This window comes from Rhinopithecus roxellana, chromosome 9 (genome assembly GCF_007565055.1).
Source record: "Rhinopithecus roxellana isolate Shanxi Qingling chromosome 9, ASM756505v1, whole genome shotgun sequence".
In the NCBI taxonomy this organism is placed as follows: domain Eukaryota; kingdom Metazoa; phylum Chordata; class Mammalia; order Primates; family Cercopithecidae; genus Rhinopithecus; species Rhinopithecus roxellana.
In genome coordinates, this window is record NC_044557.1 from 29328166 (window position 1) to 29400254 (window position 72089).

General features: G+C 38.7%; 1 protein-coding gene and 1 pseudogene across 3 annotated transcripts; both read right to left on the reverse strand.

Annotated features, from left to right (window-relative positions):
- Nucleotides 1-10586: 10586 nt before the first annotated feature.
- LOC104661768 lies at nt 10587-14604 on the reverse strand (annotated as a pseudogene). Its single transcript, XR_747887.2, has one exon. The product of XR_747887.2 is annotated as a histone demethylase UTY-like (transcript).
- Nucleotides 10587-46820, reverse strand: IMPAD1 (inositol monophosphatase domain containing 1). 2 transcript variants are annotated; one of them, XM_010362527.2, is made up of 5 exons: nt 46137-46820; nt 32472-32634; nt 30477-30572; nt 18879-19040; nt 10587-16719 (listed from the first exon to the last, which is right to left on the reverse strand). In XM_010362527.2, exons 1-5 carry the CDS (start codon nt 46521-46523, stop codon nt 16448-16450), a joined length of 1080 nt encoding a protein of 359 aa, XP_010360829.2. In that variant the 5' UTR covers nt 46524-46820; the 3' UTR covers nt 10587-16447. The 2 variants fall into 2 exon arrangements, with proteins under 2 accessions (XP_010360829.2, XP_030793602.1); XM_030937742.1 differs by lacking the exon at nt 30477-30572.
- Nucleotides 46821-72089: the final 25269 nt, after the last annotated feature.

The following is a 72089-nucleotide window of genomic DNA, read 5'->3' on the forward strand; positions in this document are numbered from 1 at the left end:
AAATAAGAATTGGTTGCAGCCAGTGCCAGGGAAATATAGTCCCCCAATAGACAGAAACACATGAAGCTGGTGATCAGCTTCCTGATAAAATCTCAGGAGTTAGGCAAGTGGGCTCAAGCATGTGCACCAAGAGGCAAAATGGTGGAGTTTCACTGCTCTATGACCTTCCTCTAGGAATGCTAGACTGGTAAGGAGAAACACCTCAAGTGAGCAGGCATACAACTGCAGTAAACACACTGTGCCTGCAGCCCCTCCCAGGTGCTGGCAGGCCATTGTGCATGTGGAAAGCTCACATCCGGGGAAGAATTGTGGGAAAGGGATGCAAGACCCTGGAAGCCTGCCAACATGTAAGACCCCAAGTCAAAGGTCAAACAATGCACTTGATCTCTCAAGTCACCCACTTGGTCCTTTTCCAAGCATTCTTTAATGTCTTTTGTTTCTACTCTACAGCTTTTTAATAAACTTTCACTCCAGTTCTAAAAATTGCCTCAGTCTCTCACTCTCTGCCGTATGCCCCTTGGCCAAATTCTTTCTCCGGAGGAGGCAGGAACTGAGTTTGCTGCAGACCTGTATGGCTCCACCACCAGTAACATGGGGACCCCAACTTGAAACTCGTCAGTCAGAAGTTCTGGAGGCCCAGAATTGCCACTGGTGTGTGGGGAGGAGCAGTCGGGGACTGAGCCCTCAGTCTGTGAGATCTGACACTGTCTCTGGACAAATACTGTCAGAACTGAATTAGGTGACACCCAGCCTGTGTCCACTACTCAGTGTGTGAGGAAAAAAACCCCACACATTTGGTTACAGAAGTCTTCTGTGTTGATTATTGTTATGCTGTGAGAGCAGAGAAAAAACACAGAAAGAGTATTTTCTACACAAGGTCATAAAAGTCTTCTGTGCTGATTGCTGTGGTGTAAGAGCAGTGGAGAACAGCTTGAAGGCTTTTTCAAAACAGTATGTCTTTTTTTTTCTTTTTTTTTTGCCAAATTTTACCATAATATTTGTGTTAATATTTGCCCTAAACACTTTTTTATGGGTCTAGTGCATCCCAGGCTTTGTTCATGTCTTTCTCCATTTAAACAATAATCTTTTTTCCCAAGAAGTAGAACTGGAGTGCTTTTCACATACCCAGAGAAGAATTTCCCCACCTGACTTCAATAACTAAGAAACTGTTGTAGTCAATAAACATTGTCTCTGAATGAACTAAAGCGAAAAACATTTTCTGTGCAAAAATAAATTTATTCTTTTCTGGTTGGAAAGACTTCTAATTGCCTTTGCAAATGAAAGAGTTCATGCTCTAACTTGACTGTTATTCTGCTTTTATTACCATATAAATAGCTTTTAAATTCAGTATATGACTCAAGTTCATGCAAATTACAAAAATAGAAAATGTTCATTTTCAGCAAACTAAAGTCTAGAGTTTAAATTTTCTTATACTCCAATAACTAATCAGTTTAAATATGAGCATTATAGTAATCCTGACATTTTGATTAGACTACCTATGTTTAACCTTAAAGCGCATATTAATTCTCAAGACAGTGATCATCAAATTTCATTCATTATAAATTCTTCATGGTTTTAAAGGAAAAAATAGTAAATAAACTATATTTGTAGATCATGCTTTACTTTCTCTTTATTTTCTGATATTTTGTAACAACCAAGTGATAAAAGATTGATATTCAACAAAATGCTTAAAAATAAGTTAGTAAATATTATGTCCTCTGGAGCAGGGGTCCCAAAACCCCTGGGCCATGGACCAATATCAATCCATGGCCTATTAGGCACTGGGCTGCACAGCAGGAGGTGAGCCGCGGGTGAAGCAAAGCATCATCTGTATCTATACCCACTCCCCACCACTTGCATTACGGCCTGAGCTCCGCCTTCTGTCAGATCAGTGGCAGCATTAGAGTTTCATAGGAGTGCAAACCCTACTGTGAACTGCACATGCGAGGGATCTAGGTTTCACACTCCTCATGAGAATCAATGCCTGATGATGTGTCACTGTCTCCCATCACCTCTCAGATGGAACAATCTAGTGACAGTAAACCAAGCTCAGGGCTTCCACTGATTCTACATTATGGTGAATTATATAATTATTTCATTATATATTACAATGTAATAATAATAGAAATAAAGTGCACAATAAATGTAACATGCTTGAATCATCCCGAAATCCTCCCCTTCCTGCTTTAGTCAGTGGAAAATTGTTTTTCATGACACTGGTCCCTCATGCCAAAAAGATTGAGGACCACTGTTCTGGAGAATATGCACCTTTTAAACAAATTTAAAATTTTGTTGAAATAACTTTTCATTGCTCAAGATGCTGACTTCTTGAAATCAAAAGGAACTACACATGCAAAGAGTCAGGAAAATAATGTTCATATTAAGAAAAAATTATTTTTTGAGACAGTGTCTTGCTCTGTTTCCCAGAGCCACTGGAGTGCACTGGATTGCCACTAGAGTGCAGTGGCACAATCTCAGCTCACTGCAACCTCTGCCTCCTGGGTCCAGGTGATTCTCCTGCTTCAGCCTCCCAAGTAGCTGGGATTACAGGTGTACGCCACCACACCCAATTAATTTTTTGTATTTTTAGTAGAGATGGGGTTTCACCATATTGACCAGGCTGGCCTCGAACTCCTGACCCCAGGTGATTTACCCACCTCAGTCTCCCAAAATGTTGGGATTACAGGCATGAGTCACTGCACTCAGCCTCATGTCCTCATATTTCAAATTCAGTCATGCTTTCCTAACAGTCCCCCAAAGTCTTAACTCATTTCAGCATTAACTCAAAGTCCACAGTACAAAGTCTCATCTGAGACAAGGCAAGTCCCTTCCACCTATGAGACTGTAAAGTCAAAAGCAAGTTAGTTACTTCCTAGGTACAATGGGGGTACAGGTAAATACAGCTGTTCCAAATGGGAGACAAATATAAAGGGGCTACAGGTCCCATGTGAGTCTGAAATCCTGCAGGGCAGTCAAATTTTAAAGCTCCAATATGATCTCCTTTGACTCCATGTCTCACATTCAGGTCATGCTGATGCGAGAGGTGGGTTCCCATGGTCTTGGGCAGCTCTGCCCCTGTGGCTTTGTAGGATACAGCCTCCCCTTCAGCTGATTTCACAGGCTGTTATTGAGTGTCTGTGACTTTTCCAGGTGCACAGTGCAAGCTGTCAGTGGATCTACCATTCTGGGGTCCGGAGGACAGTGGCCCTCTTCTCACAGCTCCACTAGGCAGTGCCTCACTCCGTGTGGGGGCTTCAACCTCACATTTCCCTTCTGCACTGCCCTAGCAGAGGTTCTTCATGAGGGCCCTGCCCCTGCAGCAAACTTCTGCCTGGACATCCAGGCATTTCCATACATCCTCTGAAATCTAGGCGGAGGTTCCCAAACCTCAATTCTTGTTGAGCACCAGCAGGCTCAATACCACATGGAAGTTGCCAAGGCTTGGGTCTTGCACCCTCTGAAGCCATAACCTGAGCTATACCTTGACCCCTTTTTGCCATGGCTAGAGCAGCTGGGAGGTAGGGCACCAAGTCCCTAGATTGCACAGAGCATGGGGACCCTGAGCCCGGCCCATGAAACCATTTTTTCCTCCTAGGCCTCTAGACCTGTAATGGGAGGGGCTGCTGTAAAGATCTCTAACATGCCCTGAAGTCATTTTCCCTATCGTCTTGGTGATTAACAGTTGGCTCCTCTTACTTATGCAAATTTCTGCAGCTGTCTTGAATTTGTCCTCGGAAAATGTTTGTTTGTTTGTTTGTTTTTGTTTCTATCCCGTTAGGCTATAAGTTTTCTGAACTCTTGCCTTTTTAACATTGAATGCTTTTAACAGCACCCAAGTCACCTCTTGAATGCTTTGATCAAGCTTAGAAATTTCTTCCACTAGCTACCCTAAACCACTTTTCTCAAGTTGAAAGTTCCACAAATCTCTATGGCAGGGGCAAAATGCCACCAGTCTCTTTGCTAAAGCATAGCAAGAGTCACCTTTACTACAGTTCCCAAAAAGCTCCTCATCTCCATCTCAGATGACCTCAGTCTGGACCTTATTGCCCATATCATTATCAGCATTTTGGTCAAAGTCATTCAATAAGTCTCTAGGAAGTTCCAAACTTTCCCACGTTTTCCTGTTTTCTTCTGAGTCCTCCAAACTGTCCCAACCTCTGCCTGTTACCCAGTTTCAAAGTCGCTTCCACATTTTTGGGTATCTTTACAGCAGCACCCCATTCTACTGGTCCCAATTTACTGTATTAGTCTGTTCTCACACTGCTGATAAAGACATACACAAGACTGAGTAATTTATAAAGAAAAAAGGTTTAATGGACTTATAGTTCCATGTGGCTGGGGAGGCCTCACAATCATGGCAAAGGCAAAAGCCACATCTTTCATGGTGGCAGACAAGAAAATGAGAACCAAGCAAAAGGGGTTTCCCCTTATAAAACCATCAGATCTCATGAAACTTATTCACTACCACAAAAACAGTATGGAGGAAACTGCTCCCATGATTCAAGTATCTCCCACTGGGCCCCTCCCACAACATGTGAGAATTATGGGAACTACAATTAAAGATGAGATTTGGGTAGGGACAGAGCTAAACCATATCACATTTATTTGATAGAATCCTATTCAACAATTATTTTTAAAAATTCCGTTGAGCATTTCTAGACACAGAAAGACTAAGTAAATAGAATACAATATAAATATGATAGGAAACATATTGATAAGAGGCAGGAGGCAGACAAAGGCCTAGGCAGATAGGGAAGGGTCCCCAGAGAATCTCTGACCCTCCCCACAAGTGTTTACACCAGATGTTTTGTGCAGATAAGGGAATCTGCACAGGGGACTTGCCTGGGCATGCCCACAGCAGACTGGAGGCCCACAGGCACTAGGGGAATGGGGTGGAGCAACCGGGAATTCATGCTTTATGCAGGGGAGGAGGCTGGCTTCTTAAGCTTGTATGTGGTAGCCCTGGTATTCAACTGTGACAAGGAAACCTGCTTGAAGAACCCCTCTCTTTGCTGAGAGCTTTTCTTTTGCTTAATAAATTCCAACCTCCTCACCCTTCAATGTGTCCATGTGCCTAATTTTTCCTCGTCATGAGACAAGAACCTGGATTTAGCTGAACTAAGGAGCAAAAATCCTGCATCAGTATGTATATACACATACAAAGAAATCTAGGTTAGTAGGGCATACACCAGTATGCAGTAAAGGATTAACCTTGACCGGGAATATTTGGCTCTTGACTAACTTCTAGGAAGTAACCTCAAATCCTTGAAATATCCTGCCTGATAGGACAGTATGTGTTTACATGGGGGCTGTGAGCCACACTAGATAGTCTAGGCTAACAACATGATTTATGGCAGGGACTTTGGTTCACATGGTATCAACCTGACCTCTTAAAGAGATGGAGACTAAAGTCAGTAATCTGGCCTATTGATCATCCTTAAGTATCCATCCCAATAAAAACCCTGGACACCTGAGGTGAGCCTCCTGAAACAAACTTTGCAAAAATTTTAACAGTGAAAGAGATCTGCTTTAACCAACTCCATTTTGCCTTTAACCTACAAACTGTCTTTGGCCATTCCTGGGCATGGGCCAAGCTAACTTTTGGATACATTTAGTTTGTAGTTTAAATAATAGTTCTTTGCAAAAACTAAACTGCCTTTGTAAAACTAATTAAAGACCACCAGGTTAGGAGGGGGAGGGAGGCTTGAATTCTGCAACAAATAGTAGTTAAATGATTACCATCTGTTATTCTGGAGGTCACAAGATTTCCAACTCCCTAATTTCTCCTATAAATAACATCACTATTGTAGGACCTAAGATTGGCCTTTTGAGATGTCTTTTCAGGCTTTTGCATTTCTGATGACCAGATGACCCCACCCAGACCAACAACTCCTCTGGTGGCCCCCATCCAGAAGCAGACTCAATGCACGAGGACTGATTTTCACACCCCTATTGGTTGCATCCCCAACCAATCAGCAGCACTCATTCCTTAGCCCCTTGCCCATCAAACTATTCTTGAAAAACCCTAGTCTCTGAATTTTCAGGGAGGCTAATTTGAGTAATAATAAAGCTTTGATCTTCCACTTAGCCTTACACAGGCTCTACATGTATTAAACTCTTTCTCTATTGCAATTCCCCTGTCTTGATAAATTGGCTTTTATTTGGGGAGTGGGCAAAATAAACCTGTTTGGCATTTACACTCCCAAGGTGGCAATACTCCATGCATGTTGCCACATATGGTTGACAGAAGTAAATGCTGTCTGCATGACTCTACTGGGAGAGGACAATTAGAAGCTTATATCTAGAACTTTTATGGAGTCTGCCCTATGACCCTTTTCCCATTGTTGATCTTAATCTTTATCTTTTTGCTTTAATACACAATTATCATATAATAATTTTACTGAGTTCTGTAAATCCTTCTAATAAATTGAAGAGTGACGATCCTTGTCACAGTTGAATACCAGGGCTACCACATACAAGCTTAAGAAGCCAGCCTTGGGGAGCTCTAGAACTTGCAGCCATCATGTAGTATTTGTCTGGGTGAGGTTCTGCAATTTTGGCTGATCTATAATTTTTCTACAATAAACACGTATTACTGTTTTTATAAGAATGTTTCCACTACTTCAATCCTTTAAACGTGTGTATTATTTGATATAGAAGTAGTTTAAGGAAGTAATCCCAGGGGTGATCACTGTAATGTTATTTGTAATAACTAAAATGGGAAATAACCTAAAGACAATGCATTAAGTAAATCATACACATCTGTATAGTTGAATATGGTTTTATAACCTATGCTATAATGAGTATCTACTGACATAAGAAATCAAAGTTATATTCCTAAGTTTAAAAGGCAGAGAAAAAACATATTTCTATTATTGTTGAAATACACAATACAATTTATATTTCCACAGGAAAATATAGACAAAAAAACACATAAAAATGTGAATCACAGTTTTCTTTGGATAGCGGGATTAGGGTGGTTTTTACTTTTTGCATTGCATTTATCTGTATTTTACTCATTTTCTTTTTGAGCATGCATTGTTTAAAATTAGGAAGATGGCTGGGTGCAGTGGTTCACGCCTGTAATCCCAGCACCTTGGGAGGCAGGTAGATCACCTGAGCCCAGGAGTTCAAGACCACCCTGGCCAACATGGCAAAACCCCATCTCTACTAAAAATACAAAAATTAACCAAGCATGGTGGTGCATGCCTGTGATCCCAGCTACTCGAGAGGCTGAGTCAGGAGAACTGCTTGAACCTGGGAGGCAGAGGTTGCAGTGAGCCAAGACTGCGCCACTCCAGTCCAGCCTGGGTGACAAAGTGAGACCTTGTCTCAATAAAAACAAAAAAATAGGAAGAAAACTTATTTGGAAAAAAAAAAATTACTTTCAGTTCTACCCCCTCAATATATTTTTAAATCTTCTAAACCAATTTAATGATAGAATCTAAAATTGTTCAATGGCAAATGGGAAAAAAAAATAGTTTCAAGAGACACTGGTGGGTATAAGTTCTTGAAGATGGGGTGAAAATAGAGGTAGACAATTAGAGAAAGGTGATGAACATATCTCTAAGTTTCCTAGTTTGGGAGACTTTTTGGACACTATTGTCTTTAGCTAAGGAGACTACTAGAGGTTGTGTACTGCAACATAATTACTTTAGATTTGAATATACTGAATTTGAGGAGCATGCAGTATAGTCAATTAAAGATATGCATTTGAAAATATCGGTATAAAGTGTAGGATAAATTTAAAGCAGGGATGTATAAATCTGCGGTCATCAGCACATAGGCGATATTTGAAAATTGCTCTGGGAGAATATGATGAATGGAGGACCAAAAATAGTACCTTTGAAAACACAAACACTGAAGTGTGAATTGTAGCAGAGGACAGAGTAAAGAAACTGAAAAGTCGAAGAGGTAGGAGGATAACCAGAAGAAAACAAGGTCACTGAAATCAAAGGGGGAAAAACAGTCCCCAGAAAGCATTAATTAACCACAGCAAATTTCAAGCCAGACAGCCAGACAGGCAACCCATTAGGCAGTTTGAGAAGTCACTATTGGCCAGTATGGAAGACCATCTCTAAAATGGGAATATTTGCCTTCCCCTCCATGGGCTATAAGTAAGGTTGATGTAAGAAATGTAAAAATATTATACAAATTATCTAACCATCCTCAGATGCACATAATCCAATTCCCCACCCTTTTATGTGGACATATTACATTTATCTTCCTCAAGTAATTATCAAATATCCACTGTACTCTTTTGTGCTTTTTACCAGCTTACCTTCTGTAATCTTGACTCTTCTAGGTACTACTTGTTTTTATGTAATCCATAAACAAAGGTGTTCCAACACAAGAAGCTAGCCTCTCTTATTCTGGTAGAAGCATAGGGCCATAGCAAAGGATGCTGGCTTACAATGTGTTTTCAAGGAACAGAAAAATCTTATTTCGTGTCAGGATATATGACAGCAATGAAAATAGAATCACCAAAGGAGAGCCACAGAGGCGATTTAACTCCATGAAATTAAAATGTACTGTGAAAAAACTCACCAGCAACCATACAAACACCTGATATTTTTTGGGTAGATGGCATGAATTTAAAGGGGATGCCAGGAGTTTAAATTTCCCCTATCTCACCAATGGTTATAGAAAGATTAACTGAAGACAAGGTAGGTAAAGTATACCACTCACCTACTGCCCTTTCATGAGTGTGTGCTTAAAATAATAAATGCAATTAAATATAAATATAGATAGATATAGATAGATATAGATAAAGATAGATAGCTATTGAGATGGAGTCTTGCTCTGTCACCCAGGCTGGAGTGCAGTGGCACGATCTTTCACTGCAACCTCTGTCTTCCAGGTTCAAGCAATTCTCCTACCTCAGCCTCCTGAGTAGCTGGGATTACAGGTGCCTGCCACCATGCCCAGCTAAGTTTTGCAGTTTTAGTAGAGACGGGGTTTCACCTCGTTGGCTAGGCTGGTCTCAAACTTCTGACCTCAGGCGATCCGCCAGCCTCGGCCTCCCAAAGTGCTGGGATTATAAGCGTGAGGCAATTACAATATTTTAAAAATACAAACCCGATACTCCAATGGACTCAGACAGTAAAAAATTACTTAGGCCTCTAAAAGGCATCAAGAAATCATAAACTTCTTGTAATACTCAGGTATTTTCTGCTTCTATATTCAATTGTAGCCTAGAGAGTGTGCTTGGAAGTATATGGAAGGAGTGGTAGTGAATTCCAGAACACCAGCCACCTAGACAATCGAGGCTGGGGCAGAATTCACCAGCGTTCAGAGCAAGCCCACAGTCTCCCCAACCCTGCCATCTTTACATGCAGCTTTGTCAGGGAAGTACTAACCTGCAAAGTCAGTAAGTACTTTTTCCAAGAAGTCCTCAGGAAATTTAATGTGCAAAATTTCACTCATGCAACATTGGAAATAATGACAACTTATACTTAAGAACTATAGCTGAAGAAATTAAGATAATGTTGTGGGTAATAAAAACTTGCTCTCAATGGACTTAAAGTTTGCCAGTGATGGAATGAAAGGTCTTGCTTTTTTGAGCTTGCTTTATTGATCTTCCGAAGAAACTCGAAAAATTTTAAAGAGGCTAGATGATGCCTAACACCTACAAAACTTAAGAACAAAAGCCTGTGTAGCCTTTTCATTGTACCTTTTTTATTAGTGAAACTGGCCCAATTAACCCATAAAACTGATGTTTATGGGATTTTTTTTTTTCAACCAACATAGGAATTGACCCTCCTGGGCTTAAAGCTTAAAACTTACATTTGTCTTACCTAGGTTCCTTCAGGCCTCCCAGATAGTATTAGTATCAAGGAACTGAATCTTACCCAGTCATCCCAACCATCCAATGAGATGTCAGACCATTCATTCAACCACTTGCTGCCTGTTGAAGCACTCCATTTTCTCACCCCTCCTGTTTTCCTTCTCTGCTATATAAACCTGTAACTTTAGTCAGGAATTTGGGGGGTTCAGTGAGATAGATTTGCGACTTATCTCCCATCTCCCTAACATCACCCAAATAAATAAAGCCTTTCTTCCTTGGCAATACTCATTGTCTCAGTGATTGGCTTTCTGTGTGGCAAAGAAACAGACCTAGACCAAAACCTTGGTGTTCAATAACATTACCACCTTTCTACAATTTTTTCCTTTCTTCTTTTGTTTTCTCTATCCTCCATCTTACTTTTTAAAAATCTAAGAAAGGATTCAAGCTAGTTTTATAATATGTAAGTCACGTATGTCTGTTCTCAAACAGATGACTTAAGAGTTGAAAATCAGATGAACTCGTAGAGACAGAAAGCTGAAGAGTTACTAGGAGCTGGCTCAGGGGTGGGGACAGGGATCTCAGCAGTGGCTGGTGAGGCTGCTGGAGAATGAAGAGTTACTATTTAATGAGTATAGTTTGTTTAGAAATGATGAATAGGTCCTGGAAATGGTTCCAGGTGGTTGCATAACACTGAAAATGTACGGAATGCCACTGAATTGTACGCTTAAAAATGGTTAAAATGGTAAATTTTTATGTGCTTTTTTACTACAATGAAAAAAAAAGGAGATGCAGCACACCATCTCTTAGACATGACCAATTTATTCAGAGAATTCAAATTTCGTTTGGCAAAGTATATGGGGCAGAGAGTTTGGGATAATTATGTCATTGGAAGCTATCACATTATCTACAGCAAATTGCCTGGGGTAGCATCTGAAGGAAAGGCAAAACTTTTAAAAACAACTTAGTATGTGGGGGGTGATAATCATAAATATTTGCAAAGGTAACAAAACAAACAACCAGCTTATACAACCAAGGCACGAAACATGCTAATGCTAATAATCCTTTATTCAATTTAATTCAACACACATTAAGTACTTAATTTGTGCAAGAGACTGGGCTAGGTGCTGGGCTTGAGGTGGAAATACAAAAATCACCAAGATGCAATCCCTCTCAAGAACTGTATAATCAAGTAAGAGCACATATAGAGATGGTGCTTGCAGGTAAAAACTGCTCTAAAACCATAGGGAGAGAAGAGTTTACTTCCTCCCAGAGGGTGAAGTCAGGACCCACTTAAATTTGGTAGTGTGGGTGAGGAAGGCCATAACACGCTAAGTAAACTGGTGTCTAAGCACGTGACGGCAACAGCTAATGGTCTAGTTCCTCCATGGCTTTAAATATATGAAAGGGAAGAGTATTCAAAGGCATTTTTATTTTAATTTATCTCATTGTTAGCCCAGTATAAGGCAGGATGACAAAAAATAAATAAAAGTATGAAGAGGCAGGAACACAGATTGAAAACTCCATTTCCTAGTTTTAGTGTAAACTCAAGTCCTTGTGCATATACATCTAGTTCCTGAAGTCCACATTGCCAAAAGGGGAAAAACAAGAAAAACCAGTCCTAGCAGTGCCCTGTCATCATGGCAGAGCACTGTCTCTTCTGTGGGACCGAAACAGCTAGCTTTGGCTATTGCCAGTAGTGGACAATATGGCACATGGAAATATAAGTCCATAAATGTGCCCTCATAATGCAAGAATAAGAAAGGTGGCTACAGGAGATAATTTCAGTGATGGAGGGGATGAAACACTTTTTCGTTAATTGATGTAATGATGACTCACTATGCCTTATTTCCTATTTTTAAAAATACAGAATGAGCAAGTCATTCCTGAACAAAAATTTACTATGTATATAACATACACCTCAAAATGAATTTTAAGGGAACATATTACTGATCAAATAACACAGTTTATGCTTTTTCAATTTCCACAAATTGTTAGTTATGATACTTAAGGGAACCCTAAAAACACAATATATAACAAGTCATTTTAATATTATCATCCTTAACTTCTGAAAGTTTGGCTTATGTTATCTTATCTAGAAGTTAAACTACTTACAAATCTCATTTTCCCACAAAATTAATTCAACATCCAACCTTAAAAATAAAAATAAAGCTTTGTCAATGGTAAATTGGAATGCATATACCTGCCAGGCTTTGATGAAATAAAAATAAACAATTTACATAAGCAGTACCTCATAAAACCAAAACCTCCTTTTGAAGTATAAAGTTCCATTCTTCCTGCCCTCTCAGAACTGCCTATCAATTAGAATCCTCTCCCCCTAGGAACTGTACTGGTTTGTAATGTCATACACAAGTATTTTTTAACATTAATAAATTATTGATATGCTACCATAAATAAAGTCACTTTTTAAACCAAAATGACTGTAGACTAACAGCACACTGAAATAATTTATTTAAAACTAAAATTTGCAAAAATGTGATCTATCCTGGTCTAATATTATTAAAATTAAAAATCAAAAGGTGAAATATTATTTCAGACCTATATACATCAAGATGCCAGTTCTTATAAAAAACATACTTTAGTTGTAAATGCTAGATTATGCAAAAATAATTTTATTTCAATTTAATTTTAATGAACTTCCCCCAACTATAATATTAAAAACATCAAAAGAACTTAAGTTTTAATGGCAAAAAGTTCCTATTTTCCCCATCTACTAAAAAGATTGTTTTCCCTTATTAACATACAATGCCCTATTGTTAAGGCACAACTTTTTTAGATTAAAAATGAAACCACAGATTAGGTTTATTTTATACAACAGTAACAAGACAGACTTTTTGTAGGCATATAAATACATCTTAAATTCAATCAAGATCTAAAATGAAAAATTACTTTTTCTTTCTAGGATCAATCAACACATAGTTGATAGGTAGTTACAGCTAGAATAATTCCAACAGTTCCTGTTTTAACCCGTCAGATTGTCTCCAGAAGGCCATCTTCAAAGTGTGATCTAAGAGAGGAAAGCTGAATATTTTCCTTTCTGCACTGGCACTCTACCTTTCTTTACTCATGCTCAGCTATCAGAGACGGCTGTCACCTTCAAAGCCTAAGTGATACCCAATTTTTGAATTCAACATGAGACAAGGACAGATACCCTCACCCTGGGATGACCAGGGTAGATGTCTGCTTTGCATCTTCCCTGTTACCTGACCTTCCTCTAGCTTCTTTCTGACCCTCTTCCTAGCTACCACCCCTCTCCCTCTGACACAGTTCACAAAATATTCAAAGGGAGCACCTAACAAACAGGAAGAATTTGCAAACTGTTAATTAAAACATACAAACCAAAAAGTTTTTGTTACTTCATTATACAGTATAAACAATCCACTGAATAATTACTGATTTAAAATAAAAAAAGAAACACTAAAATTGGGGTGACACATACCAAGACAAACATGACCATCTTGTAGGTCCTTGTAAATTCAACTGAACTGGGGATACAAGTAGGAAAACAGCAAAAGCAAGTTTCCTCAAGCATACGTATCTACCCAACTCTCTTGTGTTTTTTTCTACATTTACATTCTTGAACAATGGGTAGAAAGAAATACTTTGTAAAAACACTCATGTTAGACTTGACAACGTAAAGGTTTGTGGTTTTGAAGGTGATTTTCCTTTACTTTCTGAGGAGTCTTTGTAATGTAATAGTTAACTAGGCCTCCTCCAGGACTGATCTCCCATACTAGGAACTTTACCAGAGCTTCAGATTTCAGCACCAATATCCAGAAAAATGTATATCTAAAAGAATTTGGGAGTGAGAGTTGTGGGGGAAGTATCCTGGCTAAGAAAGAAAAGTAGAGATAAAGGAGAACATGAATGGGCAAGGGAAATGGTCACAAGGTAGAAGAGATGAAGAGGAGCAGAGGAGGGGGACAGCTGATGGGTACTGAGATCACTGTCACTGCCTCTACTAAACGTGGTGTGTAAGTTATATTTTAAGGAAATGTTGCCTCAAAATAAGGGCAACAGTGAAGAAAAGACGAGGAGCTGGTGAGGTATGGGTCATTAAAAGTAAAATGTAATGACTTTGCTACTCTTCAGAAATAATTTTAATGTAATTCTGGGAGATTACATTACCCATTCATGAAGGTGTTTTACTAGTATGCTCTGGCACAATGTCTTGTATAAATAAATATAAATACTGTTCCTAATTCCGCAATGTATGTTGGCTTTTAAAAACAAACAATTTTAAAAATGAACTTTTTATAAAAGTACTTAAAAATCATTAGTAACTAGACTATACCCAACATATTGTAAAAATAATGTATTTAACTCTCAACCAATATTTTAAGTTTTGCACACAACACACACTCTTCACAAAGTCATTATCTACATGCAGATTAATAAAATAAAAATAAAAATAAAATCATCACTTTGGGAGGCCGAGGCAGGCGGATCACCTGAGGTCGGGAGTTCGAGACCAGCCTGACCAACATGGAGAAACCCTGTCTCTAACAAAAATACAAAAAAATTAGCCGGGCATGGTGGTGCATGCCTGTAATCCCAGCTACTTGGGAGGCTGAGGCAGGAGAATCACTTGAACCCAGAAGGTGGAGGCTGCAGTGAGCCGAGATCATGCCATTGGACTCCAGCCTGGCCAACAAGAGCGAAACTCCATCTCGAAAAAATAAAATAAAATAATTCCTGCTAATTTGAACTAGTTTGCTTCCAATTAAATCAGAGCTCCCATATAACATTGAAATTAAATTCCATTTTTTACTTGCCAGTCCCATTTCCCTAACTTTGACATACTATAATAAAAACAGATGCTTATACCACAGGACTCTGGCAACAACATATACCTTTGCCATCCCTCCTGAAAAAGAAAGTTTCTTCAGCTTATTGCAAAGTAAAAAAGATGAGGTCTGACTCTTTTCAAAATTCTCAAGTCCTATTTAAATATCAAGTGTTCCAACTACCAAAACTTTGAATTTTCACTGAAAAGGCCTACTAATGAGGCCCACCACCTTCTCGAATTTGACCAGTTGCAAGAGATTGGGTGAAAACATTTGTGTCATATTAGACTCAGTTTACTAATAAGAAAGTAAAGGGCTTTGGACAATGTAACATACAAACCTAAAGTATGCACATTCCACCAGGCTAGAATGTACACTCTTTGGTCAATTTTACTTCCAAGATAAGAAAATAAAGGGAAAGCTGCATTATGGTTAAAAAATTTAGCAAAGAAAAAAACCATGAGAAATCCCTTTCCTTATCAGTATGTTATGGAATAAAAGGGCACTGGAGTCACATGAAATAATGGCATGGATAGTTTACATGAAGTTTCCAAATATCACATTGAGAGAAACCACACAACCCAATGAAAAATAGTTCACAAAGCAAGGTTCTACTTACGGTAACACAATGAATATGTCACAACCTTTTTTTCTAACCAGACTGAATAGAAAAAAATTTCATCAAAAAGTACCTTCAAACTTCTCTATTTTAATCTGAAGGGAAGTTAAGAGAATCTCAAAAGTTACTACACTTTCAGTTTGGTTAGGCTAGATACATTTATTAATAGTAAAAGCAACCATGGCAAAAGCAACCATACTTATTCTTGATAATGAGAGAATCTTCTATATACAAACCTGGCAAATTTAAAAAAAAATACTAAAACAAAGTTTGAAAATAATGAAACCTAGTTCAATTCATGTAATGTCAAGTAACTTTCAATTGTAATAGAATCATTTATATTCTTATAGTGCCTTACAGCATATTCTATCCTTATGAGAAAATGAACCAAAATTATAGTGCTAACCCTGCATCCTTAAACCAAACCTCACAAAGTTAAAGACTAAGTGTTGGTCAGAAGGAAAAGGATGCAACCATGCATCTTCCATAGGGAAAATGAAAATAGACAGCAAGAGAGCAGAAATGCTGAACTCATGAGTACAAACACATTTATATCTTTATAAAAACAAAACAACACACACACATACACACAGAAATTATTACAATGCAAACCATCATGTGTCTCTATTTTCTACCAGCTGGTAAACCTGTTATTAAAATTTCAAAGAAAAAAATCAATTAAACTTTTTCTATTTTAATCCATAGAAATATTCAGTAACATAAATACAACATTTGTTGCATATTAATGAATGGTGTGGCTTCTTGTGCTTTCCATCCAAATTAGAGGTAAAAATCCCCAATGACTTTATTTTCAATGAGATAGAGTTGTAAAGTTATATTAAACATCTACACAAAAATCAATCTTTCTTTCAACCGAATTCTATATGAAAGTACTAACAAACAGTGAAGATTCATGATGTTGTGTGAAAATGGTGACTCATAACAATGTAGACTCAGCTACAGATTTTAATTCACAAATATATATATGCGCCTTGTGTATGACAACTGTATGAAAATAGTCTCAAAAATAAAGACAATACTTGAGACACAAAGCAACCCATTTTCCCTGATCTTGCATCCTATTACAGGGAAAATAAGTCTCTGATGCTTCATAAATACTTTAAAAAGTTCGGGATGGCCTTAACCATGCATAGTCTCCACCAATCCTTCGAAGCTTCCAGCATTTCAGGCTAACCATTTCAGCTGTGAAGAACTGTACCCTGTAATCAGTTATGCTTATTTATGTCCTGTCTTTTCTAGATCTGGGAGTTTTCTGACCAGGGCCTGGTGGTTCATTCTGATGCTAGCAAGAAGTCCCCCTTCAATGCCGTCTGAACCAGTGTAACTGATTTCTTCACCACTCAGGGTAGTCATATGCCCCCCAAGGGCTTTTAAGATGGCATTACCGGCACATATATCCCACTTTTTGATGTATGTCACATGGATATATAAATCAGCTTTTTCTTGACTCTTATCAGGCACATCCAAAAGTGCTAAAACTTTATAACCTAAAAGATAAACAAAGAATTTAGGTTATTATTCAAAAAATTTTAAGAAAGTAGCATACTTTTTCGATTAAGTATACTGTTAAAATAACAGGATGGGGTGTGCAGGAGCTTGCTGCAGTCTCTGCAACTGCTTAAGTTTAGAATTATTTCAAATTGAAACAATTTTAAAGTAACAGTATAAACATTAAACTCAGAACAAAAATACATTGCAAAATAACTTATTTTTTATTTTATTTTTTTTGAGACAGAGTCTCGCTCTGTCACCCAGGCTGGAGTGCAATGGTGTGATCTCGGCTCACTGCAACCTCTGCCTCCTGGGTTCAAGCAATTCTCCTGCCTCAGCCTCCTGAGTAGCTGGGATTACAGGTGAGCGTCACCATGCCCCGCTAGTTTTTTTGTATTTTTTAGTAGAGACGGGGTTTTTCCATGTTGGTCATGCTGGTCTTGAACTCCTGGCCTCCTGATCTGCCTGCCTTGGCTTCCCAAAGTGTTGGGATTACAGGCGTGAGCCACTGCACTCGGCCTGCAAAGTAACTTATTAAGCTGGTCTCAAATGTAACTAAATATATACCTATAATTTAAAATTTTTAAATATACATTGTGGTTTTCTATAGAATGACACATTCAGTATGTGCCATTTTCTATGGAATGACACATTCAGTATGTGCCATTTTCTATGGAATGACATATTAAACACACAAGTTTTACCTAAACATCTAAGTAGGCCTCATGTGAAAGAGAACTAACAGTAACACTACCACTCTAAAGCCTTTTTGTAATGAGGCAGAATTTTAAAATTAATAAAAAATGCAGAAGAAACTGGGTCTAGAATCTAGTTATCTCATCCCTACTGGGTATTCTGGACATTTTTCCTAACCAACCTAACAGAGAGCCTCTAAGAAAATAATGAAGCCCATATTAAAGAAGGCAGATATATAGAAAAGAAAATTAAAATTATTAGGCTTAAAAAGGCCTAATAAACCTAATAAAGTTAAAAAGTATTGGCCAGGTGTGGTGGCTCACACCTGTAATCCTAGCACTTTGGGAGGCCACAGCAGGCAGACCACCTGAGCTCAGGAGCTCAAGACCAACCTGGGCAATGTGGCAAAACCCCATCTCTACTAAAAATAACAAAAAATTAGCCAGCCATGGTGGTGCATGCCTATAGTCCCAGCTACTTGGCAGGCTGAGGCACAAAAATCACCTGAGCCCAGGAGGCGGAGGTTGCAGTGAGCCTAGATTACACCACTGCACTCCAGCCTGGGAGATAGAATGAGATCGTATCTCAAAAAAGACAAAAAAAAAAAAAAAAAAAAAAAAAGTTAGGAAGTATTACTTCTCCCTTTAAGTGTGCTGAGAAGCTTTTTCAACACATTTGTTTGCTGACCATAATTTGCTATTAACCTGAATTAAAACATTTCTGACATGTTAGACAGTATCCATAACAGGAGCTGACAAACAGCCCATCAAGCTAAATCCAGGTCATGGCCTGTTCTTGTAGGGCTCTTAAGATGAGAATTTTTAAAAAATATGTTCAAAGGTTCATTAAAGAAAATCAAAGAATAGTATGCAACAGAGACTTTATATGGCTCACGAGGCTTGAAATTGTATTATCGGTTTCTTTTCCGAAAAACTAGGCTGACTAATATAATAGTACAGAATATACAGTAAGGTGGGTGGGCACTAGCCTCTCTTGCTCATCCCAGGCATGCAGGTTAAAGAGTTCAGGAGTGTTAAAAGTGACTCAGGGATTAGCTTTTCTAATAATACTTACGATGACTCCTGGCGTCTTTCTGCCATATGAAGCATCGTAAGTGCTTGATCTTTCTTCCCCTCTGTGATATTCCCACAGATAAGACAATTATTTTGAAATTAGATTGCATAAAAAGCAATTAGTGGTAGATCTAATGGGAGGGAATATGCTTTTGTGTATTCAAGAAAGAGAAATCACTGTTGTGAGACTGCTTCTTTCTAATAAGAAGGGCAGAGTGACAAAACTCCCACCCTCGAGGTTACCAAACAGGAGACCAAGCCTGCCTTAAAAGTACGCCATTCTTCCTCACTTTCTTCCCAAGCATGGACAAGCAAATCAGTCTCCTAACACAGCCTTGACCATGCCAGGAACATTCTCCAGGGATCACACAGGAAGAGGAACATACCAGCACCACCAGCTGGGATAATTGTAGTCTGGTTTCCAAAAGTCTGAAGAGCGACCTGTCTGACCATCCCTGAATGGGAACGAGACACAACGATCCTTGGGGTCTTCTCATTGTAGGAAGAGCGGGCTTTCACATTTGAACCACCATCTACCATTGCCCAAGCTGAAAAGCAAATATAATATCCATTAATGGCACTGAAGCTTTACAACTAAAGGTTATATTCTTCAGAACCCAAAGTGCCATGTACGACTGACAAAAGACTCTCTTCTAAAAAGTTATTTGTATTTTCCCCCAAAACAGAAAGCTTTATTTTTTTTCAGGATACAAAAGTAATATATATGTATTTTTACATTAAAATGGACATGTATTAAGATGAAACTAAAAAAGGTCATGTTATCTTGCACAGTCAAAGACAATGACTATTAAATATTTAGCTTAAGGATTCCCATGCTCCACTGGCATGACACTGAAACTCCACTTCTCCCTACATCTATCCCACTGTCTTCCCTCCCTTTCACAATTGTGATCCCAAGAGCACTCCCTAATAAACATCCTGAAGCTAATCTCCAGCTCCAAGTCTGATTCCTGGAGAACCCAACCTGCAACATAAGCACGACTAACTTCTCTAACTCCAATTTTAAAATGCATTTTCTCCTATACTGCCTCCACTTCTATATACTCATGGTTTCAATTATTTGCATATTAGCTCAATCTCCTAAGTGACTTTATAAACAGAAAATAGTTGAAAGAGGTGAGTTAGGTTTACATATCAGCCTTATCAGAGAGTATTAAAGAAAAAGCCTTAGATTTCAAAAATAGAATAGAATTTTTAAAAGGGAAGGGGATGCCAGAGAAGGCTTCAGATGATTTTCTTGGTTTGGAAGTTTTCTTCACTGACTATAAAACTATACAAGAGAACAAACTTACTCAGAATTATCCCAATTAGATTGTTGTTTTAGCAGTCACTCACTACAGGGCAAGATATAGTCCACCATGGTTAGTAATGAAACCAGCTGCATCACCAGCTTATTTCTGGCTGCAGAAAAAAAAATCAAAAACATTAGCTGAATATGGGTTTCTGAGTTCCCCAAGAATGATGGCAGTCTCCTGGACTCTTCTCATACCTCCTTCTAAAAACTATACACAGCAACAAGAACAACAAACAGAAATACCCACGCTCTGTACCTACAGAGTAAGTAGGAGACAGAAGAGAGCTATCAACAAAAACGTATGAGAAAGTAGGGGGGTAAACACTGAAGATCAGCAGGATAAGCACTGGAGCTGACCCTAGTATGGGGATTATAGCAAGAGCTTCAGAGAGGTGCTAAGAGGTCAGAGAACTCTCAGTGGCCGCAGGACTCAGATAATAACAGCCAGGATTTCTCCCCAGAAGGAAGAGGTTCCATCTAAAATGGGAAGTACTGAAAAAGTCCTGAAACTTGGCAACAAAGCATCAAGAAGCAGCTTGGAGAAGATATGGGACCAGAATTGTAGTCTTGAGAACACCCTCGTGGTGGCAAGGGAGGGGGTGATGATGTAAGACAATTTTTGGGATTTGGAAGGTAGCAACGAGAACTGAAGAGAAGGAAGAGATTAAGATAGGGGCTTTATTGAAACAAAGTCAGATCAAACAAGAAAGAAGAGCTCTGAAAACCAAAAACCATACTGATAATGAAGATAAAGCCTTTCCCACACTAACAGAAATGAAACCCCCTGAACTGAGAATCATCCAAACTCCCTTCCTGCCACCAACCTTCCATTAATCCCACAACAGCTGGCCCAAACAGGAATAAGAAGTATAAAACTGCAATGTGCACTGAAAAATATAAAAAGAAATAGAGAACACACAGATTAAAACATTTCAGGATACTCAAATTTCCACAATGCAGAGAAAAATCATAAACCAACATTCTAACATGATTAAAAATAATAAACAACAATATACTGAATAAATGCCATGAAACAAAAGATCAACAACTCAGAAAAGATGGGCAAACAACAAGATGTGAAATGGGCGCTCACATAACACAGAAAAGAAACTGAAAAAAAAAAAGAAAATAACAAAATCACTGCAGGCTTAGCACTAAATCACAGGACAAAGGGCAACAGACTTGTTCAAAATATGGCAAGCAATGAGAAAAGTAAAAAGGGAAATGAAACAAGTAAACAGATAAAAGGGACTACAGAGAAAGTGATACATAAAAAAACCAAAAAAGAGTCAACATACATATATAAGGAATCCCTGAAAAAGAAAAATTAATGGGATGGAGCTAATCTTTAAAATTACAATTCAAGAAAATGTCCCTAAAAAACAAAAGAGAACCTTAGTCTGGGCTCAGTGGCTTGTGCCTATAATCCTAGCACTATGGGAGGCCAAGGTAGGAGGATCACTTGTTAAGCCCAATAGTTTGAGGCTGCAGTGAACTATGATCATGCCACTGCACTCCAGTCTGGGCAACAGAGTGAGATCTTGTCTCTAAAAAAATAAAAAATTTAGGAGAGGATCTAAATATCTACACTGAGAGACATACCGAGTACCTGGGAAATCTGCCCAGAAGGCCAGTTCTAAAAGACATCATAGTTATATCATTAAAGTTTAGTGAGTTGAACAGTGTCCTACCAAACTTCCTGTCCACTTCGAACTTTCAAATTGTGAACTCATTTGGAAATAGGATCTTTGCAAATGTAATTAGCTCAGCTGAGGTCATCGTGGAGTAAGGTGGGCCCTAAATCTAATGACTGGTGTCCTTATAAGCAGAGGAGATATAAAGGAGACTGTCATGTGAAGACAGGCAGAGACTGGAGTGACGCATCTATTGACTAAGGAATGCCAACAATGTCTGGAGCCACCAGAAGCTGCAAGAGAAAACTTCCTCCAAGCCTGCAGAGAAAGCGTGGTCCTACTGACTCCTTGATACCAGACTTCTGGCCTCCAAAACTTTGAGAGAATAAATTTTCTGTTGTTTCAAGTTTGTGGTAACAGCCCAAGAAAACTAATACAGAGTGAACCAAAGACTGTAATAACTAGCCAAGCAGTCTTTTAAGTATCAAGACTATAGACAAAGTTGTTGGCGTGTACTCAGGGAAGATCATACCATGAGTTAGCTCTTCTAAGGTAATCTATTAGAAGACAAACTTTATCAAACCAAGGGGTGACTGAGAAACTCTTAGCAAATGCATTGTTGGTTACCATTGGACAAATTTAACTGTGGATTTAAGAGGAAACCAAAGATGGAAATAAGGTAAAAGAATAAAGGTGTATAAATGGTTATCTCATAGTTGGCTGATAAAAGTTTAAGGACACCATTTAACTCTGACAGGCTGAAGAGCAGAGTCGAAAAGTCAACATCAAAAAAATATAACTGACTAAAATGAAATGACGGTCAAGGCTAAAATACGCTAATTTCATCACCACTTATAGTAGTGAACCAAGAGACAATGAGACAATGTCTAAAGAAAAGGACTACATGAGTACGTAAAGAAAAAAGGATAAAGAAAGGCATTAGTAAAAGCAACAAAAAGAACAAATTTAACTTAAAAATAGTAACAGTAGTTGTTTGAACCACACTGAACATATAAAATTCATTAAGATCATAAGAATATTTACAGAGAGAGAGCCTGCTCCTCCCTGGAAAAACATGTTCCCGCTGGAAGGGTTCTGTACTTTAACTCCTTACTCTGAAAATTGGTAAATAAAGTAAAATAATTAAACATTTATCCTGTTTTTCCAGAAGAAACATTTCAGAACAAACAAATTAATTCCAATTAACAGAGAAAGTTCTCTATAGAAGAATTCAAGCTAATATATGTAGAAACAACAGAAATAGAAAATCTCATTTTATAACATCTTTAAGAGATCTTAAAACGATTATGCAAAAGGTTTAATAAAACTGGATCTCAAATGATGTCAGAATCTCTCTCCAGATTACCTGCTAGTAGCAAAAAAATAAAAATTTTTTAACTAAGAGATCAGGTCACGAAAGCTTTAATCATCTGAGCATCATTAATGGCAAGACAAGTATTATGTAATATGATGCAGTAGGAAGTACGTGAAAAATACCTACAATGTATTCATGACAAAAATGCTTAACCTCAATCCTATCAAGGATTCAGATCTAATCTGCACTTTATAAGAGGACATAAAAATAAAGAAGTTAAATGATACCCTGTGGAAACAATCAGACAAGTCCAAAAGACGGACTATTCTAAAGGAGAAATGACTTAAGCTTCCCAACATCAATGTCATGGGGGCATAAGGGGGACCTAGGGGTTGTTCTAGATTAAGAAACCTTAACTTAACAACCTATAAACCAAAATAAATGCTTGTTGGTTGACTGGATCTTGGTTTGAACTAACCAGCTGTAAAATCCGCTTTAGCAGCAATTGGGGAAATGTAAATATTTGACGACATTAGGAAATAATTGTTAATTTTATTATATTAATAAATAATATTTTTGTAGGAAATCTCCTAACTTTTTGTAGGAAATCTCCTAACTTGTTAGAGATGCATACTGAAGTATAAGGGTAAAATGTTTATTATGATCCTTATAATTTTCTTTAAGGTACACAGGCTGAAAAATAGGAAAGCAAATATGTAAAACTGTTATCAACTGTTAAATCAGAATGAAGGGGTATATAAGCATTCGTTATAATTTTATGTTTGTTGAAATTATTCATAAAAGTTAAAAAAAAAGAGAAAAAAACAAAAAATCCTCCTTTTTATAAATATTCCCAAAACCAGTTTTACTAAGAAGTGAATTTACAATGCTTTATCTCTAGAGGTCAGTATTGTTGTGTAAGAGAATAAAAATATTATAGCATATCTCAGTACATACTACCAGAATAATGTAAGAATTGCTGACTTCATATTTTTAAAAATGTTCTTCATGTTACATAAACTCAATACATTCATTAGTAACACATGAACACAATTATTTCAAGTGCCTAACACAGTAGGTGCTTAAATAAATATAAATGATGGATGATACTGAGGTATGGTGGTAAGGTAGAAGAGCAGCTACAAAATGTGTTTATCTTACCTGTAAGATATGCTAAAAAAAAAAAAAAAAAGGCCCAGTAGGAAATAAAAAGTGGTTGGTACGTTCCTACACCGACTTCAGACATTATAATTTATTATTATTAATAGCTACAAATTTCCACTGAGTGAATATACACTTGACCTTTGAACAACATATGGGTTTGAACTGTGTGGCTCCCCTTATACCCAGATATTTTTTCAATAAATATTTTGGTAAGCTTTTGGGAGATTTGTGACGATTTGAAAAAAATTCACGGACAAACTATGTAGCCTAGAAATAAAAAAAAAAAAAAAATAAGAAAAAGCTAGGTATGTCATGAATGCATGAAATGTATGTTGGTACTAGCTTATTTTATCATTTACTACCATAAAATATATACAAAGTATAAAATGTTAAAACTTATGAAAACTTAAGCACACAAGCACTTACAGACCATACATACGTAGCACCATTCACAGTTAAGAGAAATGTAAACAAATATGAAATCATAAACTGCACAAAATTAATTATAGTACATAATATATTACTGAAATAATTTTGTACCACCCCCCAATGCTATTGTGTGAGCCCAAGCGTCATGAGCACCCACTTAAAACCCTATGTGATGTAATCATCTCTGTGGGAGCAGTTTGTCTCTCTGGTAAATTGCTTACCATGGTAAAAAGTGATCTCTTGTGGTTTTTGCATATTTTTCATAGTGTTTAGTACAATTTCATAGTGTTTAATGCAAACTTTGAATAACACCATGAGACTCATTTGAAGAGCCACTAGTGATGCCAGAAGTGCTCCCACCTAGAGAAAAATCATGACATTACAAGAAAAAATTGAATTGCTTGATATACACCACAGATTGAAGTCTATAGTTGTGGCTGCCTATGTCAAGATAAATGAATACAGTGTAAGAATAATTGTGAAAAAAACAAACAAACAAGAAAACTCATGAAGTCATTGCTGAAGCTACACCAACAGGTGCAAAAACCTTAACACTTTTTATGAGATACCTTTTTATCTCATATGAAAATGCAGCTATTATGTGGGTACAAAGTTGCTATATGCCTAAAGACTGTAGTATGATTCAAGAAAAAGTAAAGTCATATGACAACTTTAAAAAAAAGGAAGGTGAAGAATCTAAAGCTGGATTATTTAATGCCAGTAAAGGATGGTGTGATAATTTTAGAAAGAGGTCTGGTTTTAAAAAATGCCAAGATAACAGAAGGAGCAGCTTCTACCAATCAAGAGGCAGATAAGTTCCCAGATGCCATTAAGAAAATTATTGAGTTCTGTCTGCTTGAACACGTTTTCAATGCAGACGAGTGTCCTATCCTGGGGGAAAAAAAAAAAAAAAAAAAAAAAGCCACAAAACACATTTATTAGTAAAGAGGAGAAATGAGCACCAGCATTTAAGACACGAAGGATGGGCTAACTCTACTGTTTTGTATAATGCAGTCAGCTTTATGACCAGGACAGCCCTTAGCTACAAAACCGCTAAACCCTGAGTCTTGAAAGGAAAAGATAAAACACTAGCCGCTTGCTAGTCTTCTGACTACAACAAGAAGGCCTGGACAACAAGAATCCTTTTTCTCGATTGAGTTCACTAATGCTTTGACCCTGAAGTCTGAAAGTACCTTGCCAGTAAGGGACTGCCTTTTAAAGTTCTTTGGGTATTGGACAATGCCCCTGGCAACCCAGAACCCCATGAGTTCAGCAATGAAGGCATCAAGTGGTCTACTTGCCCCCAAACACTATGTCTCTAATCCAGCCTCTAGAGCAGGAGGTCATAAGGACCTTTAAGGCTCATTATATAAAGTGCTCTATGGAAAGGACTGTCAATACTAATAGTAGTGAACCCTGACAGAGAAGATCATTCAAAGTCTGGAAGGATTACACCACTAAAGATGCCACTGTTATGGAAAACCCATGAATTCATCAAGCCAAAAATAATAAATTCCTGCTGGAAAAAACTGTCCAGATGTTGTGCATGTCTCAAGACTTACAACAGAGGCAATCAAGAAAATCATGAAAGAGTGCAGATGTTATTTTTAAAAGGTGGGAGGTAAAGGGTTTCAAGATAAGGATCTTGGAGACATTCAAGAGTAAATAGACACCACACCAGAGGAATTAACAGAAGATGACTTGATGGAGATAAGTGCTTCAAACCAGGGCTAGATGATGAGAAAGAAGATGTAGAAGAAGCAGTGCCAGAAAATTAATTGATATTAGACAATTCGGAAGAAAGGTTCTCATTATTCAAAACTGCTTTTGACTTCTTTTATGACATGGACCATTTTATGATACAGTCACTGAAACTAAAGCAAATAAGGAAGGATTGGTACTATATAGTAAAATTTTTACAGAAATGAAAAGTAAAAAAGTCAAACAGACATTACAACATATTTTCACAAAGTTACATCAAGTATATCCTGCCTTTCCTTCCACCTCCTCCACCCGAGACAACAAGACTAATAATCCTTTCTCTTTCTCCTCCTCCTCCTCTGCCTATTCAATGTGAAGACAAAGAGGATGAAGATCTTTTTAAGCCATTTCCCTCTTATTCAGTCATATATTTGCTCTTATGATTTTCTCAGTAACATTTTATTTCCTCTACTTTAAGAATACAGTACATAATAAATATACAAAATATGTGTTAATCAACTATGTTATTCATTAAGATTTCTGGTCAAAATAAGGCTATTCACAGTTAAGTTTTAAAGGAGTCAAAAGTTATACACAGATTTTCAACCATCAGTGCCCCAATCCCTGCACTGTTCATGGGTCTACTGTACTACACTTACTTATACATTTATATATTACTTCATTAAAATACTATTCAAGTATCTCTTGATTCTAAGAATTTCAAACTCAAGGAATTAATTGTAATTAAGTCTGATAAAAATTTTTATAAGCTTTGCTCCAACTACTGCCAACAACAATAATATCTAGTTCCCACTATAGACAAGTGTAGCTAAATTCTGGTAAACATACCCAATACTTAACAACTGGTATTCCTCCAACATCAACATACTGTCTGGATCTGAAAATAACATTCCAAGAGAAGGGCACAAGGCAAGCAAACACTCAGTGTGGGAATGAAAGGTCAACTCAACATAATTCTGAACTTATTATGTTAGAGAGTTTGCAGACTAGCAAGCACCTTTGTGTTCCAGCACACTGGGCAAGTTAGCTGCATTACAGAAGAATGGGGTATTATATTACTAATTTAAAAAGACATTTTTAGAAACCACTTTTTGCTAAGTTAGGGACGTTTGGCTTCTTTAAGATGGGTAAGCCTACAGACAAGAGAGGAATATATATTCTTATTAAATAAAAGTTTCTAAAAAGGAGAATTTTATTATTCCTATTTTTCCCCTAATACCTACAGATGTGAAAATCAATGCCCAGAGAATGTGAATCTACTTGCCAATCTAATATCAATTTCCACTTCATTTCCTTTATTGAGCTTCCAATTCTCTTTGGAATAGCAGGCTCTGTTTGCAGCTAAGGGTGTCATGTGACATTCGGCCAATAAAATGAAGCAGAAGTTTAATGGATAGGACTTCAAGATATTTTTTTCCTAATACAAAGAATATAGGGTAGACCTTTAGTCTCTCTTCTTTCTCCTTTCTCCTGCCTAGAACAGAGAACCATGGTAAATGAGAGGAGCCACCTTTGTGAACATGCAAACAAAAAGCTACTTTCTAAGAAAAAAAGCAACAAGAGAGGACTCAGATCTTTAAACATATTACGGAGTCACTAAAGCACACCTATGCTTTGGCCTTCTTGTTAGTTGAGAAAAAGAAACCCTTGTTGAACCACTGCAATCAGATTTACATTGTGTGTAGCTAAATGCCATCCTAACTGATATAATGAGATAATAAGGGACAGTGTCAAAAGAACAAGAGGGATTCAAAGACTTAAGCTCTGTATTTAACTTTTATATGTCTGTTTTTTTTTTTAATTAAAAAAGGTCACCGTAATTTCCGTTTTATATTCCTTCCAGAGTTACTGAAGACTGAAAAAACTTATGTCAATGCACTTCATAAACTGCGAAAATACAAAATAATTGTAAGATACTATTAAGGAGTGGTTAGTTCTTATAGTAACATTTTGAACTTATGGTTTTCATGATAGGAGCTCCTAAGTCCATTTTTTCATCTATAAAAAAGGAAAATGTCTTTCCTTGTCACATAGTTACTGAAAGGTTCAAATGAGATAACATTAAGCATACTGCAAATTGTTAAACACTATATAAATGTTAGAAATGACGGTGTTATTATTTTGAAAGTCGTGTGATACTGATTTGAATAAAATTTCTATGGTTGATTCTACCACTAATTTACATGAATGACCTTGAGGAAGGTATTAAATTTTTGAGTCTCATTTCCTCATTTGTTAAAGTGAGAGTACTGAGTTTAGTAACTGTGTCCCTCTCTCTGTGTAGCAGTACTATGCTGTACTCCAACATCTACTTTCCCTGTTTTCCTTGAAAGACAGAATCCCTAAATTTTAGTTTGGATGGCCATTGAAAATAAGGACTACATTTTTTTGCCTTCTTTGCGACTGGGTTCTAGATGGGTTTTGATCAATAGGATGTGAGGTAAAGAGATGCATGTTTGACTTCACAAGTCAAACCCTTAGTGGGAAATGTCCTCTATGTCTCCCTTTTTACCCTTTCCACGGGTGAAATATGGCCGAAGTGGTGAGCCATCCTCAGTCACACAGAGGAAGACAATAGCAAAGCAACAACAATAGAGAGAGAACTGCATGCCTGGCACAGGGAACTACCCTGGCAGTCACGGGCTGCTTATATACTATCTGTTAAAGAATAAAACTACTTTGTATTCAACCTCGTATATTTTGGTGTACATTACAGTAGTCTAAACTTTACAGCCTAGTGTGTATTCCAACTAATTCAGTAAGGATTAAGGAAAATATGTGAAGGTAATCCATAAGCCATAAAGCAACTACATAATCTTACAGTACATTGTCATAGTAATGGCTTAAATCTTTTGTAGCTTATCAAACCATCAACTTTAAAAATTATTTGAATTATGAAAAGAAGAAAAAAGGTCAGATAGCACAAAGTAGACTTGATTTTGAAACACAGAGCCAACACTCAAATAGATGTTTAGCCAACCTCAGAGCAGCCAGGATTTGGGATTCACAGTTACACAGCAAAGCAAATACGTAATTTTAGAGTAATCAAAAATTAACTTTGTCTTTCTGCTTCTCCCCACTTCACAGACAGCCTTTTTATGGTAATTATCAGTCATGCCCCTAAGACACAATGGGGATGACTGTAGTAAATGATGGTAGTATAGGATGCCCATTGTGTCCATATCCTAAAGCTGCCATAAAAAACTACAGGTTGAGAATTCCTAATCCAAAATTCCAAAATCTGAAATGCTCTGAAATCTAAGACAAGCACTGACATGATGTCACAAGTGGAAAATTACCTACTGGACCTCATGATAGTTCACAGATGGAACTTCGCTTCAACCACAAAATTATTTAAAATGTTGTATAACATTACCTTCAAGCTATGTAAACAAGCTATATATGAAATATAAATAAATTTCATGTTTATACTTGGGTCCCATCTCCAAGATATCTCATTATATATATGCAAATACATTAAATCTGCAATGTGAAACACTTCTGGTCCCCAAACATTTCAGATAATGGATACTTAATCTGTACCACAAATTTGGTGGCTTATAAATATATATTTTCTTATAGTTCTAAAGGCTAGAAGTCTAAAATCAAGGGGTCAGCAGGGTTAGTTTCTTCTGGAGGCTCTGAGGGAAAATAACTTCCATGGCTCTCTCCTAGCTTCTGGTGACTGCAGTCCTTAGCCTATTAAAGACATCACTCCAATCTCTGCCTCCAACTTCACATCATCTTATCCCACATATGTCTGTGTCTTTTCTGTTTCTTACAAAAAAACTCTAATTTGCTTAAGAACCTTCTCTAATCCAGTATAATCTCATCTCAATGCTTACCTTAACATTCTGTGTTGTTATGGTTAAACTGTGTCCCCCAAAAAGATAAGCTGACATCCTCACTCCCAGCACCTCGAAATCTGACTTTATTTGGAGATACGGTCATGGTAGATGTACTAGGTTAAGATAAGGTAACACTAGAGTAAGGTGGGCGCTTAATCTCAAATGACTAGTGTGCTTGTAAAAGGAGAAGAGACACAGACACACAGATAGGATGCCATATGATGATGGAGGCAGACATTGGAATAAACAGTCATAAGCCAATGAACGCCACAGAATGCTGGCAAGATGCCAGAAGCTAAGAGAAAAACAAAAAGATTGTCCCTTACAAGTTTCAGGGAGGGCATGGCTCTGCCAGCACCACAATTTTAGATTTCTAGGCTCCAGAACTGTCAGACACTACACTTCTGCTGTTTAAGACACATGATGTGTGTTTTTTTGTTATAGCAGCCCTAGGAAATTAATATAGGAGTGGACACAAATTTGGGTATATGACAGTAAATACTATAGACAAATGGTTCCATAACAATAATTCTTGAAAGCTCTAGCAAATTTCATACCTGTATATTCGGAAAATGGCTTATGTATAACTCCTAACACAGGTTTACCATTTACAGCCACACACACCATAGTAGTGACGTACTTTCGAAGATCCTCTACGAGAAAAAAAACAAAACAACACACACAAATGTCGAAGTAATGTGCATAAATTCAGGATACGATACTACACTTTAGTTCATTAAAAAATTTATATACATGAAATGTCTTTCCAAAACAACAATCCCTTCAAGCAAACAGAGTCCAAGGGCAAGGGCCAGTTTAAAGGAGTGGCTAACAGTTCTGGTTCACAATGAGATACCGTATCACACCAGTCAGAATGGCTATTATTAAAAAGTCAGAAAATAACAGATGTGAGTGAGGTTGTGGAGAAAAAGGAATGCTTATACACTGTTGGTGGGAGTGTAAATTGGTTAAGCCACTGTGGAAGACAGTGAGGCAATTCATCAAAGGCCTAAAAATAGAAATACTATTCGACCCAGCATTCCCATTACTGGTCTAAAAGAATATAAATCATTCTATTACAAAGACGCATGCATGTGTATGTTCATTGTAGCACTATTCACAATAGCAAAGACATGGAATCATATTAAATGCCCATCAATGATAGACCAGGTTAAAAAAAAAAAAAACTGTGGTACATATACACCATGCAATATTATGCAGCCATAAAAAAGAACAAGATCAAGTCCTTTGTAGGGGCATGGATGGAGCTGGAGGCCATTATTCTTAGCAAACTAACGCAGGAACAGAAAACCAAATACCACGTGTTCTCTAAGTGGGGAGCTAAATGATGAGAACACATGGACACATAGAGGAGAACAACACACACTGGGGCCTTTCAGAGGAGAGTCAGAGGAGGAAGAGAATCAGGAACCATAACTAATGGATACTAGGCTTAATACTTGGGTGTTGAAATAAATCTGTACAACAAACCCTCATGACACAAGTTTACCCTATGTAACAAACCTGCACTTACACTCCTAAACTTAAAATAAAAGTTTAAAAAAATTGCATTTAGAGTCATAACTCTTTTATATTATAAAAACCACACAAACAAAAGAGTTCCGGTTCTAAAGGCAGACTACCTGGGTTATTCTCCTAGCCCACCATTTTGTTAACCGAATGTCTTTGAGTAAATTACTTAAATTCAGCTTCCTTATCTGTACAATATAAACAACAACTAAGCACTCATCTTTAGGTATAAATTAAAATAACTTTTAATTTAAAAAATCAAATTAGACACTTAAAATAATCCCTGCACAAGGGATGTGCTCACTAAATGTTATTATTATAAGAACAGGCCAATCTCAGTTTAGGAAGAACTTTTTATGAACAAATTCCTTGATATTCCATATTTCTATTATCTATTCCTGAAAAGTTCTATGTTGTAATTTCAGTTACTATTAGACATATACATCTAGTGTCTTCTCCCTGTTCTCCAAAGTTATATACTGATTGTTATGGTTCAAGTTCAGTGCAAAAGCACTGAAATACAAAGGTAAAAAGGTAGAAGCCTCCACATCTAGGGAACTTACCATCTAGCAGGATAAACAGATTAACTTTAACATATAAACCAAAGGAAGAGCGAAAGGCAGAAATTAGCTACCTCTGGGTAAGAAATAAGGCCTGAGAGGGGATCTACAAAAATAAAATTTGACTGGGACTAGGTAAAAAAGGGGACTGGAGGGGCAGTAGTTCTGTTTTATTACTTAATTGCTTTCTGAGTACCTAGAAATTTACTATTTTGAATTCCAAAGTCAGATATACATGCATTAAAACTTAAAATTCCTAATATCCTGAGTAAATATTAAATTCTGGCTAAAGAAGTCTCTTCAGTTATAGGTGTCCAATATAAAACATTTTGCTACTACTGTTAAAAATGCTTCTTTACTGAATAATCAGTGAGCCACTATCACCTATAGGAAGTATGCCTTGGTTCTGATTCTCTACTACTAAATGTCAATCAAATGTTTTGAGTTCAGTTTAAAAATTACCTGTATATTCCTGTGTAGCATCAAGTGGGTCAATCCAGACAGTAACACTTTCTGCTGGTACCTCTTTAGGAGTAGTTACTTCCTTTAGGATATCCTCAGGAATCTTATGATCCCACAAGATAACCTCCTGATCAGCTGCATCCACGTGTTCCTCAGTATTTATCTGCATTAAAAACAGGTGACAGTTAAAAAAAGTAAGAAAAACAATCACTATTTGATAAACTACAAAAGAGAAAGTATTAGAGACAAAAATCACACAAATTATAAATAAGTAAATCCCTATTTTTATTTCTTTTGATGTTCTATATTGCAAAATGAAAAAGAAAAAAAAAAAATCCATGACATCAGGTCTTGAAATGCTTCCCAATCTAATATTCAAACTTGGTTTGTTGACTAATCAAGACAGATAATTCAGACACAGAGAAATATAGAGAAACTGAGCATCAAAGAAACAAGCTACTTAAACCTTAACAATGCTTTATGAAAAAGAATAGCTCTAAAGTGTTAAAATAGACAATATTCTGGAACACAACACAAGCAACTAGAATTAGAAGAAAGACATATCACAGAATAGGGAGGTACAGTCAATTTTCTACCTTTTTTTTTTAACTAAGGAACAAAATTAAAACATAAAATAAATTTACCTTACCATACAAATATGTTAAGAATGTGGGGTAAGGAGAGAAATATAAGTAGAGGAAGGGTTGTTACGAGAAGAAAGGAATATATTCTCTCCTTACTCCACACCCTTACATACGTATATACACACACACACACACACACACCCTTACATACGTACACACACACACACACCCTTACATATATATATATTCTCTCTATATATGTTACATATTATTTCTATATATAACATATATATACATGTGTTTGTATAATACTTTATATAGGTATTCTACGCATTTACAAATACATTACAGATTCCCTTAAATTGAGATTGCTCAACTTTGGCACGAATGACAATTTGGACTGTATATTTCTTTGTCTTGGGGCTGTCCTGTGCATTGTAGGATGTTTAACAGCATCCCTGGCTAAATGCCACTAGAACACACTAGATGCCAGCAGCAACACCCTCAAGTGTGACAAACAAAAATGTCTCCACACATTGTCAAGTACGCCCGTCCCATCCTATGAAAAAAACAGTTTTTAACAGTATACTTCTTAATGCATGCTAAAATATAGTCTAATTTGTAAAATAGTGTTTTAAAAATAATGTTTTAGCCAAGTGTACTGGCTCATGCCTGTAATCCCAGCACTTTGGGAGGCCAAGGTGGGTGGATCATGAGGTCAAGAGACAGAGGCCATCCTGGCCAACATGGTAAAACCCCGTCTCTACTAAAAATACAAAAATTAGCCAGGCATGGTGGTGCGTGACTGTAGTCCCAACCACTCAGGAGGCTGAGGCAGGAGAATCGCCTGAACCCTGGAGGTGGAGGTTGCAGTGAGCTGAGGTCACGCCACCGCACTTGCCAGCCTGGCAACAGAGCAAGACTTCATCTCAAAAAAAAAAAAAAAAAATAGTAATAATAATAAAAAATGTTTTAGAACTGCATTTACTTTTATGAACTTGCATATACCAATGGACTAAATCTAAGAATTGAGTGTTAAAAATTAAGTTAATAACAGATCATCAATCTTATTTGAATACCGCCTCACCATAAGACTTCTATCACATAGTAATACACACGCACAAAAGAAAAAATGTCCCCAAAATGTGGATTTTAGTTAGGGACTTACACCCTCAGCAGGACAGGCTATTGGGTCCTGTGCTTTCTGACAAGTTCCCTTTCCAGAATAGGTCACGTTTATGCTACATGTGATGCCATGCCTAGACCCTATGCTACAGTGCCAGAGTGATCACAGCACTGACAATACATGAGTACTGTCAATACACCATCTCTCACCTGGAGTCCTAGAACAGTCTTCAGAAAGTCACAGACATGATTTTAAAAAATATCACAACTATCAGCAATCTCCAGAAGGTACCCTGAAACACCCCAAATTATCACAGGAGAGGTTAAAAATAGTAATAGTCTAGAAACATCAAACCACTTAAATCATTATTATTTTCTTTTTTCTTTTTTTTTGAGATAGAGTCTCGCTCTGTCTCCAGGTTGGAGTGCAGCAGTGCGATCTCGGCTCACTGCAACCTCCGCTTCCCAGGTTCAAGCGATTCTCCTGCCTCAGCCTCTGGGTAGCTGGGACTACGGGCGCCCGCCACCACACCCGGCTAATTTTTGTATTTTTAGTAGAGACGAGATTTCACTGTGTTGGACAGTATGGTCTCGATCTCCTGACTTCATGATCAGCCTGCCTTGGCCTCCCAAAGTGCTGGGATTACAGGCATGAGCCACCACGCCTAGCAAATCATTAAATATTTCTTAGTACAGAGCCAAAGTAAACATTCAATTTATTCACTTATGTCTTTATTAATTCAGCAAACATTTATTGATTGCCTATTATATGACAGACACAGTTACAGGTCCTAAAGATACCACAGTGATCAACATGAGACAAAAATTTCTGCCCTGTGGAACTCAGATTCTAGTATAGATAAACGATGAGACACATAAAAAAACATGTAGTATGTTGGACAGTGGTAAGGAGGAGAAAAAAAAAACAACAAAAGGACAGAAAGAGTGCTGGAGAGTAGAGAAAGGATTGTTAGAGAGTAGAGGAAGGGTTATTCTTTAAGAAAAAGGGTAGATAAGATTAAGAAAGGGTGGCTAGGCAATTATTCATACTAGCCAGAGAACTACTAAGACTACTCCATCAATCAGTAGTTTATCCATTATCCTGATGAATGGATAAATATATTTGGTATATCTACACAATGGAAAGTTACTCAGCCATATATGGGAATAAAGTATTGAAGACACTAAATCATGGATGAACCCCCTTGCTTTGCGAAAGCATCAACACAGAAGAGACCATATACTGTTTGATTCTATTAATCTAAAATGTCCAGAAAGGTAAATCTACAGAAAAAGACAGATTAGTGGTTGCACAGGATAAGGGATTAAAAACAAGAATAAACAGTTAATGGGGACGGGGTATTATTAGGGTGGTGAAAATGTTCTAAAACTGATTAATGATGATAGTTGTACAATTTGGCAGTTCTACTAAAAATTACTGAATTGTATACTTGAAATAGGCAAATTGTATGATATATAAACCATGCTGCAATGAAGTTGTTTAAAAAAAAAAAAGGTAAGGTAGCTAGAGAAGCCCCTCACTGAAAAGGTGGTATTTGAGTGAAGAGATCTAAAGAAAATAAGCCTGGCAGGCAGCCAGAAGTGCATTCTAGCCCAATAAATAACAAATGAAAAGATTCTAAGGTGGGAATATGCCTAGTGTGTTCAGAGGGCAGCAAGGAGGCCAGCAAGGCTATAGCAGACTGAGCCAAGGAGAAAGTTGAGGTCAGAGAGTAATGGAAGCCAGATGGTGAAGGACCTTGCAGGCTGTAACACAGAGCCAGTTGACCTCCATCACAACAGTTATCAACAATGTGCAGAGGGTCCTAGTCATTGCAGTAAGCTAAAGGGAGGGGGAGTGGAGCAAGAGGGGAGGTACAAAGTTTAGAAAGAAACAAACAAACCCGTAATATGAAGTTGATTACTGAACACTGAGAAAATCTAAAAGAACTTGCAGATAAATGCGACTCCAATCAAAATCCCCACAGGTGTTTTTTTGTTGTTGGTAGTGGTGTTTTTTAACCTTCTCCTTGGAAACTGGACAAGCCATTTCTGAAAATTACCTGGTAGAACAAAAAATCTAGAAGCAACACATTTTGGGAAAAGGGAAAAAAAAACACCATCATGGTGTGGTGACTTACCTTACCAGATATCAAGACCTATGTTAATGACAGAATAATTAAGACAGTGTAACACTGGTGAGGCATTTTGGCTTCAGAAACCACTCTTTTTTTATTAATTTTTTTATTTATTTTTATTTATTTTTATTTTTTAGTAGAGACGGGGTTTCACCGTGCCAGCCAGGATGGTCTCGATCTCCTGACCTTGTGATCCGCCCGTCTCGGCCTCCCAAAGTGCTGGGATTACATGCTTGAGCCACCGCGCCCGGCCCAGAAACCACTCTTAACAACAATGCCAGAGTACTTCAGATCAATGAAGGTTAATAGTAACACCAAGCAAAAAGGAATAAACTTTAAAAAAAAAGAAACGTGACTCCTAGAAAAGACAAAGTAGTTTATGGGCCTTAACCACTGTAGCTTACAAAAATGGCAGTGCCAAGTCTGGCAACTATGGAGCTTCACTGATTTTTTGTAGAATTCAAGTCAGCTTCTCCATATACTTGCAACTGAGTATGAGCGAACACATTATAGAACAGTATTTGAAAACATCTTCACTGAGAATCGGGTTAGGGAGAAACAGAGCAGGAGAACAAGAACGTTAGCACAAGTACCCAATCTGCTTTTGTGTAACTGCTATTTATAAACTGCCACAACCACTACACACCTACAAATTTGAAAAATCTACTACCCACCAATGTAAACAACCTTATCAATAGTTGCTGTGGTCAACACCAGAAAGTCTTCCTCAATCCTTTTTCACATGCCACATCCAATCAAGTCAGTAAGTCCTGGAAATTCTACCTCCCAACCCTAAATATGTAAATATGTCACCATGTCTACCAAGAAAATCTTAGTTTAGGCCACCATCTCTCACCTGGATTCCTACAATAATCCTCAATTGTTCTTGCCTCCTACAGTGTATTCATTCACCCATTCATTCAACATCTAATGGGTATATACTCTAAACTGTTTTGGGGATTGGGATACAGTAATGAACAAAACAGACAAAATCACTGCTTTTACAGAGCTTCCCTTCTCAACCCAGCAACCTGCCATCTTCCTAAATCAGACCATGGCACTCTAGTTTACAATCTTCCAATGGTTTCTCATTATGCAGAGATAAAATCCAGACTCCTTATCATAATCTACAACGTTAAGTCCTAGATGATCTGGGTAATCACAGTAGTAAATGCTATCCAGTAATTTCTCTCTATTTGCACTCTTATTTACTGTACTCCAGACTTACTAGTCTTCTTGTGATCACTCAGCCTCAGGGCCTTTGTACTTACTGCATTCTTCTGCTTGTACACACTTTCCCAGATCTCTGCATGACATCATGGTTCTTACTCAGGTCTTGGCTCCAGCAAGACTGCCTCAAAGTGGCCTTTCCTGACTACCATTGATAAAACGGGACCACCAGACACACTCCCTGCATGACCCCATTTTTCTACTTCAAAGACCTTATCAGAAACCATGTTGCTTGTTTACATTTACTATCTTGATCAGCTAGAATGTAAGTTCTGTGAGTGCAAGGACACAAATTTTCTTTATTACTGTAGCTCTATCCCCATTGTCTAAACCAAAGTAGGTACTCAATAAATATACCTTAACTGACAATATTATTCTTAGCCACTGTAGTTTTTAAATTTCTTCCCCATAATCCTCTTCCACTCAACCTCCTCTTCCTTCCTCATCCTTACTGCCTGTCAAAGACATCAACGGGGAATTGAAGCATAAGAAATCAACCCAAGCTCCAAAAACCCAAACCTACGAACAGCCCTGGCCAGTCCCTGCCCCCTCCTGACACCCAGCCAATCACTCCCAAAGAAGCCCATTATGGTGGGAATGAACAATGCAGCTTTTAGAGAACCTATAGTTTTAGAAGGTAAGCATAAAAAGGTTCTAGAAATCAGAAAACACTAAACTGATCTTGGTCTATGCTGATACATAATAGCTCATCTTGCAGTCTCCACCTACACCTGGCAACTATCAAAACACTCTTAGATCCTTTTGTTAGCCTCTATGTATAGCAAGTATGGATTTCTTTAGGTTAACTTGCCTCCTGTGTAGGCATTTCTAGTACTCACAATGTCCACTTTTCTTTTCCTTCCTGAACATCTGGGAGACTATACTTCCCATCTGCCTCGTAGTCAGAGGCACATGAGAGTGATTGTGGCCAGTAGAATATGGACGAAAATGTAAACGCACAAAATATGGACAAAAATGTGAATGCACATCACTTTCTGGCTTAGGTAATAACAAGAAAGCTCCTGCCCAATTCTCCTATCTTTTCTCTTTCCCTGCTATGTTGACAGGGCAGAATCACACATCAACATCAACTAGGTCACAGTCACTTCATGGAGGACAACTGCTTTGGAGAGTGTCAGGCTTCTGAGAATTGGAGGATGTCATTACTACAGCATCGCCTACTCAGTCTTCCCTGACTAATGTATTTTTCCTTTTATAAAAGTAAATACTCCTAAGTAGTTTAAGCACCAGAAGAAATTCACACGGGTGAATCAATTTGAGTCTCTTCCTTTAAACCTCAACCTTGCATCAGGAACTCTGAGAAAACAAAACAAAACAAACAAACAAAAATGTTGTTGTTACTGGATGGGAGGTAGCGGAAATAGGAAAAATAATTTGGGGGATAAAATAGTAATACCTAGGTGCAGATCTGAAGGCAAAGCACAGCTTAAAGGAGGAGGCAGCGTTAGATAGGAGAACAGGTACAGAATAGTAGGAGTGTTCCATAATTGTGAGGATAGAAAATGTTTAATCTATATGCTAAACAATACCTTAAAATTAGTACAACCAAGTCAGGGATCAGGAATCAAATGCTTATGTAATATAAATGGTCCTCAACTTATGATGGGGTTACGTCCTCATAAATCCATTGTGAATTGAGAAGCATTTGTATTGCATGAGTTGAAAATATCTGAAGTCAAAAATGCATTTGACACATCTAACCTATCAAACATCACAGCTTAGCCGCTTAGCCGAGCCAACCTTAATTAAATGTAGTCAGAACACTAACATTAACCTACAGTTGGGCACAATCATCTAACACAAAGCCTAATTTATAATAAAATATTAAATATCTCATGTAATTTATTGACTATTAAAACTGGACAACAGAATGGTTGTATGGGTACTACAAGTATGGTTTCTTTACAATGAATGGTGCATATCATTTTTGTACCATTGTAAAGAAATCCCAAGTTGAACCATCTTAATTAAGTTGGGGACCATCTGTACAAAGGTTAAGACAAGTTGATCTATTTAAAGATTTTATTTAATTAGACGGACATATACACACATATATACATATACATATCATACATATACACACATATACATATTTAGGCTTGTCTTTTAAATTCCAGAAAGGGGAAGGAAACTATTCTCCATCAGTATTGTTAAAGTTCAAGGCCCCCAAATACAATCAATGCCATTACTATGCTAGTTCAGTTACTTTGGGGTTTGAAGGGACTTCTGGTTAATGCCTTAAGAAGATATCGATCATTTACTTCATTTCTCCATAAATCATTATATCCTAACCTCACACAGTGCCTATCATACTATAGGTGTGATAGTTAATTTTATATGGCAACTTGACTGAATTATGGGATGCCCAGAGATTTGGATAAACATTATTTCTGGTTGTATCTGTGAGGGTGTTTCTGGATAACATTAGCATTTGAATCAGTGAACTCAATAAAATAGACTGCCCTCTCTAATGTGGGTGGGCAGCATTCAATGTTTTGAGAGTGTGAATAGAACAAAAGGAGGGAGAAGAAAGACTCTGCCCCTTCTTCTGCCTTACTGCTGAGCTGAAACATCAGTCTTCTCCCGCCCTCCAACTGAGACTAACACCACCAGCTCTCTGGTTCTCAGGCCTTTGGACTTGGATTGAATCACATCACTTGCTTTCCTGGGTTTCCAGTTTGCAGGTTTCCAGCTGATAGATCAAGGGACTTCTCAGCCTCCATAATCATGAGCCAGTTCCTTATAATAAATCTCTATTGGTTCTCTTTCTCTGCAGAACCCTGACCAATACAGTAGGCATTCAATAACTATTTTCTTCCTTCCTTCCTCCCTCCCTCCCTCCCTTCCTTCTTTCTCTCTCTCTCTCTCTCTCTCTCTCTCTCTCTCTCTCTCTCTCTCTCTCTCTCTCTTTCTTTCTTTCTTTTTGAGACAGAGTTTTGCTCTGTCACCCAGGCTGGAGTGCAGTGGTGCGATCTCGGCTCACTGCAGGCTCCACCTCCCAGGCTCCACCTCCCAGGTTCACGACATTGTCCTGCCTCAGCCTCCCGAGTAGCTGGGACTACAGGCGCTCACCACCATGCCCAGCTAATTTTTTGTATTTTCAGTAAAGATGGGGTTTCACTCTGTTAGCCAGAATGGTCTCGATCTCCTGACCTTATGATCTGCCCACCCTGGCCTCCCAAAGTGCTGAGATTACAGGCGTGAGCCACCACACCTGTCCTCAATAACTATTTTCTAAACATATAAACAAACATCCCTCTACCTGTCCTATTCTCTTCCCACCTTTACAGAAACCTTTTACTATCAACTACTCGCTCTCAAATATATCTCTATAAACAATTAAACATGCTGCAGTCTCTCGTATCTTAAAAACAAATATACCAAAAAGAAAGCACAGAACCTTCTCTTAGGAAACATAATACACCTAACACCCGAGCCAACTTCCTTAAAAGTCCAATTCCTCTTTTTTTGATACGGAGTCTCGCTCTGTCACCCAGGCTGGAGTGCAGTGGTGAGACCTCAGCTCACTGCAAGCTCCGCCTCCCGGGTTCACTCCATTCTCCTGTCTCAGCCTTCTGAGCAGCTGGAACTACAGGTGCCCGCCACCACACCCGGCTAATTTTTTTTTGTATTTTTAGTAGAGACGGGGTTTCACTGTGTTAGCCAGGATCGCCTCAATCTCCTGACCTCAGGTGATCCGCCCACCTCAGCCTCCCAAAGTGCTGGGACTACAGGCGTGAGCCACCACGCCCGGCCAAAAGCCCAATTTCTCAAAAGACTTGTCTTTACTCACTGTCTCCATTTCCTCACCTCCTAATCATAGGTTGTCTGAGTTCAAATGCCAACTCTTCAATTTATTGGGTATGTGAATAATTTAGGCTAGTCACTCAACCTTTCTGAGCTACAATTACCTCATTGGTAAAAAGGGACAATGATCTATCTCCCTGTAAGGTTCTTATGAAGAATGAAACAGAAAAGGTAAAACAAACTTAGCACAAAGCTTAACACAGAGTAAGCATTTAATAAAGGCTGTCTGCTACTATTCTTGTTAAATGATTGTTTTCAGTCTTCATTATCCTTGGTTCTAGGCCCTGATATTCCCCTTTCACGTTATATTCTCTTCCTAACCAATTCTGTCCACAACCAGTTTCAATTAACATCACAACACGGATGACTCGCAGATTTGTATTTTCAGTTCAGATGTTTCTTCAGAGCTTCAGACTCATATATTCAACTGCCTCTTTGACAGCTCCCCTTGCACATATCAAAGGCATCTCTAACACAGCAAGTCTAAAATGGCATTCATAATCTGCCCCCCAACTTAACCACCACTCCCTTTCACCAGCAACAAAACTCCAGTTGTGAAAGCTATAGAGGAGTTACTTCTAACATATCCCTAAAAATTATTTCATTTCCTTCTACATCTATCTTCTCTACAACCATAGCCCTAATTCAAAAGATATTAGCTCTCACCTGAAAAAGCCTCCTAACTGGTCTCCCAGTATTTACTTTCCTCCCCTCCAAACCATCCTCCAAGCAACTACTCTGAGTCCTTCCATTCATTTATAACATTATAGTTAAGAGTATACTTGTGTTACATCTGTTATACTGCCTTAGAGAATTAAACAGACCTGAGATGATTCTCTGACCATTAAGTGAATCTCAGCGAGTCTAAGACTATTCTCATGGTGAAACCTCGTCTCTACTAAAACTACAAAAACTTAGCCGGGCGTGGTGGCAGTGCCTGTAGTCCCAGCTACTCAGCAGGCTGAGGCAGGAGAATGGCGTGAACCTGGGAGGCAGAGCTTGCAGTGAGCCGAGATCGCACCACTGCACTCCATCCTGGGCAACAGAGTGAGACTCCATCTGAAAAACAGAGGCTGTAGTACTTAACCTCCTTTATTGTTGTGAAGATAAAATTAATAGTGTCATTAAGAAGTTTAATTCAATTTTTGTGGCTTGCAAAGGGCTATGCAAATGTTAGCTAGTAAAACAAGATCAGCAAAACTTCCCCACCGCTTGACTCCTGGTCCTCATCTTTCACATGGCCTGTTCTAACAGTCTCTAACTAGTCCCTATCTACCTCCAAATGCCCAAAGCCCAAAGTATGGCTTATTGAGGCCTCAAGAAATCTGGCCTTCTTTTAGTATTCTAGTAGTAAACTACGGATTGGGTCCAAATTCCTTTGAGCTTGGAATATGACCTAGCCCCTACCTACCTTCCCAATCTCTTCCACAGTAATTCTCCCAAGTGCATTTTACTCAAACTCATTAGATTACATGAATTAGCTGTCCTACTATCTCTCTTGGGCCTGCTCCTTTGAACTAGTTTCTTTTCCTCTGTTTTCAGTGCTTATGTCTACACCAATTACTAGTTATTCTAATTTTACAGAAGAGGACACTATGGTTCAAAAAAGTTAAATGACTGGCCAGTATCACCTAGGCTGGTGACTGCACAAGATGTCAATGCAAGTATTCTGTGCACTATATTAGTGCTTCTCAAACTTTTCTGGGACATACTTCTGTTGAAAGACAGAAGCATAACTTCCATCTTATAGGTCAAGGAAGACACAGACCCAAGTTGTTGCTACCAGCTTGGAGTACCATGCTTTACCTTCAAATAAGTCACTGTCAGAACTTTGAACAAATCAAGTTGAGGACAGGAGCCCCTCAAACAGACAGTCCCCCTGTACATTAAATTGAAACTATAAATCTAAGTTTGTCTGTTCTGTGACTGCAAAGCCACACCACAAAAGTATCTTCAGCCTTCATTTTCATTGTTACCTGCAAGGATAAAGAGACAAGTGCCATACAAATGGCTGGAGTTATTACTACTTTGACACAATGAAATAAGCATTGCCAAAGTGTTTAGGAAGAGGAGACTAGCTGTCTGGAGGGCTCTCTGGGATCTCTAACCTGAAGAAAACTGAAGACAAAAGGAAACCCAGGGACCCTAGGTGAAACTTGAGTTTTGTTAAGACAGCACTCTCTTTTCTAGAGTATGATTCCTCAACTTGGGCACCAATTGACAAATGGAGCAGATAATTCTCCGTTGTAGGGGGCTGTCCTGTGCATTATAGGATGTTTACCCTCTACCTGCTAGATGCCAATAGCATCCCACCCCTGGTTGTGACAACCAAAAATGTCTTCCGATGTTGTCAAATGTCAGTTAGGGGACCAAACTGCCTCCGGCTGAGTGCTCTAGAAAAACCCCTGGTATATCCTTTTACTGAGGAGTGAACATTAGATATGAAAGCTCAGACTTCAGACTCTACATAGGAAAGCAATCGGAGAAAATAGATCTTTCTATATTTACACAGGGCACTAGGATAAAAGAAAGAAGTATCTGATGCTTCTCAAAGGTCTTTTTCCACTAGGAAGTAAAGTGGAATATAATTTAAGTTTCTTACCAAGAAATTTGGGGTGAGGCTTCAAAATCAACCAGGCATTTAAGACTGTACTTCTGGGCATTAGGAGAGGGGAAGGCACAAAAGGAGAAAGGCTCTTTTAGGTTGATTCTCCACTTAGATGGCTACAATATTTGGCCTCTAGCCTATAACACAGGGGTATAAGGAGATCGCTCAACATGACACCATCTCCACTTTGACACTGTATAAATGAGCACAAACCTCCTCTATTCCTTCAGCCATGACCCAACAGGAATACTGCAGAAGCACATGCAAACATTCAAACAGTCACAAGAAAACAAAAAGTTGTTTTATATGAAGCCAGAGACTTCAACATCTGCAATTCCAAAAGCTTAGCTTTTGTGTTTAATAAAATGCAGCTCACTACCCTTGGCAGCCATTCCCTTATTGTTTGCTAATAAATGAGAATGCACACACATACAGATGTGTTTTCAACATTTAAGAAACTTTTGTTTTTACTTAAAAAAAAATCAACTCTGCTTGCTACATTTCACTATTATTGATTTTAAACTTCTAAAATTATAAGTTTTAAGCAGGCTTCTAAAGATCTAGCTAAAATGTTGGATAGTTCATATAAGCTGGAGTGTCATGAGCCTCAGAGTTCCCATTTGTAAAGTAGGCAGAAATAAAATTTACTTCTTAAAGTTGCTGTAACGATCAAGTGAAGTCCTGTGTAGTCAGTATTTGGGCACGTAGAATATATTTAATAAATGGTTATTATTAGTACTGTTAAAACTATTAAATAGCAACTTCTCTGAATCTCCTGTTTCCTCTATACATTCTTGGGGAAAGAAACACATATGTTTTGGAAAAGCGGTAAAATAGTTCATAAACACATCTTACATCTAGATGCAAAAAAAGATAAGTATTATTTGGGATGATAAAAACAGAGTAGAGGAAAAATAAAAAGTGGAAATATTCTGTGTTTTAAGTAGAAATTTGAAAAAAAAAATTCTAACGTTAATTACATCTGGTATACAGTAGTTCATGATAGGAAATCCAATGTTCCTTTCCTCCGGAAAAAAAGAAAAAGACGAAAGAAAGGGGAGGAACAGAGGAGAATAAAAAGCAAAACCAAAGCAATATTATGACAGACTGGAAGAAGCCTTACACAAAATACATTAACTAAACAATGACAATATTCTCCTCTTTCAAGATCAGCAGTAAAAGGTCAGTCACCTTCCAAAGCAGCCTGGGTTTGCACATCACTGTTTATCTAATAAAATTTCAGTAAAGACAATTTTTCTTCCCAGTAGTCAAAACTACAGTTAGGTGAGTTAGGACATACACTAATAAGGTGCTGCTACACTATGTTCAGCTCTTCCTCAACAAAATTTGCAGTTCCTGGAACTGCAAATTTTAAAAATGCTTTATTCAACTCAACAGCAGCTCCACTGAAATTATGAATTCAAAAAGTATTAATAACAAATCCAAAATGTCTGCATTTCCCTAAGAAAATGTCAATTCCCTTCCTAGAAACCTACCCAAAGAAAAGGCAAATGTTATTTAATTCTTATTCTCTGGAGTAAACATGGATCTTTAATCAAGGGCCAGGTAGGATCAACAGCTGGTATATTTCTAAGTACCTCCTTAAAGGGCCCGCAAACTATAAACTTAAGAGCGTCCTGACAAAACGACAGCGAAATGAGCATACTCACCCCCATCCTCCCCACCCCCAACCCCGCACGCTAATGGCTCTGCAACAAGACTCGGTCTTTCAGCTGGCTACTGGCCAGCCAGCCAGAAAATGTGTACTCCAGTTTCGACCCTTCTAGGGATGAAATCAAGGAAGGATAGAGGGTCTTGGGGGATTTTAGCCAACCCCTTCATTCTACGGAAGAGCTTGAAGCCGCGGGTGCAATTAACTTTCTCAGCCTTTTCGTTTCAAGGCCTCCTGATCCTAAGTACACAAGGCGCACACCCGACCCAGGACAAGCCAAAAAGGCACGGGCCCTGAGTCAGACTACAGGCAACCTCACCCAGCTCCTCTGCTGTTTGACCTTGTGCACGTTAACTTCTGCGTCTCAATTTCTACATCTACAAAATGGGAACCAGAAGCTCCACACCCCATACTGTTCAGAGTCGACGGGCCGAGACGCGCTCCACGGCTCGGGTGGGCGCTCCCCCCGTGAGCTCCCACCTGGACGCTGGGGAAGGCAGTCTTGAGCAGGTAGAACATCTTGCGGTTGGACAGCACGTCGCCGCTGGTCATCTTGTCCTCGGCTCCCTCGCGCGTCTTCCCCTTGGACTTCTCGTGGAGGACGTTGCTCTCGCGGACTCGTCTCACCTCGTCGCCGCCGCGGACTGCGGCCAGCACTGACACAGCCAGCATCTCGCGCAAGTCCACGGTGCCCCCGTCGGCCGCGGCCGCGGGTCCCGCCGCGCCACCGCCAGGCTCGCTGCTCAGGCCGAAAAGGCTGAAGCGGCCGGCCAGGAAGCCCGAGTAGAGGTGGTAGAGCACGCCGAGCCCCAGCAGGCAAAACACGGCCACCCCCAGTGGGGAAAGGCGGATGCCCATGGGGGCCATGGCGCGGGAGGCCGGGCGCTCCGGGCTGCGGCTCTCACAGGCCTCCCCGCGCCCGCCGCCGCCGCCGCCGCCGCTGCCGCGCTCCGGGGCAGGCGCCGGGCGGGCTACACCGGCGTCCGCTCCCCGGCCCCGGTGCGCCCCATCACTCCCTCCCAGGAAAGGCCGAGCCGCGCCGCCGAGAGCACCGACGCCGCCCCGCGCGCCTGACTCGCCAGGCAGCGCGGTCTAGGCTCTTCCGCCGGCCTGCCGGTACGACTTCCACGTTAGCCTACCGCCGTGAGGTGAAAGGGGAGCGTGGGTGTGTATCCGGGTTACGCGACGGGGCGGGGCGAGGGCGAGGGGCGGGGAGAGCTGGTCACCTCCCCTTGGGGCGGGGCGGGACGGGAGGCGCTGGACTGAGCTGCTTTCCTTGGTCTGGGTGGGAAGGTATCCTGCAAGTGGCGAGCAGCAATCCACGCAGGAAAGTGTGCTGTGCTGAGTGCCTTGTGGATGTTTAAATTCAATATCCCATTGTACGACTATGGATGGCTGTAATAAAGTCACAGTAACAGTCTAGTCTTCTCATCACTCAGATTATTGAGGAATGGAGGAAAACACAATAAACCATTTTAACAGATTGATTTGCAAGCTTTTTTAGCCAGCGGGGGTGTAGACAGCCTGTACCTTTAAGTCGCTTCTCCGCGCTCTTCCCGGCAGGACGGGGGACTGGGCGGTGAGGGGAAGAATTGTACTTGGCTCTTTGTTCTGTTTGACATCTTTGTCGTGCCCTAAATGCTTTTTTGTGTATAGAGTTTCCCTCCTCCGCCTGCCAGAATAAACCATCCTCGAAGCAGCAGAAAACCATGCCTTGATCCCGGTTTTTCATAATGAGAGAAAACAAACCAGAGGCGTCTCTCATTTCCAAGGGTACTCGAGCCTGGCTGTCTTACCAGAACTTGAGGAGAAAAGGAATTGCTTGACAGAGTCCACTTAAAATAGAGGTTATCCGGAGATGGTCAATCTAGAACATGTAATCTTTGAGTCAGTGCAGGCCCTCTGAGAATCTGGCAGAAATAACTACCTTCTACTATAACACCGATCTTAGCTAGAATGATAGTGAATACTTCATAAATATTCATAAGTTAATCTTTAATCTTAACAGTGAATATTAAGATTGTAACATTAAGTATCGTTCTTAAATGTTAAAATATCTATATAAAATCAACTTAAAATGTAGCCTGTTTTACTGTTCATAGCAAAACAGCATTGGTTTTAAGTGGACTTTAGAATTAACCACCTGAAAAACTACAAGTATACCAAACTTCTAAACATCCATTGCTAAGCAAGTCATGTAGAGCCTGACCTTTACCGCTTACTTAGAGTTCAGGGCATCTGTAGAATTTGCATGTGATAATACAGATACAACAAAAGCACTGACTATTGATTGTTTGGTTTCCCTGACGGCAATCTAAGTAGATTAAAAATAATCACAGCACAAAATCAAGTACAAATACAAATCAATGAAAGAACAATCCCTAGAGTATTGACAGCACCAGAACTTAAACAACTAGCGTTACCTTTCTTGTCAGCTTTTGAGAGCAACTTTGTAATGAAGCAAAGCTGCTTTCAAATATCTGAAAGTGAATGTCACAGAGTAATTCTCAAAACCCATCCCAGAGATAAAGATAAAGACCAGGGTTGAAATATAAAGGTTTAAGTTAAATGGAACCAACCTAAACTATGAGAGCAACAAAAAGATGAGTTGGATAGTAGTCATGTCAATATTAAAAGCATCATTGGGAAGTCTAACTGAGGTTTCTCAAAATAAACGGAATAATATTTTCCAAGGATATTGGCGAATAATGTAGGGTCACATTCAGTGTGGCAGTATATACAGTATACCACTGAGGCAAATACTAAAAGCTCTGGAGCATTTCTACTGCAAAAAAGGGAATTAAGACTTGAGGGAGAAAATGTGAAGGTATGTGAAAAGGAGTCTTTAAAGATTGTAGCTCCAAGAGGCGTTCTAGCACTCAAGTGGTAATTGATCATAGAGAATCGGTATTAACAGATAACATGTAATCAACAAGAGAAGTTATGACAATAAGAAAACATTTGATTAATTACATGTGGTACAGTGATATCATAAAACCTTTATAGGAATTTGATTGAAAGAAACTTGTTTTTTTAGCATCAAGTTGTCAGAAGCTTCAAACAATGCATACATACAAATGAAAATTATATGGCTTTCATATATTAAGATTGTGGACAGTCTGTTTCTAAAACATAATCTACATCTATTCTTAAAATTGTTTTCCCCAAGATTTAGAAATAAACAATTAAATGTGTTAACTTTTTAAATTAAAGCAAAATAATTATGTAGGCTGATACAAGTGAGAACTTGAATCTCCAACTAGAAACCATACCCAATGAAAAACCCTGCCTTAAAATAAAAGATAGACAAATGGATATATTTTTACTTGTTTTAGGTTCAATTGTTAAGATGACTAGTTTTTTTCTGTAATTCCCCACTTTAATTCAGTTTTCTCAGTTAACTGGCTCACACTAGTTCTGATTACATCAGGCAAAGGACCTCTTCTAAATGTCTGCATATTGCTACCTTTCCTACAAATACCAGTTTTCCTTATAGTCTCCATGTGTACAGAATAAACAATATCAATTTATGAAACATTATTAGCATCTGAGGTGTTAAGGACATTTTGGTTCCTTTCAATGACTCCTGACCTTCAAATTTACCCTGAAAAAACTTTTTTATAAAAATTAATCTTGGCTGGGTGCAGTGGCTCACCCACCCGCCTTTGGGAGGCCAAGGTGGGCGGATCACAAGGTCAGGAGTTCAAGACTAGCCTAGCCAACACGGTGAAACGCTGTGCCTACTAAATATACAAAAATTAGCCGGGCACGGTGGCATACGCCTGTAATCCCAGATACTTGCGAGGCTGAGACAGGAGAATTGTTTGAACCCAGGAGGTGGAGGTTGCAGTGAGCCGAGATCGCCCCATTACACTCCAGTCTAAGCAATAGACCGAGACTCTGTCTAAAAAAAAAAAATAAAAAAATAAAAAAATAAAAAAATAAAAAAAAAATTAATCTCTGCCAGTTAGTTTCCTTATATTTTTTCCTTTAAATATGCATTGGAGGGGTACAATGTGATTAAAGAAAGGTTCAGCTTAGTTGAACCCTCATTAAAAGTGTTTTTACTACCTTTCTGAGAAAGAAACAATGAACTGATGGCATTTTACATGTTTAAAATGTAAAACTTCCAAGAAGATTATTATTTGCATATTCTTTCCTTAAGTGATTCTATCCTATAGAAACAATAATTCTGTTTTATTAATAGATCCAGTGATACAATGTTTGCTTCTGCCATTAAAGTTCTGTCTTTGGCAGATAATTGAAGTTCAGAAAAGTGGCTTTCATATATCAAGATTGTGGATAGTCTTTTTCTAAAACAAGATCTACGTCTGTTCTTAAAATTGTTTCCCCCGGATTTAGAAATAAACAATTAAATGTGTAACTTTTAAAATTAATGTAAAATAATTTTGTTAGCATTATAACATTTTACTATGGCCCCAATCTTAGCAATAGTAATATTGAATTCTTGTTGGAGACAGTTCTGTAGGTATAATCATACTTTGGTATCTGCAGGGTTTGGTTCCAAGACCCACACAGATACCAACATTTGAGATGCTCAAGTTCCTTACAAAAAATGATATAGTGTTTTCATATAGCCTACACACATCCTCTCATTTACTTTAAATCAACTCTAGATTAGTTATAATATCTAATACAATATAAATGGTATATAAATAGTTGTTATACTGTATTGCTTATTTGTATTATCTTTACCATGGCATTGTTTTTTTTACTGGTAATTTTTTTCCAAATATTTTTGATCTTGTTGGTTGAATGCATGGATGTGGAACCCACAGATAGAGAGGGACCATTATATATACAATAGAAAAGTGGAAATAGTTGCAACCCTTTGAAATTATAATCGCTCTGATCCATATGCACAGCATAAAGCCAGGTGAGTAATTTGCATATCTTTATATCTTCTGACCTAACTCAGATCCTATGCATATAGCAAGAACTCAGTAAGTATTTATGAAACTGGACGTTTAAAAGCTACTTTTTAATGAAATGTTGTATATTTTGTGAAGTGTTTCTCAAAAAAAATGAATTTAACAAACACATTAAAGACCCAACATTCATTTTGCTTATTCAAAACATTTGTTTCACCAGCATACAAATCAGCCTAAATATGTATATATATTTGCTTTGGCATCCTTAAGATATCAAATATTTCTTAACTTTTTTGTTTGTACTCTTCATTAAATCTTGCTGCTTACAAAGCATCAATTCAGTGACTAATGTAAATTTTCCCACATTATATTTTATTCTCTAGGTGATCTGGACATATACATTTTGCTCACAACCTATCTAAAACCTGAGGTAAAATTATCATCTTAAAATTTCATTTATTAAAAAAAAATGTAATGGTATTACACGCCTGTAATACCAACACTTTGGGAGGCCAAGGCAGGTAGATTGCCTGAGCTCAGGAGTTTGAGACCAGGCTGGCCAGCATGGCAAAACCCCATCTCTACAAAAAATACAAAAGTTAGCTGGGCATGGTGGTGCATGCCTATAGTCCCAGCTACTTGGGAGGCTGAGCAGGAGAATTGCTTGACTCCAAGAGGTTGAGGCTGCAGTGAGCCCAGACCCCACCACTGCACTCCAGTCTGAGTGACAGAGCAAGACCCTGTCTCTAAAAAATATATATATATAAATATCTAAAATTTTCTCATCTGCAGAAAGTAGCATTTGAGTGCTATTCATCAATCATGATTAGAATATGTACTTTATGGAATTTTGTTCATAATTTATATTACATAAAATTCTCAACATAATGCATATTGCTATTACATAGATTTAGACATAAAACAAGACAAATTGTGTCATCTAGAATGTAAGAACTCAATACAGCCATGATATCCTAGCAAGTGTTTCTCAAACTTTTTGAGAATTAAAATAAGTTTTACATTTAGACATAGCAAACAAAGGCTTCACTAAACAATACTTACCCTGATGTATGACATATTATTGTATATTTTTATACCCTTCAAACTGATTTGATGGTTCTGTAGCAGGACGAGTCACAGGCAAAACTCCTCAGACACTGAGTTAAAGAAGGAAGAGGTTTATTCGGCCTGGAGCATTGGCAAGACTCCTGTCTCAAGAGCCGACTCCCTGAGTGAGCAATTCCTGTCCCTTTTAAGGGCTCACAACCATAAGGGGGTGCATGTGAGAGGGTCAGGATTGAGCAAGCAGGAGGGTATGTGACCAGGGCTGCATGTACCAGTTGTCAGAGTGAAACAGACTGGGAAGTTTCACAATGTCAGTCTATAATCTATAGATAACATCAGTTGTTAGGTCAGGGGTCAAATTTTAACTACCAGGCTTAGGTCAGGCAGGCCCAGGCCTGGTTTCGGGTCTAGTTCCTTAGTTTTGGGTCTGGTTCCTAGGCGCCAGGCTACCTGCCTTTAGTTTTGCTTCTCTTTCCTTTTCTAAGTATAAAACAGTATAAGACAATATTGGAGGATCTGTCTCTCTTCTCTCAGTTCCATTAATGGGTCACTGTTGACAGACAAATCTCTGTGATTTCTTGTGTTTCTCAATGTCTTTCCTGGAGAGGGACTGACTTCCTTTTCAAGAATGTTATCTTTTCAAGGGTGTTTATACGGAAACAGCCTTGGAAGACACTGATGGTGTTTCCCTCTAGAGCAAAGGACAAGTTGGTTTTATTTACATTATAATGTAAATGATGGCTCACTCTGGGGCAAAGGTAGGGCAGGTTTATTGTTAATTATAAAAGATTTAGGGTTCCTCAACTCAGAGTTCCTTTCTTGGAATGCATCCAATTGTGTGTTCACAAGTTGAGACCCTCTTATTGTTACCCTGTGGAAATTGGGGCTTGAGGAACAAGTGCAAATGCTGACACTCTAAATGCCACAATTGCTTTGTCTTGAGCCTAGAGTCTAGTGACTTCTGTCAGCATCCATGTGGCTAGCAGACTCAATTGTTAGCTGCAAGCAGAGTAAAATCTCAGAACCTTCACACTCTTATAGTCACAATCCCCACATTTTAGAAAAAACTCCCGTAGTTTATATACAGAATTATAATTTTGTCCACATTGAGATTTCACTACACCCTCAAGTTAAAAAGGAAACTTGAAAATTAAAGGATAATCATATGAAAAGGGACATTTTTAAAAATTCAGACTTTTTCAGAGATGACTTAAAGAGTCTTTATAACTTCTTGTAACTTTTAAGCAAAGTTGAACTATAAATTTTTCCTTGTCATGTTATTTCATATACTTAATGTTAGCACGCCCAGAAATTGACCTAAGAAGGATTAATAATAAAGCCAGTCTTTCTAATAGCAAAAAAAAATCTTTTTTGCTTTTATGAATTTGAAGAAAATCCTAATTGTAATTCAATAAATAAAACAACCCAAATTAATTAAGTGGTAAAACCAACTTTCCCAATTTATTTCTTTACCTTAGTCCTAAACCAACTAGAAAATATATAGTTTTGCCACATCAACTTGCTAAAAGTTGTATTATGCTGTAAGGTCTTCCTGAATAACCCATTCTTTGCGTAGAACTAGCTGCTTACTCATCTGTCTTCATGTATAAACCCCATTCAGATGGAGATACCTCCTGCCTGCCCCTGAGGTTTTCACAGTTGTAAAAGATGAGACACACCCGTATTTCTCTGGGTGATGGGAGTTTGTGAACAAATATCTGTAGTAAAGAGGAGCCCAGGAAGGCAAGCAACTGTAGAGTCATTCTGTCTCTCAGTGCTTCTAAAACTGTCATGTTCAGCAGATCCTGAAGCTCTTTAAGAATGACTCATAGTCATGTAGAATACAAAAGCAATTCTAGTGACCTACTTTTTCTTTCTTTCTTTTTTTTCTTTTTTGAGATGGAATCTCCCTCTGTCACCCAAGCTGGAGTGCAGTGGCACCATCTCAGCTCACTACAACCTCTGCCTCCCAGATTCAAGCAATTCTCATGCCTCAGGCTCCCGAGTAGCTGGAACTACAGGCATGCACCACCAGCCCAGCTAATTTTTCTATTTTTCATAGAGATGGGCTTTCACCATATTGGTCAGGCTGGCCTCGAACTCCTGACCTCAAGTGATCTGCCCACCTCAGCCTCCCAAAGTACTGGGATTGCAGGTGTGAGCCACCATGCTCAGCCTTTTTCTTCCATGTATCAGTGTTCACACCGGCATGAAGAGGTCCTGTTGGGTCATTCATACTGATCATGTTTCACCCTAAGCTCCTTATCACTCTGTAGTTCTCACATACACTCACATAGGTGTCTTGCATCTGGCCAAATCATTTCAGCCAGAGTAGCAAGGTTATTTTTATTTGACATCCACACACATGGGAAAAGCCATAGCAACCTGAAGAAGTGTAATAGCCTGATGGTACTTTCCTTTGCAGAGGACTGTAGCAGATATGGCCACTGTTACCCTTCTAACAAAGTTCCTCAAGAAATAACGTTATTATACCTCATGACAAAGTTACAAACACCTGCTAAGTGCACATCAAATCAGAAAATTTTAGAGGTTAGAGCGCTAGAGCAATAATTTAGCTCAATCTCTTGATTGTATAGGTGAGTAAATTGAGTTCCCTGAAGGCTAGGCCAAATTGAGAAACGTGGTCTCCCAGTTCCCATTTAGCATGATTTCCACCAAATGCCCAGATATGGATGACACAAATGTCCTTGGGAACACAGTAAGTGTGTGTCCTCAAATGCAGAGCCTGAGTTTTCAGCACCTGCTATGGTGCCTGCTCCATAGTGGGTGCAGGGTGTTCTTTCTCATTCTTTCTTTTTTCATTTTTTAAAATTTCTTTGAACCACTTTTGACTTCCACATGATTTGATTCAGATTGCATTTTTACTTTTCTTTACTTCCTGAGTGCTTTTGATTGATACAACTTAATTTTAAATATTCTCCTATTTCTCCTTTATGAGTCACTTATTACTATGAACAACCCTGACAAATTCTCAAGTTTTATACGCCTCATATTTTTCAAGGCTGGTTTTAGATATCACAATCTTTGAGAAGCCTGCTTGACCACAAGACCATTTGGTGTTTTGCTTTTGTTTTTGTGTGTGGTAAATACAAATTTTATTCTGTATAAAATATAATAAAAACATTCCTGCATTCTAAAGGTCTTAAAGCTCCAATCAGTGTAACATTTTTGGTATTTAAATAAACAAAATACTTATTTCAAATTAAAATATGGTACATATTCTGTTTCTTTTAACTTTTTAGTTTTAGGGGTACATGTACAGGTTTGTTACATGGGAATATTGTGTATTGCTGAGATTTGGTGTATAAATGATACTGTCACCTAGGTAGTGAGCATAGTACCTGATAGGTAGTTTTTCAACCCCCACCCCCCAACCCCTTTAATTGTCCCCAGTGTCTATTGTTCCCATCTTTGTGTCCATGTATATTCAATGGTTAGCTCAAAACTTACAAGTGAGAACATGCAGTGTTTGGTTTTCTGTTCCTGCATTAACCCATTTAGGATAATGGCCTCCAGCCCCACTCATGTTGCCACAAATGAGCGTTATCTCATTCTTTTGTATGGCTCATTCTTTTTACAGCTGTGTAGTATTCCACAGTGCATATGTACCACGTTTTCTTTATCCATTCCACCACTGATGGGCATCTAGGTTGATTCGTGTTTTTGTAATTGTGAATAGTGCTACAATGAACAAAGGAGTGTATGTGTACTTTTGGTGGTACAGTTTTCTTTTGGGTACATACCCAGTAATGGGGTTGCAGGGTCAAATAGTAGTTCTGTTTTAAGTTCTTTGAGAAATCTCCAAATTAAAGTGACTAATTTACTTTCCTGCCAACAGTGTGTCAGCATTCCATTTTCTCTGCAACCTGGCCAGTGTTATTTTTTGACTTTTTAATAATAGCCATTCTAACTGGTGTGAGATGGTATCTCATTTTGATTTGCATTTCTCTAATGATTAGTGATGTTGAGCACTTTTTCATACCTTTGTTGGCCACATGTATGTCTTCTTTTGAAAAGTGTCTATTCATGTCCTTTGCTCATTTTTTAATGGGGCTGCTTGTTTTTTGCTTGTTGAATTGTTTAAATTCCTTGTAGATTCTAGATATTAGATCTTTGTTGGCTGCATAGTTTGGTAATATTTTCTTCCATTCTGTAGGTTGTCTGTATACTCTGTTGATAGTTTCTTCTGCTGTGCACAAGCTCTTTAGTTTAATTACATTCCTCTTGTCAATTTTCGTTTTTGTTGCAACTGCTTTTGGTGACTGCTCATGAATTCTTTGCCAAGGCCAATGTCCAGAATGGTATTTCCTAGGTATTCTTCTAGGATTTTTATAGTGTAAGGAATTCATTTAAGTTTTTAATCCATCTTGAGTTGAGTTTTTTTTTTTTTTTTTGAGACAGAATCTCGCTCTTGTTGCCCAGGTTGGAGTGCAATGGTGTGATCTTGGCTTACTGCAACCTCCTCCCAGGTTCAAGAAATTCTCCTGCCTCAGCCTCCCAAGTAGCTGGGATTATAGGCACACACCACCATGCCTGGCTAATTTTTGTATTTTTTTAGTAGAGACAGGATTTTACCCTGTTGGCCAGGCTGGTCTTGATCTGCTGACTGCAGGTGATCCACCCACCTAAGCCTCCCAAAGTGCTTGGATTATAGGCATGAGCCTTGGCACCCTGCCGAGTTGAGTTTTATATATAGTAAAAGGTAGGGGTTCAGATTCAATCTGCTAGCCAGTTATCCCAACACCATTGTTGGGAATAGGCCCCCAAATCTGGCCATAAACTGGCCCCAAACTGGCCATAAACAAAATCTCTGTAGCACTGTGACATGTTCATGATGGCCATGATGCCCACAATGAAGGTTGTGGGTCTACTGGAATGAGGGCAAAGAACCCCTGGCCCACCCAGGGCAAAAAACCTCTTAAAGGCGTTCCTAAGCCACAAACAATAGCATGAGCGATCTTTGCCTTAAGGACACATTCCTGCTGCAGATAACTAGCCAGAAGGCATCCCTTTGTTTCTGCCCATCCCTTTGTTTCTGCCCATCCCTTTGTTTCCTGTAAGGAATACTTTTAGTTAATCTATAGTCTATAGAAATAATGCTTATCACTGACTTGTCAATAAATACATGGGTAAATCTCTGTTCGGGCTGTCAGCTCTAAAGGTTGTGAGTCCCCTGATTTCCCACTCCACATGCTATATTTCTGTGTGTGTGTCTAATTCTTCTAGTGCCGCTGGGTTAGGGTCTCCCTGACCGAGCTGGCCTCGGCACCATTTATTGAATAGGGATTCCTTTCCCCATTGCTTGTCATTGTCAGCTTTATTGAAGATCAGATAGTTGCAGATATATAGCTTTATTTCTGGGTTCTATATCCTGTTCTATTTGTCTATGTATCTGTTTTTGTACCAGTACCAAACTGTTTTGGTTACTGTAGCCTTGCAGTATAGTTTGAAGTCAGGCAGCATGATGTCTCCAGGTTTGTTCTTTTTGCTTAGGATCGCTCTGTCTGTTCAGACTCTTTTTTGGTTCCATGTGAATTTTAGAGTAGTTTTTTCTAGTTCTGTGATAAATTATGTTTATGGTTTAATAGGAAGTGCATTGGATCTATAGATTGCTTTGGACAATATAGCCATTTTAACAATATTGATTCTTCTATCCGTGAGCATGGAATGGTGGGATGTTTTTCTATTTGTTTTTGTTATCCTGATTTCTTTCAGCAGTGCCTTGTAATTCTCATTGTAGAGTTCTTTCACCTCTTTGGTTAGCTGTATTCCTAGATAGTTTGTTCTTTTTGTGGCTATTGTAAGTGGTGTTCTTAATTTGGCTGTCAGCTCTCTCATTACTGGTGTATAGAAATGCCACTGATTTGTGTATGTTGATTTTGTATCCTAAATCTTTGCTGAAGTTATCTGTCAGTTCAAGGAGCTTTTTGGTGGAGTGCTTAGGGATTTCTAAGTATAGACTCATATTGTCTGTGAAGAAAGATGATTTCACTTCCTCTCTTTCTATTTAGATACCTTTTATTTCTTTCTCTTACCAGATCGCTCTGGCTAGGACTTCCAGTACTAAGCTGAGTAAGAGTGGTGAAAGTGGACATCTTTGTCTTGTCCCAGTTCTCAGGGATAATACTTCCAGTTTTTGCTCATCAGTTATAATCTTGGTGGTAGGTTTGGATCTTATTATTTTGAGGTATATTCTTTTGATGCCTAATTTGTTGAAAATTTTTAAGATGAAATGATGTTGAATTTTATCAAAAGCCTTTTCTTCTTCTACTGAAATGGTCATGCGGTTTTTGTTTTAATTCTGTTTATGTGGTGATCACATTTATTGACTTGTTATTTTGAATCAACTTTCCATTTTAGGAATAAACCCTGCTTGATCATGTTGAATTAGCTTTTTGATGTGCTGCTGGATTCAGTTTGCTAGTATTTTGTTAAGGAATTTTGTGTCTGTGTTCATCAGGGATATTGACTGGACATTTTCTCTTTTCATTGTGTCTCTGTACAACTTTGGTATCAGAATGATGCTGGTTTCATAAAATGCATTAGAGAGGAGTCCCTCCTCCTTGATTTTTGAAACAATTTTTATAAAACTGTTCTTTATTTCTCTCGAGGGTTTGACTGGTGTAAATTGGGTATAGTTTACTGACTTTGTTTCTGGCTCAGCTTGACACTCCTAGGCTACACTCTATAACCCTGGGGGCTGGCACCAGTCCTGTGGTTTTATTCTCTGGCCCCTCAAAGTCAAGCACCAACTGTGCTAGGGGTGCCGAGGTGCTCTCTGGCTGCTAGTAAAAGCACTCCATTGGGGGGCCATCAGCTAAACCACTCCTTTGGAGACAACAGAGGCTGCTGGTTGTGCACTCCCTGGGGTGGTAAGGACTGCTAGCGAGGGCACTCTGTCAGGAGGCTGTTGGCAAAAGTGCTCCAGTAGAGTGGTGGGGGCCATCAGTAAAAGCACTACAGTAGTGGTGTTTGGTAGAACACCGGCAGAGCAGTGGAGGCCGTGCTATGTACTCATTCCGTTGCAAGCAGCCAGGCAGGGACCCTAGGAGGGGCCAGCAAACAGGGGGTATGTAGCTCCAATTTGCCCTAGTTCCAGGGGGAAGACAGCCCTGATCTTTCTAAGTCTGGCAGTTACCAAAGGCCTGAGCCACCTAGAGGAGTATGGAGAGCCTTGGGGAATGGGTGTCTATGGCTGTGTTCCTTTGCAGCTGTCTCTGCACCAAACTTCCTAGGTTGTGTGCAGACTCAAGCTCTGTCTCTGTTGACTGTCTGGGCAGGTCCCCCTGTCAACTCAAATGTCCATGGGTATTGTGAGATTTCCTGCAGCTGGGATCCCAAAGGTCCATGGTGAGAGTGAGCCACACTGCAGTTACTTCACTTACCCTTTCCTTAGAAGCTGTTTAGGGGGCCAGGTGCCGTGGCTCACACCTCTAATCCCAGCACTTTGGGAGGCTGAGGTGGGTGTATCACTTGAGATCAGGAGTTCTAGACTGGCCTGACCAACATGGTGAAACCCTGTCTCTACTAAAAATACAAAATTAGCCAAGCATGGTGGCACACACCTGTAATCCGAGCTACTTGGGAGGCTGAGACAGGAGAATCGCTTGAACCCGGGAGGCGGAGGTTGCAGTGAGCCAAGATCACACCATTGCACTCCAGCCTATGCAACAAGAGCGAAACTCCGTCTGAAAAGAAAAAGGAAAAGGAAAAGGAAACAGAAAAAAAGAAGGTGTTTAGGGCCAGGAATGAGTCCTAGTGCTTGGGCAACCCTGTGCAGGGTTCCGAGCTTCCTTCTCCTTCAGCCCCAGTGTCTCTATCACCTTTCCATCCACTTTCAGTGCATTCTCTCAGAATATCTCAGCCTGTTTTTTGTGTGTGCTCCCATAGTAAATAGTGTTGCTGCTCTCATTGCATGCATCACTTATCATCTTTGCCTGATTACCTGGCTGTCTCCCCTACTTGGATGTAAGCCTGTGGGTGAGATTCACAGCATATTCTGGTTTAGTATCTCAGATTGTGCTTGACACATGCTCAACAAATGGTTTTTAATGCATTTTTATTCATCTCACCATATTTATGCTACCATTGTCCATCCTCTAGATTCATTGCTCGAGCCTCATTCACTCATTATTCCTTATCTTTTCCTATTTCCACAGGTTAATAACATAATAATCTTTCAGAAACAAAACTTCATCAAAATCTAGCCAAAGGGTAATAGAAAAATAAGTAGGAGGTGGAGTTTACTACATTTAATTGCATCTGTGCATCTCTTTCTCTTTAAGCACAAACTGTGTTTTCAGCCTCTGAGGAGATGCCAATTAGCATGACATATCTTTGGAAACATGGAGCCAGTATATCTTTGATATACATGGAGCAAATCAACAAAGATAATGAGTCCAGCTGGTGGCTCTGGAAGTGGGCAGAAGGTAGGCAGATTTTAATGATTTCCAGTTCTTCCGGATGCCAATTAGGAAATGACCAACAACGTGCAATCACTGTAGATTAAGAACAAGATGCCATAGGGAACATTTACATTACCAAGCTGTTTTTTAGACTGTCAACATTCCTCTTCATATTTAAGATAGGAAACAAGTTTCCCAGGGACAAGGCCAGGAGAAGGGGATTGACTGCAAGGGCCTCTGAAGGGACATCTAGAGTGGCAGGAGTGTTCTACATCATGATTGTGGGGTAGCTATCTGACTCTATACACTTATCAAAAATTATTGGGTTAAGCACTTAAAATCGGTGCACTTTTGTATATAATTGAAACCTTGAGAAACCTGATTTTTTAGAAGAAAGAAAAAGTAAAAAAATAAAAATAAAAAAGAAAGAGGGAGGGAAAAAAGGGAATCAAGTCAAGAAACAGAATGCTATGGTTCACCTGTTTGTCTTCTTCAAAACTCATGTTGAAGTTTAATCCCCATAGTGGTAGTTTTGAGTGGTGAAGCCTTTAAGGGGAGAATGAATTAATCCACTTATGAATTAATTAATTAATAGATTAATGGGCTATCATGAGAGTGGGGCTGGTGGCTTTGTAAGAAGAGGAAGAGAGACCTGAGCTAGCATATTAGCATGCTCATCCTCCTTACCATGTGATGCTCTGCTCCCCCTCAAGACTCTGCAGCGTGTCCCCACCAGCAAGAAGGCTGTTACCAGATGCGGCCCCGCAACCTTGGATTTTCCAGCTGGCAAAACTGTAACAAATAAATTTTGTCCCTTATAAATTATTCTGTTTCAATGTTCTGTTATAAGCAACAGAAAACTAAGATAGAAAATTGGTACTGAGAAATATGGTGTTGATGATAATGAATACTTCAAAACATGGAAGCAGCTTTGGAAGCAGATAATGGGGTGAGGCTGGAAGAATTTGGGAAAGCAGGCTAGAAAAAGCCTATATTTCTGTAAATAGAACATTAAAGATGGTTCTGGAGAAATCCTTAGAAGGCAAGAAGACTAGGGAAAGTTTGGAATTCCTTAGAGATTGGTTAAGTGGTCACACCAGAATGCAGATAGAAATATGGTCAGTAAAGGCCATTCTAATGAAATCTCAGATGGAATTGGGATACAGATATCTACATTTATCTATATATGTATGTGTGTGTGTGTGGGTGTATATATATATATAAAATATATATGTGTATATGTGTGTGTGTGTGCACCTCTGTGTGTGTGTACACAGAAGGGATAAGCTCATGGGTTATGGATCTAGAATATATCTTGATTGACAGATACATAGATAGATAGATAGATAGATAGACAGATAGATAGATAGACAGATATATAGTCCATTTTGAAGCTGTTTCTTCAAAATGTAAAAAATCACTCAAGCCACTACCACTCATCGCTTTTTAATTACATGTGCACCATGACAGCCATGGCTCAAAGATTTGGGTTATAGCTTCATGAGATTAGTTCCTGCTATAGACTATATCTTTACTTTTACTTCTTGTTACCAGGCTCTTAGGTTATCAATGAGTTACTTTTCTTAAAAAAAGAAAGCCAGATAAGAGGCTTATGTATAGAAATCTAAGACTCATGGGAATTATGTGGTCTAATTCCATTGATGCTTATTAAATATTTATAATTTCATATATAATAAAAACAAGTATATGATAAAAAATACATTATCTTAAAACAACAAATACTAAATAGAAAAAGGAAGAAAACCATTTAGCTAGTTATAAATCATGCTATCATTTTTTGAGCATTTACTTCATATCTAGACCTTGAATAAGAACTTAAGAAAAATTATCTCATTTAATAAAATCTTTGTAGCTTTTAATAAAAGTGTGACTTCTAACATTTCTGAATTACTGAAGTATTTAATCTTGCTTTTTTCAGCTTTGAACTCTTATACATAACAGCTTGATTGGGTTGAAAATTATTTTCTCTTAAAATTCTTTCCATTTTATTTATTTTTTTTGAGACAGAGTCTCACTTTGTCATTCGGGCTGGAGTAGAGTGGCATGATCATAGCTCACTATAGCCTCAACCTCCTGGGCTCAAGTGATCCTCCCACCTCAACCTGCCAAGTAGCTGGGACCATAAGCACAAGCCATCATACCTGGCTAATTTTTAAATTTTTTGTACAGATGGGGGTCTTGCCATGTTGCCCAGGCTGGACTTGAACTCCTGGATGCAATCTTCCTACCTTGGCCTCCCAAAGTGCTGGCATTACAGGTGTGAGCTACCACATCCAGCCTAAAGTCTTAATTATTTATGAGTTGTTACAAACTAGAGTCACTGTATATTACTCAGGTGGCTTCCATTAATTTGTATTAATTTTTTATAATACATTTGATTGTATATATTTAAGGTATACAATGTGATGCTGTGGACTACATGTAGATGGTAAAACCGTTATTATAGTGGAGCAGATTATCATCTCACATAGTCACCCGTTGTTTGTGTGGCAAGAACAGTTAAAATCTACTCATTTAGTATGAAACCTAAAACTGTGTAGTTTTATTACCTAAAGCCTTTAAGTCATACATTAGATCTCTAGACTTGTTCATCCTCCATATCTGTTCCTTTGTATCCTCTGACCTGCATCTCCTCTAATCTGCATCAATCTGAGCTCTTCCCTAGGTAAGCCAGACCCCACTCAGTCCTGCTCTATTTGTGGAGCAACACTGTCTTTTATTCAATGTATGTGTTATTACTATGCTTATATAGATGCTGCATGGATATAGGACAGAGTCAAATTACAGAAATCTAGATAGAAACAAATTTAGTACTCTTTTGTTGAAGATGTACTCATCCTTTGGGAAAGTTCCTACTAGACAATGTGATTGTTATAGCTTAGCTTACATTTGAAAGCATATTAACATATAATTTAACCTTCCATGCAATAGAATATACAGATTACATTTTAACCAAAAAATATGAGTCATAAGCCAAATTTGTCACTAAAATTCACTGCTAAATAGCTGGTTTAACCTAGAGGAAAACAATAGGAAATGTGTAGGAAAAAGGTAATTCCAGGATATTCTGAGCATAGAGGCAAGCAGAAAATAAACATTCTGGTTTGATACAATAATATGATCATAAGTGAATAACATTGAATGTGGCTTTTGTTTTATAACAAGATTTTTAAAAATAAGTGAATAACAATTCAAATAAGATTTAGAGTGTCTGCATTTCCTTCCCAGTAAACTCTAAATGGAGGAGGATGAATAAGAGTCTAAAACAGAGGCTATTAAGAAAAGACCCTCTGGCTCTAAGGGTTTGCCAAAAAAGGAAAAAAAAAAGGAAAGACAGAAAAGTTGAGAGGAAGATGGATAGAGTAATTTTTACAAAACAGTTTTTTTCATTTCTATGTGTTAGGCATATGGCTGACATCCTTCCTATTGAACGTTGCTATTGAAACACTTGCTGTAGCTTGGGCCTGCATTATAATTAGGAAAACACACTATACTCTGAGGCCGAGAGGATCACTTGCTATTTGTTAGCCAACAGTATAGTTTTCAGAAAATGTCTTAACCTATCCAGTCAAATTGACACAATCCACATTGTGTTAATCCAATTGTGGATTGTGTCGATTCTATTGGATAGGTGAACTGTTAAAGTTAACAGACATACTTTTATAAAACAAACAGAACTGTCAATTTAGAAAATATAACATATGTAACTAGATTCCTAAAGTGGAGCACTTTAAAATGTTTGAATCAGAATACCACAATACCAAAGAAATTCTCCGCAACTTGAAAGAGTACCTGCTAGATTTTTTTTTTTTTTTTTTTTTTTTTTTTTTTTTTTTTTTTTTTTGAGACAGTCTTGCTCTGTCGCCCAGGTTGGAGTGCAGTGGCGTGATCTCGGTTTACTGCAAGCTCCGCCTCCCGGGTTCACGCCACTCACCTGCCTCAGCCTCCTGAGTTGCTGGAACTACAGGCATCCACCACCACATCCGGCTAATTTTTTTTGTATTTTTAGTAGAGACAGCATTTCACTGTGTTAACCAGGATGGTCTCGATCTCCTGACCTCATGATCCACCCACCTCGGCCTCCCAAAGTGCTGGGATTCCAGGTGTGAACCACTGTGCCCGGCCTAGAACTTTTTATTCAAGCTTGGTCCACAGACCCAACAGCATCAGCATCACTTGGGAGCCAGTAAGAAATGCAGACCTTCTAAATTAGAATTTGTACTTTAGGTGATTCTTATCCCTAGAGTTTGAGAAGCACTAGCTTAGAATACTTGGTCTACTACCAGCAAGTGAAAGGTACGAAGGGAAAAAGAAGCCCTTTTCTGGTAATACTTTTCTCCTTTTAAACCAGTAATCTCTTCGGAATGGGAACGTTTCTTATTTACCTTTGTAATACTTACAACTAGTAGTATCTGGTCTGTAACAAGCAATCAAATATTTGTTAATAGCTGAATTTGCTAATAATCCATTTTTTAAACTCTCTTTAGTACAGGCAAGCTTAGAGAGATGCCGATAGAGAGGTTAATTCACCAGACTGGTATTTTTTAATGGCAGCTCTAAGCAAATGAATATAGGTATATAATTCTATGTGGAAGACATTTTTCCTCAGTAGTTTGAAGACCCTCTCAAAGCTGTGAAGTCAGCCCTATGTAAAAGTATAATATTTTGTCCTTTATAAGTAAGCTATCGTTTCGCTCTGGTTTCTTTAATATTTTTCTTCTTTGTTGTCCTGTAGTTTCATCATATTCTAAATGTGGATTTTTTTCTTTCTTTTTTTCTTTAATCTTTCTTTTTTATTTTATTTTTATTTTAGGTTTGGAGCTACATGTGCAGGGTTGTTATATAGGTAAACTCATGTCACAGGAGTTTGTTTTACAGATTATTTTATCATCCAGGTACTAAGCCTAGTACCCAATAGTTTTTTTTTTTTTCTGCTCCTCTCCCTCCTCCCACCCTCCACCCTTAAGATGGGTCCAGTGTCTGTTGTTCTCTCCTTTGTGCCCATGCGTTTCTCATTATGTAGCTCCTGCTGACAAGACAGAACATGTGATACTTGGTTTTCTGTTCCTGCGTTAGTTTGCTGAAGATAATGGCCTCCAGCTCTATGTTCCCACAAAAGACATGATCTCATTCTTTTTATGACTACCTAGTATTCCATGGTGTGTAAGTACCACCAAATGTGGATTATTTGCATCTTGTTTAAAACTGTGTTTCTTGAATCTAAGGATTATCTTCCAGTAACGTTTGAAAATTATTTATTTGACATTCTATCTTGAAATACATCTGTTTTCTCAATGATTTACAGCCTCTTCTTCTGAGACTCTAGTTATACATATACATGATAGATCTTATCTCTACCCTGTCTCTACCTTTCTGTAATAGTTTCATTCTAATAAATCTTGGGTTATTTTGGATAATTCCATCAATTTATAGCCTAATCTGCTATTAATAAATCCATTTATTTTTTAATTTTACTAGCTATATGTTTTATTACTAGCATTCTATTCTTTTTTCCCTTTTTTATACTTTGTTAAGTTGACTTTAAAAACTATCTCATAAGAATAAAATATTGCTTAGGTCTTGAATATTTCTGTTATTTTAAATTATTTTCAACATAGGTTTTTAAAATCATCTTTTTAGTTTGTTTCTATAATTACACACCCTTGGTGTGGTAAGTCTGCTGACTCTTGCTCATGGTGACTGTTGCCTGAAGTGTGTAATAATATTTTATCTTAATTGTACCTTCAGTAGAGATTTGTCTATTAGATTCTCAAGTACTCTGGACTATAGGGGGAGTTTTGCATTCACTTCTGCCAGGTTTCTTCAGGGGTGTTGTTACAGGATCTTCGAGGTGTCATTTTACTGGCTAGATATCTTTGTGACCAGTGGTGCCTTTGCCCAAGTTTTGCTCAAGCCCCCTGGGCTTGTTTTGCCCACTCAGCGTGTCAGGCTGCGCTTGGCTTACACTACTGGCCTGGGTCCCACACCTGCCAAGGGTGAGTCAGGCATGGAGTGGTGATGGGTGTGTGAGCAAGCATGGACTCTGGCCACTGTACAGTCAGACATGCCAGCTGCTGCAGCGGGGCAGGGAGCTCCAGGTGCTAGCATGGGCTCGGGCTCTCTTCAAGGATGCAGCCAGACCAGGCACACTGGAAGCAGCTTCCACGACTGGCACCAGGAACATGGTGGCACCCGGAAGCTTGGAGATGCTAAGAACCATAGGGCCCCAAAGATGGAGTCACAGCCCTCGCTTGGGGACCCCCCAGGTCTGGGGTCCCTGAAGGACCACAGCTCTTCTCTCCTTCTCTTCACCTGCAACATGGTGAGCAAGGAGCATGTTTCAGCCCTGTTTGTGTTACAGCTCTTTTAGTCGTGCCATTTGACAGGTCCCAAGTTCTTGTTTTGCACCTAGGAAGAATGAAGTATGCAGCCAAGTGGAGGGTGAGCAAGACGAAGAGGAGCTTTATTGAGCAATGGAGCAGCTCAGCCTCCCACAGGGGGGCAGCTCCTTTCTGCAGACAGGGTGTCCTGATGAGTGTTCAGCTCCTAGCGGAGAGGAGACCTTGGAGTGGGAAGATCCTCTCCGCAGGCAGGTCATCCAGTCATCTCTGCAGCTCTCAGCACAGAGGAGGCCCTGGAGTTGGTAGCTCCTCTCTGCAGCTGGTCACCCTGATGTCTGCCCAACTCTGGCTGAGCTGGGTCTTCTCTGGGCCTCAGAGGGAAGGAAGTGCACACTGATTGGCCCATGGGCGGTCACGGGCAGGCCTGGAAAAGGCACCACATATCCCCACTCCGATCTATGTCACTGGCAGCCCAGTCCCCAGCTTTCAGGCCCTCTCTGGCCTGAAGGTGGAGCCTTACTGGGGACCTGCCCCCTTCTACCCAGGAACCTGTCTATCTTCTGCTGCTGATCATGGTGCCGAGGCCATAGGTGCCAAGGGACGCCTGCAGGCCTGTGTGGGCTGCCCTCAGCCCCTCCTCGGCTTCCCTCCTATGCTCGTCGGTGCCCAAAATCTGGAGGGGGCCTAGGCGGCAGGGACTGGCATGTCAGCTCTGCCCTGAGCATGTGCACACCCCATGGGGCTGTAACAGTGCCCAAGCTCAGCCCTGACTTTGCTCTGACATCAGAACAGGTGCTGACAGCGGGGAGAAGCCAGGTAGTGGAAACAGAGCATTTCTGAGCCTGCAAGGGCAGGGGATCCTTCCCGAGCTCCCAAGAGTGCAGGGATGCCTGGGTCTGCAGCCACAATTTGGGCAGCTGCAGCTATGCCTGGGGCGATGGGAATCCTGCCTGCTCTGTGGAGCAGGAGGCCTGGGTCTGCAGCTGAAGTTTGGGCAGCTGCAGCAGTCCTGCCAGCTCTTTGGAGTGGGAGGCCTGGGTCGACAGCTGTGTTTGGGTTGGCTGCGGCTACACCCTGGGAGCTTCTGCTCCACCAACTTGGAAGGGGTGGGGCTCCCACTTGTTGCCAGCTCCACGGAGTGTGCAGCCCCAGCTGTGCCTCCTTGCTGCAGCTGGCATAATGGCAGTGGCCTCTCCAGATGGCTGCTGCTGCCGTCAATATCACTAATAAAGGAATTTTTTTTGGTTGATTTCTCAGCTTGGAATTTCTCACATCATGCAGAGGGTATGGATACTCATTTCTGGAATTTTTTCAAGGTAACTTTTTTCTACCCTAACTCAGAAAAAAAACATTTCCCTGAATTTAATGAACTGTTTTTCTCAGCCATCAAAGTGCAGCCCTCAATGAGAGGGTGCTTCTGTGCATGTAAATATCAATGCCCAGCCATTTTCTAGTCTAATAATCCTCCACCTGTCTCTGCATAATTAGCTTCTGTACTAACTGCTCATATTCTTTCTTCATAGTACTAACTTCTTTCTTTATTGCCTTAAGCGTGTTGATAATTATTTATTAGGATTGATCAGAATCCTGCTTTGTGTATTATATGTAGTTCAGTATGTTGTCTTTCTTTTATAGTATTTGTGTCCCTCTGGTGTTTAGTAGCTCACAAACTCATATTCTGATACATCAGAATGTGATGTATCAGCTACTATGTCTGGAAAAGTTTCTTGAGGAAGGACAGGAGACCAAACCCCAGTCTGGATCCCTTCCACTGAGATTAAAGAGAGAGGAGGGGATCAGAGCCAGGGCAAAGAGCCCCACACACCGCAGAACCACTCTTTGCATTTCTGATTTGCAATCACTCCACTGACAACACATAAGGAAGACGGATGGAGAGAAGACAATCTCCTGGGTTTTGATTCACCCTCCCTGGGGATTTGAAAAGAGAGCTTAGAGGAGAGAATGCCTGATGTGGCTCACCTCTGATCTCAGGCTTGATATTGCCCTGCCCTGATATTACTCTATGAACACCAGTAATCTGGGGCTTTTGTCTGTAATTTCTCTTCTGAGTGTAGGAAGTGATGCTTGCCCCTAGACAGCTCAGGAAGAGACCAGACTATAGCTTAAAGCCTTTCTCTAAGCTTTCCTCTCACTGCTGTCACCAAGGTACAGACTGTGAGACTGAGGCCATCCTTCACCGAAGATGTAGCTGCCCATCCACTCACAAGTCCAGACTGATCTCAGCCTTTTTTTTTTTAATTTCTCAAATCCTCTTCTTTTTCCTTTCTATTGTTTCTTTAGGTTTGATTTTCAAATAGAGAACCAACAGTTCATACTGATTTTAATATCTTGATAGAGATATATAATCTGGCATATTGATCTTCCTTTCTGGGTATTTCCTTTAACTCCTACTATCTCTCAGATATGCATTAAAGATCATTGTTACATTTTATTCAACACTGGGGGGGGGGGGGCTTTACAATATAAGGGTTTGGGAGTTGGCATACTCAGAAACTGTTGAAACCAGAAATCACTTTGGTCTTTTCAAATCTGTGAAACACATATCCTTATACCTTTGAATTGGCTACTTTTCTTTCACCCTTTGCCAAGTTTTCCATGAGATAGTTTTTAAAATCAACTTAATATTGCTTGCATCATATGAGCTTCATGATAAACCCTATGATCATTAAAATAAACAGGAATGTGGCAAAGAAAAAATTAAGAACCTCTGTCTCAACATGAAGCCATAAAGCAGGGTTTTGTTTTGTTTTGTTTCTAATGAGGTAGTGATATAATTATGGTTAAGAATGTGGGCTTTAAAGTCAGAAATTCAAGTTGGAGCACGTGAAGGCTCACTCAGTTTTAAACTACATAAACTTCAGTTGGGTTCTTAATCCCTCTAAGCTTTAGTTTGTGCATTTGTAAAAGTGGCTAATAATAATAGCTACCACATGCATAGATGCGAGACTTAAATTCTATAATGAGCACTTAATACAGAGCTGATCATACAGCAGGTACGTAATTAAAAGCTGTCATTATTTTTATTATGTTTATTTTGTTTTCTGACTTAGGAATTTTGCAAAAGATGAATTAAGGTGTTAGACAACTCCTCTTTTTGTTTTTCCTTGTAAAGCCACATCTACTCCCATGTCCTGCATTTATATTTACATTTGAAAAGTGGCAAACCCCCTAGCCTGGCAGATACCCAAGTATTATTTCAATGTAAACTCTTAGCTGCCTCTTTCAGTTTTACTGGTCTTCCCTATTATTTGCAGTTTCTGCAAAGTATGGTAATTTATATGAACCAGAAAGACTTTAGAGCCATTTAAATATATTGTATTTGTTTAGTCTGATAATGATTTGGAATGAAGATACCTATTTTCCAGGTTTAGTGATACTCTACCTATCTCATGGGTTTTATATTAGGATCACAAGAAGTAACATATGTTAAAGTGCACTGAAATTAGACTATATGAGTATCATAACATCTACATAAAATAATGTTATAAAATAGATAAAATTATGTCTGCATAATTTTGCTATTAAATATATGTTTAAATACATTAAGGATTTAAAACAAAAATTTATGTATTACTGACTGAGGATAAGTTTGGAGAATTTATCTTGTTTCATAATTGCTTGAGTTTCTATTGATGCTTTTGTATTTTGCTTTTGTAGATTGTATTAACATCATTTGAAAAATCTTTGGATCATTGATTTAGATTTTTAAGGTAGGGTTTAGGAGGCATTTATTCTGGCCAAGATTGAGTAACAGGGACTAATTCACACTCCTGCCTAAACAACAAAAAAGCTGGACAAAATATATAAAAACAATACTTTTTAGACATTCAACAACAGGAAGCTCATGACCCTGACTCCCAAAAGAAGGGAAGGAAGCAAGGTAAGGCTTGCAGTCATCTCTGTTTTCTGCTGCAGGCATTTAGTGAATTTTGGCATAGGAAGGAGTGAAGCAGGAACAGGGCCATATGAGGGAAAGTCCAGTGAGATCCAGAAGCCGCAAAATTTAGAGAGATGCTTGCTGCCAGGGCCATGCAGGCACAGAGTTAGCCCAGAGGAAGAAGAATATGGAGTCCTCCCTGAGCTGGGGAAGGTTAGGTGACAGGAATTCAAAAGAAAGAGTCCGTAGTAAAAGGGATGATGCAGAAAAACAGTCCCCAGATAACTGCATTGAGTCCCCTTGACTTTCTGACTGATTGCTAAGTTCTGCAGTTATAGAGTGACCCCGAGTGAATGAGAAAGGAAACATTATACAGGGCAGAGCATTACTGTAGATAACATAGGGCTGGTTGTGGATACTGAGTTCTAGCCAACCAGCTAAAGCAACCATGCTGAACAATCAGAACATTCAGTAGAGACCCAAGAACTGTCATTACTTAAGAGGAGAACCAAAGTAGTTTCAGAGTAAAGTCTAATGCAAACTCATCCTAACAAACCTTAAAAACAAATTTCAAAAGGGTTAAGTTGTTCTGCAACTAAATTAATTGCCTACCAGATGAAAATGTGATAATTTTTAAAGCAAGTTAACAAAACTAGACAAACAACATTATATTAACAATAATAAGCACCCAATTAAAATTAGTAGAGAGGTGAAGAAGCAGAAAAATGTCACATAAAGAGGAGAAAAATCAGTTAATAGAGTCAGACCAAGAATGACATAGATGACAGAATTAGCAATCTAAAGGAAACATTAAAATAATTAAGAAAGGAATAAAATTTTGACTAAATTTAAGAGGATTGAAATTAAACAGGCAATGTTTTCTGACTATACCAGATTCAAATTTTAAAATCAATAACCAAAAGATACATAGAATATATCCAAACACTAGAATGTTACACACACACACACACACACACACGCTTCTTAATAACACATGGGTCAAATAATCACAAGAAACATTAAAAAATATTTCAAACTGAATGATAAGAAAGCACAATATGTCAAATCATGTGAGACATAAGTAGAGCAGAGCATAAAGCAAAATTTGTAGCTTTAAATTACTGTTAGAAAAAAGACTAACATTAATAATCTAAGCTTCTGACTTCATAAACTAGAAAAAAAGAACACCAATTTGAATTTTAAAATAAGTAAAAGAAGGAACTAATAGATATAGAAGCTAAAATCAATACAATTTTAAAATTGAAATAATGTAATTCTATAAACTCCTTCAGAAAATATAATTTGACACTTTCAAACTCATTTTATGAATCCATCATGACTCTGATAGCAAAATCAGACAAAGGCATTGCAAGAAAAGAAAATTATGAACAGTACCACTGATGAACATGGACAAAATAGTCCTTAACAAAGTGGTCATGGAGAATCCCATAATATGTATAAATGATTATATACTATAACTAAGTGGAATTTGTGAAAGAAGTGAGAGGTTGTTATAACACTGGAAAATCAAGCAATATAATTTATGTATTAATGAAATATAAAGAAAATAATATGATTGTTTCAATATAGGAAGAAAATGCATTTGGTGAAATTAATTTCCTACTTATGTCACAAACTGTCAAAAACCCAAGCAACTTCAAATTGATGAAGACCATATATGAAAAATCTATAGCTGATATAATACTTCTTGGTAGGCTGAGGCAGGCAGATCACTTGAGGCCAGGAATTTGAGATCAGCCTAGCCAAAATAGCAAAACCCCATCTCTGAA

Coding starts and splice junctions, on each gene's coding strand:
- IMPAD1 (XM_010362527.2), bottom strand. CDS start 46,523: ATGGCCCCCATGGGCATCCGCCTTTCCCCACTGGGGGTGGCCGTGTTT. Junction 30,573..32,471: donor TGCTACACAGGAATATACAG/GTAATTTTTAAA, acceptor TTTTTCTCGTAG/AGGATCTTCGAAAGTACGTC. Junction 16,720..18,878: donor TATCCCAGCTGGTGGTGCTG/GTATGTTCCTCT, acceptor TTTATCTTTTAG/GTTATAAAGTTTTAGCACTT.